This window comes from Ascaphus truei, chromosome 2 (genome assembly GCF_040206685.1).
Source record: "Ascaphus truei isolate aAscTru1 chromosome 2, aAscTru1.hap1, whole genome shotgun sequence".
NCBI classification, from domain to species: domain Eukaryota; kingdom Metazoa; phylum Chordata; class Amphibia; order Anura; family Ascaphidae; genus Ascaphus; species Ascaphus truei.
Window position 1 is genome coordinate 82,647,716 of NC_134484.1, and position 72,089 is coordinate 82,719,804.

Sequence of the window (72,089 nt, forward strand, 5' to 3'; positions counted from 1 at the left end):
AACACTAGTGACCCAGTGCCATTGTAAGCCATGCCTGCCCATGCCATCACACTGCCTCCACCGTGTTTTATAGATGATGAGGTATGCTTCGGATCATGAGCCGTTCCAAGCCTTCTCCATACTTTTTTCTTCCGATCATTCTGATACAGGTTGATCTTAGTTTCATCTGTCCAAAGAATGCTGTTCCAGAACTGGGCTGGTTTTTTAGATTTTGTTTGGCAAAGTCTAATCTGGCCTTTCTATTCTTGAAGCTTATGAATGGTTTGCACCTTGTGGTGAACCCTCTGTATTTGCTCTCGTGAAGTCTTCTCTTTATGGTAGACTTGGATAATAATATGCCTACCTCCTGGAGAGTGTTCTTCACTTGGCTGTATGTTGTGAAGGGATTTTTCTTTACCATGGAAAGGATCCTACAATAATCCACCACTGTTTTCTTCCGTGGACATCCAGGACTTTTTGTGTTGCAGAGCTGACCAGTGCATTCTTTTTTTCTCAGAATGTACCAAACTGTTGATTTGGCCACTCCTAATGTTCCTGCTATCTCTCTGATGGGTTTTCTTTTTTTTTTGCAGCCTAAGGATGCCCTGTTTCACTTGGATTGAGAGCTCATTTGACCGCATGTTGTGGGTTCACATCAACAGCTTCCAAATGTGAATGCCACACCTGGAATCAACTCCAGACCTTTTACCTGCTTAATTGATGATGAAATAATGAAGGAATAGCCAACATCCATCCATGAAACAGCTTTTGAGTCAATTGTCCAATTACCTTTTGTCCCTTGAAAAAGAGGGGGCTACATATTAAAGCGATGCACTGTAATTCCTAAATCTTCCTCCAATTTGGATGTGAATACCCTCAAATTAAAGCTAATTGACTGCACTTTAAGCCCATATTCATTATTTAACTGTAACTTGAATTTATTTTGGTACACAGCCGAAAAAACAAAACTTGTATCAGTATCCAATTATTTCCGGACCTAACTGTTACTAATACAAATAACAATAAATTGAATGAAACATGAATTCACCCACAAAGATAAAATTACTGCAGCGTGACAGATACCAGAATTAGAAATGCAATCTAACCTATAAAAAAGGAAGGGGAAAATGAATTGCATAATTAACCCCTATATCAAAAAAATTATAAATCAAAATATTCAACTGCACAAATCATAAAGTCTATAAAATTAAAACATTGCCATCTATGTAAAAATAAACAACAAATGATGCAGACAATAAGATAAGATTCATCAGAACATAACTTCCAAAAGGGATGGCATAATCATTAACAATTCCTATTTGAGGAAAGGGACTAATTCAATTTGTTCGTTGAGATCCCATGGTGATTTACTATCCAAGGTGTAAATCCAGAACTGTTCTTTCTGGAGAAGTAAATTCTCCCTATCACCCCTTCTGAGGTTTCTAGGAATAATTTCTATCCCTCTAAAATGTAAGCCATCAGCATTCCCCCCATGATGGGTTAAAAAATGCTGTGCCAGATTGTAAATTCTTTTGCCTTTATCCCGATTTTTGGGGCATTTTTAATTCTATTAATATATTCACCGATTTTAATTTTCAAAGGTCAAATAGTTTTGCCTACGTAATAAAGATTACATGGACAATCTATAACGTATACAACGTATGTTGTTAAGCAATTGATGAATCTTGTAATTTTATGCAAGTGTCCAGTTTATCACATATATTCTTATCATTCTTCATATACTTACAAACTACACATTTTCCACATATATCATTTCCCACTTGCCTAGTTAAAAATGTATTTTTAATGCGTGACTCATTAACCAATTTTTTCAGAACACTGGGGGTCAATAAATCTTTAATAGTTTTGGCCTTCCTGAATACTAATTTGGGATTAGTTATAATTGTATCCTGTAGCAAGGAGTCCATTAGCAGGATACCCCAGTGCTTCTTGAGAATTTTCTTAATTTTATTTTCTTGTCTGTAAAACCCAGTAATAAATAATGGTATATCACCCAAATTATTCACCATGTCTTGGGTTTTATTTCTCTTAGGAATAAGTAGTTCATCTCTTGGTTGATCTTTGCTTTTCTGAATAGCTTTCCTGACAAGCGATTGATCATAACCTTTATCGATGAATCTCCTGGATACGATTTCTGATTGTAATTCAAAATCTGTAATCTGAGAAGAATTTCTGTGAACTCTTAGCATTTGGCTATAAGGTATATTTTTAAGCCAATGACTAGAGTGATTACTCGCATTACCTACATATGAATTCACATCAACTTTCCAAAAAAAAAAAAAAAAAAAAGGTTTTTGTGATAATGTTAGTGTTCTCAATACTTACATTTAGATCCAGGAAATTTATCTCACTACTGTGGTTTTCGCCACTGAGTGCAAGATTTCTGTCATTATTATTAAGGTAACCAATTAACTTTTGAAGATCTTCCTCTGTCCCTGCCCAAATTATCAAGATATCATCAATATACATATCTTCAATAATATTTTAGATAGTGACTAAATTAATTGACTTTCCAAATACTGTATAGTCATTTTCCCATTTCCCCATAAAAAGTTCTGCAAAATTAGGAGCAAAACGGGTCCCCATGGCCGTCCCAGTGGTCTGGAGATAGAATTGTCCCTCAAACAAAAAATAATTGTGATTAAGACTAAAAATGATACTATCAATTATAAAATGTTGGTGTTCAATGGATAAAGTTTTATCAATGTGTAGAAAATGTGCTACAGTGTGAACACCCTGGTCGTGACGTATACATGTATATAGGGAAGTGACATCTAACGTACCCAAATAAAATGTTGTTTTTGTTTAAGTTATGTATCCTTATTGTCGTTTCTTTCAGTTAAATGGTTGTTTGTCAGAGTTTTGGTTTTGTATGAGACCATTATCATGTTCGTTGTATACCCTGTCTGTTTTATGTGATTGTATATGTTTATTCAGAATGTCCAGTTAACTGATTGGAGGATTTAGAATGCATACAGTATCTCACTGATTTTAATACTAATACTGTGCAGGCTAGCACTAGCACACATACCATCATCATCATTATAATTATTATATTGTTATCAATTATTTGTAAAGTGTCATATTCTACAGCATGGGACAATGGAGCTAGAGATATTTGATAATTGCATAAACATACAAATACAATACAAATAAGGATAAACAAAGTAAAACAGATACAAATAGTAATGAGGGCCCTGCTTGTGAGAGATAAAAATTTAGAGGGAATGAGGGACAATGTTAAAAAAGGTAAAGTGACAGCTCATAGTTGGTTGGTTGGAGTATGCTTTGAGATGGGGTATGATCCAGCCTGACATCTGTTCCCATTAAGGTTTGAGAGTGGGGATATGAGAGGGTGTGAGAGGGTTTTATATAGTGTGGAGATTGGTCCAGATGCACAGCTTGTTCCAATGGACATAAAGGGGGGGAAGGGGAAGAGATGAGTTGGATGTTAAAGGTATGCCATGTAGGCTTTCTTGAAAAGGTGAGTTTTGAGGGAGTTTTTAAATGGCTGAAAGCTGGAGGGAAGTCTGATGGTATGATTATGGAATTCAAGAGAGAAGAGGAAGCACAAGAAAAGTATTGGAGGTGGGTGTGAGAGTAGTAAATAGGGCATGAGGAAAGGGAGATGTCATAGGCAAAATGTAGGGGAGCATTTAGGTATATATTTGAGAATGAGTGCTGAGATGGAAGGGGGCAGCATCATTGAGAGCTTTGTAAGTCAGAATTTGGGTTTTTAGATGTGGTGATTTTAAGATTAAAATTCATGTTTTGATTTATGCATGTTATATGTGTTTCATAATGGGCAAATAATCTATTATCCATATCTGGATAATAGTTATTTTGCACATTATTGTACTGTATGTGTTGGGGGTGGGGGATTGATGTATTGAATGTATAGGTCCGGTTTATTTTTTTTACATACAGGGTTTGTTCCTTTGGTCTGCGAGAGACCTCTGGAGACCACCTGAGGTCTCCTCGGGCTTCTCACGGGTAACAGGCTGGCGGGTCCACGGGGGACACCTGCGGGGAAGAACCGGTGGCCACACATCTGTGGGGGCACCTCCAACCCGTAGGGACCACCCGTGGGTCCCCAGATCCCTGTGGGAACCACCCGAGGCCCCTCAGACACCCATGGGTCTCACCCGGGGCCCCCAGACATCCATGGGCCTACCGTGGGGACCCAATTGTGGCCCACGGTGACCCACGGAGACCACCTGGTGGGCCATGGTGCCTGGCGGGACCCACCGACAGGCCTCCAGACCCTGTGTGAAACATGTTGCTGGTAACCTGTTGGTCTGTGAGGTGGCCCGTCAGGCCCACCGGGGACTCACGTGGGCCTGGGGTATGAACCCTGTATGTAAAAGAATAAATCATGTATTTATGGGAGGGCACAGGGGGTGGGTTATGTATTTAATAAATAGAATGATGTTTATTGTGGGGCAGTGTATTGGTTTTATTGTGGGTACTGGGGGTGGGGGAAGGGGGTATTGGCACCAAGGGTATGTGGGTAGGCCTCCCAGCTGGGTAGTGGGTGAGGGTGGTTAGGCCTCACGGGGTGGGGGGTTAGTGGGGGAGTGTATGTAGGCCTCCCGAGTGGTGGGTGAGGGTGGGTTAACCCCTTAATGACTGTAGCGGTTAATAACCGCTATGGTGATTAAGGGGTTAGGGGACATTACATTGGATGTTTTTAATTCTTGTGTATGTTTTGCAGCATCGAAGGGGGCATGAGCAGGATGAATATGAGGATGAAGACGGCCCTCATCGTGGGTGCCTGTAAAAGGTAAGTGTAATATGTTTTTACTGTATTTATTGAAAGTTATATGTATTTACAATAGGCAAATGCATTATTATCCATATGTGGATAATAGTAATTTTGCCCATTACTGTATAGTATGTGTTAAGGGGGTGTATTTAGTTATAAATATTTGTAATTCTTTTTGGAGGTGCAACATTGGTATCGCAGGCCCACGGGTACCCCGGGACTCCTGAGGGAACCCCGGCACGGCCACGGGGACCCCGGACTCCCTCAGGGACCCCCGCACTCCCTCGGGGACCCCCACTTGGTGAGCTGGGGTCCCCCACCCCTGGACCCCCGCGGGGTAAGCCGGGGACACCCGCGTGACCCCGGGCTCCCTTGGGGACCCCCGCGGGGTCAGCCAGGGAAACCCGCCGGCCTGTTATATGGGTTTTGCGCATGTAAAAATAATTTTTGCTATGTCCAGCTTTTTTTGCGTCTACCTCGAGCTGACATGTTCTGATCAACGCAACTTGTGCATACGCTAAGGTTGCGTTGCTTAGCGCATCCCGCTTAAGGGCAGAATTTAACGCAAACAGGGTTACGAACGAGCAAAGTTGGACTTACAAAAAAATCCTCAAAAAAGTAAGTTTTAGAGCTCAGAGTGCCTTGCTTAGTGCATCGGGTTGAGCGCAACATCACGTTCTAAGAGCACTTTGCGCTCTAAAAGTGACTTAACAGAGCTTAGTGCATGACCCCCACAGTATTCAGTGTGTCATTTGCCCACACATATAGAAATACAATTAAATAACTATGCCCCACAAATAATTCTGTTGGCTAGAACGTGGTCAGACCATTTTCAAACTGCTGTAAACAAAGCATTCCCACAGGTTGAAACTCACACCTTGTTATGGTACTGAAGACAGGAAGTCTTGCTACATCTGTAACTGCATCTGCTAATTCTAGTATAAGAAGAAGTAGTCATAAAGTTACTACTCCCACATAGAATTCTGTAGTGTTTTAGACATCACTGGAGTTTATGAGTGCTCACCCTTTGCCTTCTTCCATTATGATGAGTGTAAGACTGTACATAATACCGCGCTCCTCCCTATAGAAGTTTACTGCTGGTAAAAAGATAGGAGAAAACTTCCCACACACAGTGTATCTCGACATTATGAACTGTGCTACCAATCAGATCCCAATAGCTTGAAATATAAAGGGATTGAACACGTAAAATTACACTGGAGGGGCGGTAACAGGAAGACAGAATTAACAAATAGAGAAACACACTGGATTTATAAATTAAAGACTCTGATCCCGTCAGGTCTTAATGTTGATTTTGAGTTGGGAGCTTTCTCCTTTCTGTGACTATACTTTATTTCATTTTAATTTGCAATACATTTTTCTTTACTGACGGTTGAAATGAGATGTGAAACCAGTGATGTTAAGATGGGTGAATGTACCATGTTTCATTGCTGTTTTATATGCTTTTTTCTTTTACATGTACGTTTGATACATTTCGGATCCACTAAGGTATGTAGTTGCTTTCAATGAATATGACGAGATCTTATATATTCAAAAAGCAATTAATAATACTTTTCTCAACAACCAATATTATAAAAAATTTAATTTTTCAAATAATTAGATTACTGGCTGGTATCTGTATACTGTCCCAAAAATCATTCTGCTTTTTCATTACTTTTTACGCTTTTGGACCATGATACATCACCCGAAATGATAGTGGACTTCTGCAGTTTTTCTCACTGTTTTAAAATGTTAATATGTGGCCTTTTTAAGATATTCTCCGAAAGTATATTATGTGCTTGCTAACCTTGTTCTCTTTTATTTCATATATGCTGCCTGGTTGGACTACAAGGATAGCAATTAGAATTAGTTAGGATTTTAGTAATTTTTACTGTAATAAAGATACTATTCTTTATTTTTACATTTGTCATTTAACTATTAGAGTGAACCATTAAAAATCTTAAACAGTAGCAATAATTGTAATTTGTATGTATTTTTTTAAATATGTTTATATTCTTTTCAAAATGTACTTTTAGAATGACTTTTTATCAGTATTGTATAAACACTGCTTTTTGGGTATATTTCTAACTTTATGCAATGTCTTTACATTGCTGACTACTCAATTTAAGAGGGTTTGTGACCTGTTGTCTATTCCCAACACTGTGTCACTAAGACAATATGGCTGATAAAGTTATACAAGGGGTTTGTAAGTTTTTGTCCTGACGGCGGCCATATTGGATTGGCTTTGTATCATGTATTCCAACACTGTGTCACTAAAACAATGTGGCTGATAAAGTTATACAAGGGGTTTGTAAGTTTTTGTCCCGACAGCAGCCATCTTGGATTGGCTTTGTATCATGTATTCCAACACTGTGTAACTAAGACAATGTGGCTGATAAAGTTATACAAGGGGTTTGTAAGTTTTTGTCCCGACGGCGGCCATCTTGGATTGGCTTTGTATCATGTATTCCAACACTGTGTCACTAAAACAATGTGGCTGATAAAGTTATACAAGGGGTTTGTAAGTTTTTGTCCCGACAGCAGCCATCTTGGATTGGCTTTGTATCATGTATTCCAACACTGTGTCACTAAGACAATGTGGCTGATAAAGTTACACAAGGGGTTTGTAAGTTTTTGTCCCGGTGGTGGGCATCTTGGATTGGCTTTGTATCATGCATTCCATTACTGTGTCACTAAGACAATGTGGCTGATAAAGTTATACAAGGGGTTTGTAAGTTTTTGTCCCGATGGCGGCCATCTTGGATTGGCTTTGTATCATGTATCCCAGGTGACTGTGGTCACAGATGCAGCGCATTAATCCCACATCATCAGAGACCATTATACACCACTAATGAAGAGCTAACTGACTGTATTTAAGAGCAAGTGTAGGATAGGGTGCCAGATTCCTGACAAAGCTATTTCTCTAGCGAAACGCGTCGAATCGAGGCAGATACCAAGACACGTGGAGGAGAGACGCTGAGCTGTTCGTTGCTTCTTGCGGCCGCAATTAGGAGCACCTGTGGCAGAGCGTCTCCATTCCAAACCTAATCGCGATTCCTGGAGAGGAAGGGGCGGTGAGATAATCATATGCCTGTACCTCTGATTCCTTATTGCCTGATAAATTCTTATACTTTGTAAGTGAGCACTTGTGAAGTGTTTTTTAATGTATTAAATTGTTGCACAGTTCGCGCTATGGTGTGTTCTTGTCCTCTGCTGTAGTGCACCCTATCCATCCCATTCTGGTCCCCAGACGCCCCTCTACGTGGGACTACTGTTCGTGTACACTTTATGTGTGAAATGCCTTTACTCACTGTTTGCTTGTGAGTATAACCTTTGCAGAATTTCATAGGATTATCATTTTTGTGCTATACAGTACTGTACTATTTTTGTGATCTCTCTTTTACATGTGCATGGTGTCCCGCTCCCTTGTCACCTCTACCCACTACGTGCTGCAAAAACTGCATGGGGTTCCCTAGTACAGAGGAACTATGTGGCCAGAGAGATCCTCAGGAAACAAATCTCTCTAATACTGAGGAAGTGTGCTGCCAGAGAGAGATTTCAGAGAATTAGACCCTCTGTTACAGATCACAGTGCACCATGGAACCTGCCAGGGGGTGCCTCACCCCCAGAGATATAAAACCAGACCTGGACTAATAGAAAAAGGCCCTGTTTACAGGTACAATTTTGGACTTTGGGGTCAGAGGTTGGTAAGAGGCCTAGCCTCCCAGCCCTGCAGATAGTGACTGTGAAGTGTGAGTTATCTCTTACAAAGGGATAGGCCTGTTTGATTTGTTTTGCAAACTGACATGAAGCTGTACTGTTTAAAGCCGCAGGCTAAATGAAAGCCAATGTTTATTTTGCCTTACTACATCTACCTTGTTATACCTCTGCACTTGTCTCCTACAATGTGTCTAACTTCTGCTTTTCACTGTACTTCTCTGCCCTCTACCTTTCTTACTCCACCAATGCTTGCTACTTGAAGTGGAGATCAACAAAAGTGTCTAGAATATATTCTAAATTTGTCCTATCTAGTAGGAATATATGTGAGATCACTTTGCTAGTGTGGCCAGGGCTGGTTCTTGGCAACCAGTCTGCCCTCCCTGGCAGTAAGTCCTGATAAGAGCAGGCCTGCCAGTACCTATCAACGCTTTTCCCCACTCCCAGTAGTACCCTTGAGTGGCAGGGGAGGAGGTGGAACCAGGCCTGAGTTCTATCCAATCCTGGGTCAAACCTGGTGCCCTCCTCCTGGCTGTAATTAAGGGGATTGCCACCCAAATTTAGTCAGTGCCTCTCCCCGCTTGAGAGAGGCAAGTCACACACAGGTTGCCTATATTCTGGCCTTCCCTGTTTCTCTTCCCCTTCGGGAGAGTGAGTGTGTACCTTTTCCCCGATCCTGATAGAGGATCAGGGAAGAGCAAGGACTGCTGCAGGGCCTTTGACCCATAGTTAAGGTCCAGGGACCATCCTACAGCTGGTTACAGCACCAGAGACTGATTTGGACAGGAGTCTACCATGACTGCATTGAGCTGAACAGAAAAAAACATACCAGTTGTTATTCCTCCTGCCTGGTGTGTAATCTTTCCGGGGAAGGAGAGGGAATTGTGTTCTACCGTAGGAGATTGCCTCCATACATCTGGAGCCTGTGGCAGATGGAGGCGCTGTACCATTAGAGATCTTGGTTGGTTATGTAGCCCAGAAGCCTGTCCTGGGTCCCCACAACCATTAGCGGATGACTCAGCCCTCCTGATTTCTAACAGGTAGCATGCACCACACACATTGTAATGGCAGAATCTCCCAGAGACCAGGGGAAACACCGTTACATTTGGAGGCACTGCTGAGATCAGCGACAGGACAGACTTTCAGCGATGCAAGGCTGGAAGTTACAAGGTATTCTTCCAGAGCAAATGCTATAAATTAAGGAAGGGGGGGATCTCTCTCTGAGGTGACACCAGGGAGGGGGGTTACCCAGACCCTTGCCATTAAAGAGAAAATATTTGGTGCATACTCTTGGCTCTGCCAGGGAATTTGGAATTATTACTGATGCTATGCTGCTATGCTGGGGCATACCCTGGGCTTTGCCAGGGAGCGTGGATACCCGCATCCTAGGAGAAAATATGTTGGCTACCTTTCATATCATTAACAGAGAACTAAGTTGGGGTGTACTCTGGTGCCTGGCCGGGGAGCGTGGGTAACCTTCCATAAAATAAAGTTAGGGACGGGCACCTGAGGCTTCACCAGGGACCCTGTACCTCTACTCCATGCAGTCCCTTAAAAGAAAAAAAGAGGAGCTGTAATGTACTCTATAGCACTCTAAAATGGAGGTTCCCATACCCGGGAATGCACCACGTGAGTTGCACTATCTAAGAAGGCGGTTCCCACCGACACTGGGAACCGCGTGTGAGCTTTGCTCGAAAGTTCCATGCTTTATTCTTACAAAGCTTTGCAAGGGTCTGGTGCGAAAGCCAGGACCCCACCCAAGCGATGTGACTGACTCAGACAGGAACCAGAGTCACGCCCCATTCCAGCACGCCCCTTCTCTGATTTCCACCAGAGGGAGAGGGTACTGTAACAGCCAATGTGAAATGACTACTGAAGATAAGGGAGGTACCGGATCTTCCCGACCGCACCCTCAGTTCTTCGGAGCCTGGCAAGAGAGAGGAGTTATATCATTAATACTCCTGCTTCCGTGCCTATCAAGAACCCTGATCATCATGGCCAGTGAAATGGAATTTGCACACTACCGATTTCCGGGAGGACTTCTGGTAGTGAAGGTGGATGAGAGAAGGTACATCAAATGGCTCAGCCCCAAGTGTGACTTTGCGGGCAATGAACTAATATGGGTTGCACATGTGCGTGATGCGGGCCCAATTCTTAAAGACAACGCTGCTGCGTCCTACGGCCTTCGCTGTTAAAGATGCGACTGACCCCAAGACATGGGCAGTCGGAGAAGAAACAACATCTACCACAACTATGGAGGTTCAAGAGGGCCAGAGTGCTCTGGAGAATGCTCCTGGGTGTCCGAGTACCCCGATGACTGAAGCAAGTACAGAGCTGGTTCCTGTCCCAGTTCCCATAGAAGTACCCGAAACGGTTTGCGAGATGGAACCAATTGATGATGAGCCGATGGGTAAGGTGACTGACCATGGTGAGGGAGAACCACTGCCATTAGTGGTGCAGGAGCTAGCACACACCCTGCTGTTTGCCACAGATGACAGTGAAATGGTGCTGTATCTCTCCCCTGTGGAAGTTTCTCTGTCCTCTTCCCGGTATAGCAGCGGTCGCTCATCCGTGGTGTTACGACCGACGCCGAGTGACCCGAGCGACACTGTGGAAGGAAGGATGCTTACCGATGGATCTGAAAGACATCAGAATCCAGTACCAAGGATGTGGCGGCTCCCAGTGGCCTTAATACTGAGTCTGCGGTGTATACCGAGAGTTCCAGAGTTACAAATCTACAGCGGAATGGTGAGAATCCACCATCTTACTCCCAGCAGGAACCTACGGAGACCAGTACCCACTCCTATGTGGATAGAGATTTATTCACTACACTACGACCGGATGTCGACACTCCTTCAGTGAAGGATTTGGACTTGATCCAGGATCCCGTGAGATCAATCCGTGATGACATCCCTGCTAAGGCGACCATCGGGGCAGATGTGAAACGGCCGATTCCCGCTCAGGTGAGTACCCCTTCAACCCTGACAGTTACACAAACTTTTATGGAGCAAGTTCGGGCCCACCTTGTCCCCTGCAGATCAGGCCCGTTATCTGAACTCTAAATTGGCCCACAAACATTCTTTGCCCTTGCCGGCAAATTCGGGGCTAGAGAGCTCCCAACCGCTGCTCAGCCAGGGTAGTGCTCCACCAGAAGAGGCCGACAGAGCCTCCAGGAACTATTGTTCTAAAAAGAGAATTCTGCGGCTGCAAAGACTCAGAAGCCCTCCACTGACTGGTCGTGTTGGGACTTTGGGGATAGTGTTTGGGATGATACTGCCGACAGTGTTAACTCTGGGGGAATCAGTACGCAATGTCAGTGAACATCCGACACCTCAGGGTTTTCTTCACATATGACCTCTGGTTTGGGGTCTACTAAGGCTGCCCCTGTTAAGTCGTTGCCCTGGTGGGACCCTACATTTCAGTGGTATGTACCCTTCATGCACCGCACCCAGTTCCTGTTGGAGAAGGGTAATATTGTAGATCATTGGTGGACCAAGGAAGAGTTTGGCCCCAAGGAGCCGCTGAGGCTCTTAAGCATAGAGAACATGAAATACGTCTGGGGATAGTGCAGCCAAAAGGGGTCATACTAAAGTACTGTGAACCACCTGTACAGGAGCCTCTTGTTCTGGGTTTTGCCAGGCCAAGCTGAAGGCCGTAGACTCACTAAGATCAGTAGAGCAGAAAGACATGTAGTGCAACGGTATAGGCAGTCACATGGCTTTGAGGACCCGTACGTCCTGGAACCTATCATGAGGGAGATAGATGAGAACCGGGAACAGTGGCTGATAGAGGTAATCAGGGCCTACATTACTGCTCATAGTAGGTGTACCTTTTACCATGTAGAGGAGAGGTTGCCTACATCGTAGAAGTGTGGAAGGTTCCGTTTGTAGATCTATTTACACAACCATAGATAGATGACTTAGTCCTTCTGCTTACCAACAGGTAGCATGCACCACACACGCTGTAATGGCAGAATCTCCCAGAGACCAATGAGAAACACTGTTACAGTGGCAACAGCATTGTTACTGCTGTTAAGAGTAGTAGCTTCCAGAAATAGCCTCTGTAACAAACAAGGCTCCTCCATCGAATGCCACTGAATGGGTAGCAAGTATGCCCCACAAATTCTTCCGTTGGCTGGACCGTGGTCCGACCATGGTCATACTGCACTTAACAAAGCATTCCTGTGGGTTGAAACTCACACCTTGTCGTAGTACCAAAGACAGTAAGTCTTGCTGCATCTGTAACTGCATCTGCTAATACTAGTATAAGAAGAAGTAGTAATAAAGTTACTACTCCCACCCCATAGAGTTCTGTAGTGTTTTAGAAGTCACTGGAGTTTGAGTGCTCACCCCTTGCCGCCTTCCATTATGAGGAGTGTGACATGGCCTTTCCTTGGTTTAAAAAGGCAGCACACTTAAAGCCTGTCTGTAGCTGAAGAGTCGAGCAGGGAGCTGATTAATTGCAGCTAGAGTCAATTGCGAGTCTCCACCTGGCTCATCAAGCAGGTTTAAATGTGTGCGGCACAAACTGTGTGGGGTTCTCTAGTACAGAGGAACCGTGCTAACAGAGAGAACGGTAGCTTCCATAAACAGCCTCTGTAACTAATAAGGCTCCTCCATCAAATTCCACTGAATGGGTAGCAAGTATGCCCCCTCAATTGGAATTTTCAATCATAAAGTCATGCACTGCTTTGTGCCGTTCATCCAGTCTCTATAGCATATACAGGGTTGAGTTTCACTGTGTGGGAACCTATAGATGAATTAATAACACTGTTTTCAGTGCAGTGTTAAACCAAGTGTAAATTCTCTGCATGTATTTGTACGTTGTTGCACCGTGACTGCACCGCAGCAGCCATAGTACTCTGAATTAATGATAGGTGGTGCTAGTATACTAGTGTATCTTTAATCTAATGCAACATAACCCCTCCCCTATTCCCATACACTGTTTCAAATGCGAAAAAAACTGCAGATGACAAAAAAGCCTTTTTCAAGTAGGACATTTTTATTAGAGTAAATTAGAGCTTAGAGACACAAAACAAAGAATTTGTGAAATAATATAATCTTCTTACAATAATACAATCTTCTTCAATTAACATTTTCTTCTGGCTGTCTCGTGTACAGTTTCACCTGTAAAATAATTGAGAAGAAATAAATGCATTAATTACACTGTGCTGCTGTACACTGCTTTAAGCTTGTGGCATTGTATGTTGTTAGACTGCTGCAGGCAACTGAGGGCTTAATGAGCTGTGTAGGAATGCTTAAAGTGGGCACATATTTTTCAAGAAGCTGATAATACTGTATTTTTTACACTTCTACACACTGCTCTAATTAACTGTTAACTATAAAGTTGAGTACATGGGCAAAACAGGGAATGGGAATCAGGTTGCCCTAATGTAATGCTGCAAATACAGTAGACTGCTTCCATTATAGCCCAACCTTGTATAAAGCTACAGTAGCATTCAAAAAACCCTCTAATTTAAAACATATTCAGTCACTGGTACAGGGGTGTAACAGCCTTAGGGAAAAATATAGGCACTACTGGATGTTTTTCAGTGATGCTCAGCTTAGGAGCACCTAAAGCATTTGCCCTCCATAAAGCTAAAGGTCAGCATATCATCTACATGCATTTTGGAAAATGTAATATTCAGCATAAGGGCATTATTTTAACAGTAGGGATCTTTTGGTCCACCCCCTCGTACTTGTCTTATCATGTCTCCTTTCCCCGCTCCCATTCTGCCCACTGCCTGTTGTAACCTCCACAGCCGCCTCCTCCTCATCACTATTACCACCAAATATATCTTCATGATGGTAACATTCATCTCCACAACAAAATCCTTAGGGGCCTATTCTAGTACCTTCGATAAAATCCCTGCCATATGGAATGTTTTGGCATTACCTACCTAATGCTCTGACGTTTGTGTTATAACGGTATTCATAAAGAGTTATCGCAAGTTAGATACCGTTCGGTAGGAAAATGCCATGCCATTCGGGAAAGCAGTGCCTTCAGCTGTGTCATGCGATCTGACCCTGCAATCTGCCTGCTCGAGAGAGCTGCACAGAGAGAACTGCATCTCCATGCACAACCCTTACAAGTGATTTTATTTTAATAACACAGTATTGAAGCAGGTGGTCTCCGGGGCTGAACCGCATTGATTGCAGCCCGGGGAATCCTGCTTCCCGAGTTACAGGCCCTGGGATGGCGTGCCAGTATCTCCGCAATGTTTAAATGTCCTGGTCATATGGCGCGGGAGATTTAAAAATGCAGGGAGATTCTGGCACCCCAAACCAGAAACTGTATCTCGGGAAGCAGGGATCTCCAGAGCTGAAATTAATGCAGTTCAGCTATGGAGACCCCTGTTTTAATACTGTGTTATTAAAATAAAAAAAAGCTTAATTTCCTTAGTAGCTATTCGCTATGGCAATGAAGGGGTTAAACCAGAGTAGATAATTTGTTGGGGGTAGAGGTGGTGGGTGACGGGGGTAATTGCCTCATGGTGGTCATTTAGGTCTATCTGGAAGGTTGAGTTTTTTCCCATCATTACCTTTGCAGTAGACCTAAACACCCACCATGGGCCAAATACCACATTCACCCACCCCCTCCACACCCAATAAACATTAAAATACAATACAACAACCACACATATCCAATACACCCATTAATTGCCAGTGTGGTTAGCTATGCCTAAATGGGAGCAAAGATAACCCCAATGGCAACTACCCACCACCCCTTTGACCCCCAACAACCCCTCGCCCCAACACATACAGTACAGTAATGGGCAAAATCTCTATTAATCAGATCTGGATCAATGAATAAAAATATAAATAAAATAAAATATTACTCAGACAGCATATTGTAAATAAAAGTTGTACTTACCCCTGCCAGGATGAAATAATATAATGTTTGTTTTTATTTCCTTGTAATGTATTTTATTTTGTGTGATTGTTTTTTTTTTTTAAGGTTGCCCATTCATTGCTATTGTGGCAATCCTTGCCCTCATTGTAGGCATGATTTACCACTGTGACAATCAATGGGTCTATTTGCTAATGTTTGTTTTGATTTAATTTTAATGTAATGTAATGTATTTTATTTTGCGGATTTTTTTTTGGTTGCCCATTCATTGCCATTGTTGAAATCCTTGCCCCCCATTGTGTGCATGATTTACCACTGTGACAATCAATTGGTAGAGGGGTGGGGATGGGGGTGTCCCCAGGGCTCAAATTCATTTGGTTTAGCTCTGGATACAGTAGCAAGTAAATAACCAGGGTTGGCACTCAAGAGGAGATAGTGCCACAAAGGAATAATCCAAATTAAAACAGTGAAATAGTGACACCCTATGGTAACCAGGGCTCACTACAAGAAATTAACCCAAAAAGGTGCAATAAACATATATAATAAAACTAAAATGAATAAACAAAGGATACCCACTCAACCTAGACAAGATGGGAAAGTCTTCGTTTCCCCTGGGACATAGTGGGTAGAGGTGACAAGGGAGCGGGATACCATGCACATGTAAAAGAGGAGAGATCACAAAAATAGTATAATACTGTAAAGCACAAAAAAGATATTCCTATGAAATTCTGCAAAGATTATACTCGCAAGCAGACAGAGACGCCGAGCTGTTCATTGCTTCTTGCGGTCGCAATTAAGAGCACCTGTGGTGGAGCGTCTCCATTCCAAACCTAATCGCGATTCCTGGAGAGGAAGGGGCGGTGAGATCATCATATGCCTGTACCTCTGATTCCTTATTGCCTGATATTTTCTTATACTTTGTAAGTGAGCACTTGTGAAGTGTTTTTTAATTCATTAAATTGTTGCACAGTTCGCGCTATGGTGTGTTCTTGTCCTCTGCTGTAGTGCACCCTATCCATTCCATCCCGGTCCCTAGACGCCCTCTACGTGGGACTACTGTTCGTGTACACTTTATGTGTGAAATGCATTTACTCACTGTCTGCTTGTGAGTATTATCTTTGCAGAATTTCATAGGAATATCATTTTTGTGCTTTACAGTATTATACTATTTTTGTGATCTCTCCTCTTTTACATGTGCATGGTGTCCCGCTCCCTTGTCACCTCTTCCCACTAGCTCTCGATACACCCTGCTTCAATAATATGTCAGTAAAATAAAATAAAAGGTGCATGATCGCCTGTTAGAGGTGCGCAGAGAGAGTGATTGATTCTATCTACTCTCACTACGTATCTCTTACAGACTGTTGCAGTCCGGAAGGATTCACACAGCCAATGTCCCATTCAGAAGCAGGGACCTAGTATGGTCATGGGGATTCCGTGAGCAGGAGGTTGCCAGGACCATACCCTTACAAATTCCATGCCTACGCAACCAACCAACCATCACGGTACATCTGTACAATTGGCATTAAGTTAAAAAAAATTAAAAATACAGTAAGTAATATCTAATGCTACAGAACTGATTCTTTTTTTAAATCCCATATAAGAGTTCACGTTTTGCTGCATTAAGATGCATTTTGCAGCATGTTTATCTTGTATGACATATTCTGGGAAGTACAGTGCTTTCCTTATAATTACCTTTTTGGTTATGTTACTGTATATTTGTTAATAATAGCCAAATCCTAAATCACCACATGGAAGAAATATATTATTAATTGAATCCATTTCTCTTGTAATTGCAGATGGTTTCACATGATAAGGGAGGCTAACAAGATAAAAAAAAGAGTTCACCAAGCATGTTCATGGATTGAGAGTGGAGAAAGGTTTGATGATGTTATATTTTTAGATGAGACTCCATTCGTCCTGGAAAGATTTACCACTATGGCATTCAGGAAAATAAATGTTTATCCCTGAAACTTCGGCCAAAGCATTTCTCAAGCTTCATGCAATTTCAAAACTTGGACCAGGACCCATAGTTATATTTGAAGATACTGTAAGTCCCTTTGTATCAGTGTTGTACTCTAATTGTATCTGAATGATTTTCTGTCACTGTATAACAGTGTTAGACAGCATACAGTATCTTTGATAGTGTAAATGTATCTGAATGTGTCCCTGTCTGTATAACAGTGTTACATTTGTTTTTTGGCCAGAAAAAAATAGATTAGTACCATACATTAGACAATAATTTCCATCTGGTCACGGTCTTCCAAGTTAATGACCCAAAGCACAGTGCCTATGCTACCTTTATTAAGAAATGTGGAATCAATTGGGTCAAAACACTGCCAGAGTAAGTACTGTAGCTGTTTTGAGCAGTAGTACAGTATACTATTAACTGTACTGTATTGCTGTGTTTGCTTGATTTTTTTCTTGAAAATAAGCATTCTGTTTTTGCCACTATATTTGCAGATCGCCTGATTTGAACCCCATAGAAATGTTGTGGCGCTATGAAACCTGAGAAAATATGTCAAGCTGGCAATCATCTGAAGAGGAGCTTCACAGGGGGATCCATAGTTACTGCAATTAGTCTCTAAATGTCCAAACTTGCAATAATTATATAAATAATGTGCTACCGGGTGTTTTAGAATGATCTGGAATGGCCATAGGAATGTAATTTAAAATATAATTGTATTTTTAACTAAACTTTTTTTGTACTCTTCCAGATTCAGGTTTCTGTTGCAGCAGGCAAAGGTGGCCATTTCAGTAAATAGGAGACATGTATCGGCAATGATGTGTCAACAAATTGGTGATAATCTTTCTGCAATCAGTGAATCATTCCTGCAGAGCAGAAATCCCAGAGCGCTGAGAATGTTTTTATTGCAACAATGCTCCTGTACGTAGTATATCATAAGCTATTTATCATAAGCTATTTTTCCTGTTTTAAGGTTGATTAATAAAAGGTAAGATAATCTTTCTGTTTTTAAACACTCATGTTGATTGTAGCTTCCTGATGGCCACTTCACACCACCTTATTGTTAAGCACTAAGCAACAACATTCAGGGGAAGTTTAGTTTAAAAAAAAGTTTCATAATCCCCTTACTTGCTATAAGGTTGGTTATAAAAGGTGAGATAATCTTCCTGTTTTTAAACACTCATGTTGAGTGTAGCTGGCAGAAATAAAAGATACAGGGATTATGCGTATGCTTTGTCTATGGTTATGCATGTCTATGGAACGCATAGGCTACGCGTGTCATAGATTGTAAGCTCTTCGAGGCAGAGACTCCTTTTCCTAAATGTCACTTGTATATCTGAAGCACTTTTTCCATTATGTGTTAATTGTATTATTTGTTATTTATTGGATTATCACGTGTAATACTGCTGTGAAGCGCTATGTACATTAATGACGCTATATAAATAAAGATATAAATACATAAATTGAATTGGAATTTCAGAGGAGACGGATAGAGGGGGGAACTGAGTTTCTCTACACATGAGGGACAGGCAGATAATAAGTGAGAAGGTCCTTGTCCACTGGTATTTTGCCTGGGGAGATGTTTGCGCTTGCTAGAATCCATGTGGGGAAGGGGTGACTGCTTTGTCTATTCTATGCATCCATCCAGTCGATAGTGTGGCCAAATCCCACAGAACTAATGGGAATACTGAATACTGTACCTATAAATATAGTATCACAGAAGAAACTAGTCACTTTGCATTGACAATGTTCTGCGGTTACAATATTTTTATTTCTGTGAAACACCAATCCAGTAGGATAAAAGTATAATAATGTATACATTATATCTCTATGTGCCCACTACAATTAAAATATTACAAAACGTCACTGTGCATTGCATTTGCAATGCTTTTGTGATTGCCACATCTTTATTCAGAGAAACGCCCCTAGTATAGTGTAAAAAATGTATGTCTCTAGAGCAGCGATGCGCAAACTGTGGGGCGCGACCCCCAGGGGGGGCGCGAGACTGCCAACGGGGGGCGCAGGGTTTACATAGGCCCCGCGCGCTTCCCGAAGGCACTTAAATTAAGTGCCGAGGGAGCTGCAGGGCCTCTGTAAACCTAACTTACCGTGGCTCCGGCGGCTTCCTCCCTGCGTTGCCATGGCAACGCGGCGTCAAAATGACGCTGCGAGGTCATGTGACGTTACGTTGCTATGGCAAAGTGATGTCATTACGCCGGAGCGCGGGTAAGTTGGGGTTGGGGGGGGGGGGCGCGGGAGTGATGGGACAGCCGGCAGGGGGGCGCAGGGAAAAAAGTTTGCGCCCCCCTGCTCCAGAGTATGTGCCCACTATGATTAAAACATTTAAAAAAATAGAAAATATGTGCGGTACTATAAAGTATAATAATGTATACAGTATATTCTTATGTCTACTAAGAAAAAATAAAATATTTTATACAGTGTTAAAAGGGTTGAAAATTATAATAGTTTTTGGAATTCAATCAACATCTTCTTCTGGCTTTGATGACTTAAATTCTTTAAAATAATTGTAAGATTATTTACTTTACCCTATTAATAAAGGAACACAAGAAAAATGGGGGAGCACAATGTGAGGAAAGGAAAGTTGATGGTGTGTCTTCTTTGACTGGTGGTCAATGGGGTGAAAAAAACCTCTATTTAAGCATCAGTCTATCGAATGGACTCCGTAAATGGGAGGTGAACATACAATAGTGTGTGTATGTAGGTGGAAGAATAAAAGAATAAATAACTTACACGGCCTTGTGTACGTTCTATCACATCAAGGTTTCTTTGGATCCCGGATCTTCTTTGGGATATAGGTTCTCCTTCTGTCGGATCTTCTTTTCTCGCTGTGCCTTCAATTTTCTTCGTTGGATAAATTCCCCCTTCTCAGTGGTTTTCCTCTCGTGAAAATGAAAAGGTAATTAGATCAATGCGTATATACAGCAGCTGCGATATAGGGGAGGGTAATGAAGCAATATACTATTGCAGTCTAGTGATATAATATGACACTCACACGGGCTAATGTGAGTGTTCTCCTATCATGGTATCTTGATATCGCCCGTGTCAAATATTGGTGCAGGGCTTCAGATAGTGGTGTCTGTAGATATCTTGCAAATAATTATGTAGGTTTGACCTAAGAGTCACCTGGTGGTTGAGGTGAGAGGGAGTAATGAATGCTAATGAAAGGGGTAAATGCAGACTATGGGACACTGTGGTCTATGGGAGGTAGACCACAAGCACCCAGCCATCCCATATCTATCGAGCCTGAGGAAGCCCTGTATAGGGCGAAACGCGTAGCTCTTCACTTGGGACAGTCTGCAGTTCACATAGAGGAGCCAGAGATGAAGTTGTAGCTCTCCATTCGGACGCGGCAAGAGAGACCCCCTATCACCTACCACCAAGCCACTCAATATGTTTTTGACTTTCTCCTAGAAGCCAGCAGTTACTTTTATGTGTTTTATCTTGTTTTATCTTATTCTAGTTTGTGTTTTCATGTCTGTTTTAATAAAGTTCTACCTCCCATAGAGCACAGTGTCCCATAGTCTGCATTTACCCCTTTCATTAGCATTAAGGGGAATCCCACAACAGAAATCATAAGCGGAAAGAAACCTCTACTAGTGTGTACTCACACTGGCCCATGTGAGTATTTTGTTATATCTATATTTTTCATTACTCTCTCTCACCTCAACCACCAGGTGACACTTAGGTCAAACCTACATAATTATTTGCAAGATATCTACAGACACCACTATCTGAAGCCCTGCACCAATATTTGACACGGGCGATATCAAGATACCATGATAGGAGAACACTCACATTAGCCCGTGTGAGTGTCATATTATATCACTAGACTGCAATAGTATATTGCTTCATTACCCTCCCCTATATCGCAGCTACTGTATATAAGCATTGATCTAATTACCTTTTTATTTTCACGAGAGGAAAACCACTGAGAAGGGGGAATTTATCCAACGAAGAAAATTGAAGGCACAGCGAGAAAAGAAGATCCGACAGAAGGAGAACCTAATCCCAAAGAAGATCCGGGAACCAAAGAAACCTTGATGTGATACTGTAGAACTTACACAAGGCCGTGTTAGTTATTTATTCTTTTATTCTTCCACCTACATACACACACTATTGTATGTTCACCTCCCATTTACGGAGTCCATTCCATAGACAGATGCTTAAATAGAGGTGTTTTTCACCACATTGACCACCAGTCAAAGAAGACACACCATCAACTTTCCTTTCCTCACATTGTGCTCCCCCATTTTTTTTGTGTTCCATTATCATCAAGGGTCCTGGATAGATACTATTGGGGTTTCGAGTCACACGAGGACATCTTAAGAAAATTATCCTAAGGCTGTATTACACCCTTTTTATTTTACCATCTAATTCTAACATCCTATACACACCATATAGAGATAGCGCCCGGGTACTTTTTCGAACACCCTATTAATAAACAATGATACATTTTTAAAGTACTGTTTGCGCATTTGTGGTCTATGGAACACTCATGTGGGTTTTTTCATGTAGGCACATGTATAGTCTATGGAAAGCATATGTGAGTCTTTTAATGTAGGCGCATGCATAGTTTATGGAACGCATATGCGGGTTCTGTATGTAAACTTGTGTAAACTTATATTTACATTGGTTATACACAGACCAAAAATTGGTTTTCAGCGACCCATTTTTGATGCAACGGGTGTGCTGTATGTAGATGTTTGAGTTGATCATGTTGTCGGTATGTAGGTTCATCTTGGTTTTGGAATGTGTTGGTCTGTACTGGTAATGGTATTGGGGCAGTTACTCGGGCAGAGAAATGGACAAAAGGGTAAAAGTGCGCAGCTAAAACATGATTAAACAGTGTATAAGGAAACAGTGCAATGTGGAAAGTTTAAATAAACAATAAATTGACCTTGTGGGTAATAACACTAATGTGACATCTGCAGCCTTTCTTGAGGGGTGGCTCAACACCCCTAGGGCTATAGGAAAAACAAAAAGACAGGGCGCACAACGCACATAGTGAAGCACAGTATAAAAGATAATTTTACTAAAAAATTAAGGTTCTGCGTACATCAATAAGATTAAAATCAAGTGGTGGGTTAGTGGGGTTACCACACGGAAGGCAGGGTCACAGTTTTCCACTGGAACGGACGCGAAGCACAGGATACCGGCAAACGACATCCATGGCAGCAGCTTCTGTGAGACCTTAAGTCAGGGTAACCAGATGTTGGGGATAGGTAAAGAGTCCCGTGTAAAAGTCCCGTTATAGGCTCCCCTATGCTTCACACGAGAAGGAGAGTGTCGTGACATCATCAGCAGGCGCACCACAGGTCTGAGCGGCGTGCTGTTGGAGCTTCACTGCTGCGGGACTTACGGAGGTTTTTGAGCCTCATAACGGGACTTTTACACGGGACTCTTTACCGGTCCCCAACATCTGGTTACCCTGACTTAAGGTCTCACGGAAGCTGCTGCCTTGGATGTCGTTTGCCGGTATCTTGTGCTTCGCGTCCGTTCCAGTGGAAAGCTGTGATCCTTCCTTCCGTGTGGTAACCCCACTAACCCATTGCTTGATTTTAATATTATTGATGTATGCAGAACCTTAATTTTTTAGTAAAATTATCTTTTATACTGTGCTTCACTATGTGTGTTGTGCGCCCTGTCTTTTTGTTTTTACTCAGGCAGAGGTAGGAACTTACTATAGGTGGGGCAGGTACTTAGGTGGAGGTAGATTGGAGGGATGGGTTTGGGAAGGTCTATTATTGAATCTCTTTTTCCTTTGAAAGTTGCCACCATCGAACATACCCATCTATGATGCATACAGTGCCCAGCACCCGCCCCTCTGCGGGGCATGCAATATGAATAAAGCAATCATTAACACTTAAATTGTGTAAAATAGTATTCATTCAGCCTTTCTGGTTTTGGTGTTTTTGTGTGTATTGGGTACTTGTCAGCAATCTACTGATAGATATCAGACCGGGACGCATCCTTATCTGTCTCTACGTGAATTGCACAATATATCATATAGGCATAACTGCCAGTCGGTCTTGTGAGGCATGGATAAAGCGCCATGTCCCATGACATGCACAGTACAGTACAAAAGATATGAGACCGATAAAGTTAATGTACAGTATAGTGGTTTTTAATCAAGTTTGAAACTGCTACAGTAGAGCTGTACAAGATCATTAGACAAATTTTATCTTCTTTTCAGATGCCTGCTAGGTTTCTACTGAACTGTAGAATTCAGATTATCATAAGCAAAGATATTCAGTACAACACATGAGGACCGTGCAGCTCAGTGCGGTGAGGTGCATGGCTAGGCTGCGGATGAGGTGCGGATAACAAAGTGTTCATACCACACTTTAGCACTGCGGTTGAACAGAAATCACACTTTATCTGTATGATGAATAAGACTACAGTACCTTTGAGTGAGTAATGCTGCCTTCCAAGGAGTAAGACTACTGTATCTTTGAATGAGTGAGACCACCTCCCAATGACAGCTACTGGCCTCAAATGAGTGATACTGCACTATAGGGAGTAAGACTACCTTCCAGCAAGTCAGACTGTCCTTCAATGAGAAACTGCACTCCAATGAGCAATATATGAGAGTAAGTCAGGTAGAGGACTCAGGTTGCAGACAACAAAAGGTTTGTGCCATTTTTATGTCTCCACAGTAAACAAATAAAATGTTTATTGGCCATAGAGCATCTCCTCTCTTGAGAGAATCCAGATTTACTTTGGCAAGTGTTGCCCTGTTTCCCCTAGAACACAGGAAGCTACCAGTGCTGCCCTTATACCTGTCGGCTCCAGGAGCCTGAGCCTTTGCCATGGAGAGCCTGGGATATATACTTACTATGGTGAAGTGCCTCCACCTGTGAGGGATCCCAGTAAAGCGGAAGCAGTCCCTCACAGGACACAATATATTGAACACACACAGAAATAAAAATAGAGGAACCTTTACTGTATGGAGATATAGGATATGACTTTCACCCTTATCCTATTGTGCTTAGATCCACAACTACCCCACGCCTCGCAGGGCCTTTTCCCAAACCGTAATTCCCAGCACTGTGTATTTCCCACCGTGTCCACAGTGATGCGTATTCCCTTGGTCACTTATCCCAATAGTGTCCCCACCCTAAGGCTACGAACCCGCTGCAGCTGGCGGCGCGCGCAGCCACGGGCCACCAGACCCTTACCCGAATGATCCTTGCCCCCGCTGCCTCCTTCCGGCAGGGCTGACCGCATACTGTGACGCGTCAGCCTGCTGGAGCTACAACCTACTTGTGCTTTTCAGCACTGACGCGTCACGTGGTGCAGCAGTCAGCCAATGAGGAGGGAAGGGAGGTGGCTATGGGGAAGGAGGCGGATACCCTGTCTGTGCAGCCGTGCATAGCGCCGCCCCCCCTCCTCTGGTGCCCGTTTCGTAGGCTGCTCCTGCTCCGGGAGGGGGGGAGAGGAGGGGAGAGGGACCGACAGGTTGGAGGGGGGGACAGCACGAGAGCCCTCCCCTCAAACCATGCCCCCACTCCCTACAGACTACAGGAGCGGTCAATTGCAGGGGCTGAACGGCTGCTGTGGGGGTGAGGGGCTGCTGTGGAGCTGAGGGGCTGAGGGGCTGCAGCGCTGTGCTGTAGGGCTGTGTGATGGTCCCACCCCCTCACGTCATGGCCGTGCCCCCCTCCTGTTTTGGCCATGCCCCCCTCCCATTTTGGCCACGCCCCCTCCCGCTCCCGCCCCCCTCCCGCTCCCGCTCCCGGCTCCCTACAGACCGCATATCGCGGTCTGTGCCTGTCAGCGCGCCGCCTGTCTGCAGTGCGGGCGCGCTGACTAAGGGAGCGGGGCCTTAGCTTTATAGGCGTGATCAGCGCCTGTGTTGTATTTGTTTGTTGGTGCACTCCAGAACCCGGTCCACAGAGGCTTCAAAAAGCATCCGCCGATCCACGCTCCTCCGCAACGTCCGTCAGGGGTGATCTCACCCGGGTAATGTCTCTCTCTCTTGCTGGTGAGGACTGGTCCCAGACCTCTCCTCAGACATTGCAGCGTCCGCTGTGTCCCTAACTATCCTGCAGTGCTAAGGGGATCCGTTCCCTATTCTAGGGCATGTCCTTGGAGCAAACACAAACTTATTCAATGACTTAGGGCCTATCTGGGGCCTAGGGGTACACTGGCCTAGTGCAGAGGCTACTTGCCTCTCTGCACAGACCCTCTGTCCCATATCCCTGCCTGGCACACACTGATTAGCATGGTCTGGGTATTATGACAATATCCTCTCAACCAGGGAAATCCTAGAGCCCTATTGGCCGCTGAGCAACAGGTGACTGCCCCTGAAGCTCATGGGACCTGTAGTTCCCACTACAGAGTTCCTGCACATGCGCGACTTATTACTGGCCATCGTGCTAGTCGCATCAAATGCGTATGCGCAAACTACAAAATGGCGGCACCCTGAGCGCTCGGGCCGCCACAGAGCCTCTGAAGCACCGGAACACTCCCTGCACTCTGACCCCACCTTTCTGAGGAGTCAGCTGTCTGTTGCTGACTCCGGCGACACCCGCACCTACCAAGTGCATACCCCCGCACCCACATGACACACGGATGTAAGGGGGTCACTGGGAGCCCAAGGAGTCCGGGGCTACACAAGGAAGAAAGCAATGAAGTTGGATGTACTCCAATAGTGAGTTACACTTTGCAAATGTGCCAGGACAGTATTCACCAAGAGACCCCCCTTCCCGGCATTCTGGCAATAGGTAACTTGGTATGATCTCAAGGGGTTTAAGATTACATTATTCTCCTACATTTGACACAGATTATCAAATCTTTATGGAGGCATGGTATAAAAAAATGGATAATTGCTCATTTGAGCTAATGAGATTAATCAGTGTAAAGACCTTGGCAGAACCTAGTGACCAAAAGGTAAGGGTTGGTTGACTCTGCCTGGCAGGTCATTTGGGTTTCGCAGGATTGACATATACAGTACACATATTACTGTAGATGTATTTTTTTGTGCTGTTTCATTATACCCTTTTAGTAATGCATTGCTAGTCCCTCAGGCATCAATGGGGTTAATTTATTTTCTGTCATAGAGTACTGTAAATATTTGTATAACATTACCCCACTTTAGTGTATTTAGTTCATCTTTTTTAAATGCATAATTCTGTTCATTAGTAAAAGCCCATCTAAAATGTACAATACATGTTGCTGTTTACTGGTTTTGCTTTCTATAAAGTAGCACATGGAAATATTAAAGTAACAATTTGTGTAAAATTGCAAAGACGTTGTCAAACATATTTCAGTGAGCAGCAAATGAACCCTACTCATACCATAAATCATCAATGTTTAATTACCAGCCAAAGCCTCAATAAACTCACTGGCATGGAAACTCTAAGATACTCAAAGGATAGTTCTAGCAAATTTGGCATGCATGGTTGAATTGTGTACTTAATTACTGTTTATGCTTCAGCAGTATCCAAGCAGTTGTGTGTAATAAATAGAACAGTGTCACAGTGTCCAGATGGCTTAAAAAAAATTCCAAGGGTGTCTGTGGATTTTAGGTCTGAATTACTAATAATTTACACTATTTCATTTCATAAAAATCATACTGGTAACATATGTTTCAGGCACTGCTTTGCCACAAAAGATAAATAGTATGAAGGTTACAGAATATATAAAGAATTGTTTTTGAAAAGGAATTGGAAGAGTGCAATACATAACAAATCAACTTATCACCTAAAATCATTAACCACATAAAGTATGTTAGTGTGTCATAATTCATGCCTTACATATATTTGGCACACATTTTATAATTCTTTGTATGGTATGAGTCATGTTCATACATATGAATGCATTAAGAATTGTTTGCGTGTTCTTGCCTTTGTCTTATCTGAATAGAAAAAGTTGACGGCATTTGGACATATTTCTGGAACATAAAATTGCTGCATACTTGCAATTGTTTTTTGTACGTACAGTATTATTTGCATATACGTGCAACCAACTATTTATAACTCTGCCTCTAACTCAACCCTTATCATCATTGTTATCTTAATGAAAAAAAGTTGACACAATATTCATGAATGTGTTACTCTTGTGTGTAGTAAATAATCCTCTTTATCCTACCACATTCTCTCTCAATTCTTCTCCTTAGTCACACCAATCTAATTTTCTCTTCTATGACTATCCCTTTTATCAGTATGTTCATCCTACTATACTTTTTTGTTTATCTTGCAGCAACATCTTTCCACATAAAAACTTTCTCTTTAACCTACCTAACAACTCTCTCTACTCTTTATACATTTTCTCATCTCTTCTTCTGTATTGGGAATTTTTCTCACTGCAAGCTTCAGCTTCTGCATAAACTTGCTTCTCTGATATTCTCATAAATTGAGGTCCACACTGTTCAACCTTTCTCTCCCCCCTCTCTGCGCACTTCTGTAATCTATAGACTACCACAATAGGTGAACTCCATTTTCTGACTTTTAAATCCTGTGTAACCTCCTTCCTCTCTTCTGACTGACATACTCTCCTCACAGGAGACTTTAAGGGCCTCATGCAGTAAGCGTTGATAAGGGAATTATCACCATTTTATAGCCAAAATTGGGTTTGAGATTCAGTAAGCGCCGATAAGTGCTTGATTTCGCCAGGTTTCGGAGCCGATTATTTTGTTATGGCCAGTCGGCTGCCGATAAGCCTGTTTTCGCCACTGATCGCCACTTTTTTAAATCGGCTGGATTCAACAAAAAAAAACAGCTTATCGGGGCTGATCGGCACTTCGAAATTGAGATGTTATGGCCGATTTCTCCCGCCAACTAAAGTTGGCAGTTTGGACGGGAGAACGATCGCTAAGGCTGCCGGAACGGCACTTAGAAAAAAAAAATCTTCTGTACATCAATGGAGTCAATGGAGCGGGGACGTATAACAGTATAGTACTGTTTACGTTTCATTGCTCACAATACAAACGTCATTTGCATTACAGTGTGGGGGGCATTCCCTGCATTGTGTCACGGCTGACGTGTATTATTTGCATAACATTATACTTTTACATGTTTGCAGCATTTGCGGGTCACATTACTCATCATGTGATGATGTGGCAAGGGAAAATACTATACTCAACTCTTAAAGGAGAACCTCACATCATAGCACACATTTTACTGAATTGATCGACAATTGTTTACATGATGTTACACATGTCACACATGTCACACATACACCGTATATTCATGTTCCTTTACATTACACAATGCTTGTAATGTGTCACGCATCTTTAAACGTTCATGTACATCTAAATTCTCATGTTTACATCTACGTTTGGTCCTCCCTATTTTCATGACGTCACTTATTGGACGCGCAATCACATTGCATATTTACATTATAACCGTTGCATTACAAGCACTTCAACCTAACTTATACGCACATGTACAGTAATTCATCATTGGGACACCTTGTAAACTCATTCTATAGCAACTATCCTCATTACACAAATGCATGCATATGCACACGACTATTCATTGTTGGCAACATGTCACAATAACATGGCTAATTACACATGTTACACAAAACTTTTCCCACATCAATCTCAGCCTTTTTGTCTCATTACATGACTGACTCTTGCGTTCACAAGTTTTACATGCATTGCACATGCAACTATTTATTTGCAAGCAATGTTTCTACAAAGCATCACGTCACATCATTGGCAAATATCATCATTCCCTGCAGAATACACACAACAACTGCACACAGCTTGCCACACAAGTACTTTATTATGTTCATGTAAAACCTTGCATTTTACTATGTCACCTGACATCATTATACCTATTTAAAGGACGCCCATTACCTGCTCATTCACAGCTACTCATTTCAAAATGTTGAGATTGTTTAGGAGACGGAGGAACATTCTTTTCTATGACATGCTTGATGATGAAGACAATCATATAGGGCAAGGGAGGGACACACCGAGGGACAGTGACAGGGACAGTGACGCGGATACGACAGGGACAGGGAGAGGGACAGGCCGAGGGACAGGGAGAGGGACAGGAGATCAGAGGAGAAGACAGAGGAGACAAGTTGTGCCTCGTCCGCGTCTGTACAGGGAGAGAACCCTGTTAGATGGGATGAGTGAGGAGGAGATTGTAAGTCGCTATCGTTTGAGTTCAGCAGCAATCTTAGCTCTTTATCAGGAGATAAGGGGAGATTTAGATTTTTTCACAGCTAGAGGTCGTGCAGTCCCTGGGCTTGTTAAAATGCTGTGCTCATTACATTATCTTGCTTCCGCGTCATACCAGACAACTGTGGGCATAGTGGGCGGGGTCTCGCAATCTACATTCTCGCGGGCCTTGACCCAGTTTCTCTATGCACTCAATAGACGCGCTAGGAATTATATTCATTTTCCTACAGAGGCGACAGAGTGGCTGGAAGTCAGGACTGGCTTTTATAATATAGCAGGGATACCATGTGTGCTGGGTGCAATCGATTGCACACATGTTGCTTTGATTGCACCTAGTCAGAGTGAGCATGTGTACCGCAATCGGAAGCACTACCATTCACTCAATGTACAGGTGGTATGTGATGCCACGATGAGGATAATGCATGTGGTACCCAAATTCCCTGGTTCCAGTCACGATTCCTCTATCCTGAGGAACTCTTCAGTCTTCCATGCGTTCGAAGAGGGACATTTTGAATATGGTTGGCTGCTGGGTGAGTACACATTTACATGTTATAACACAAAACACATTTTTATTTAGGAATGTTGGCATTGTAGAATTTGATCACTAATGTAAGCTTATGTGTGCTCCATTCATTATAGGTGACTCAGGATACGGAATTAGGCCGTGGCTCTTGACTCCGGTGCTAAACCCTCAAACTGAAGCAGAGGAGAGGTACAATGCAGCCCATATATCTACAAGATCTGTTATAGAGAGGACATTTGGCCTACTCAAGACCAGATTTAGGTGTCTGGACAGAACTGGTGGGGCTCTTCTATACAAGCCTCAAAAAGTCTCTGATATTATCCTTGCCTGTTGCATTTTGCACAATGTTGCACTCAGGCACAATGTACAATCAGACCTAGCTGAGCCTTTGGTAGACGAGCATCCCACCCATGTAGCTGCTGAAAATGAACAAACAGCCAGTGGTGGCCAGACACGCCAGAATCTCATCAATTCATTTTTTTCTTGTAAGTAAAAACATATATGTTCCAAGTTCTACTTTTATATTTTTATTATGTTATATTAACATTAATGTTTTTTATATAACCTTCTGTTAGGACACAGATGAATATGGGTTGCACACCTTTCTTTTCTCTGCTGTGTGCACAAAGGGATGTGGCACCGGTATGTTATTGTTGCACAGGTTATATAATCCCTCTTCAATTGTACTTTAGTTGTGTGTATGTGAATACAACTGGGGTAACAAAGCACTAATATTTTAGCATTGTGTTGTTCCTTATGCTAACACAATACACATATTATGCCCATACTCATTCATGCTTCTAGTATGCTTACATACAATGTTATTGGTGCAGTGTAACATGTACATCCATATGATGTGTACACCAGGCTCATTTACATTTTGAATGTCATTAAATATACATGGTGTTGCACATTTAACACCAAATACACACTTTGATGTGTTCTTTACGGTACTGAAGATGGCATGTCAATGTTTGCAATTTATATATTGTTCCTTTGCATTATAGGTATATTTGCAGTATGACTGATCATGGTATGTATATTTGCTGACATCTCTCATAAGATGTGGCTACCTCAATCTTCCTATAATTATTTGAACTAAAAACCCAACATATTGGTTTAAACACAAATGTTACATACTGCACCGACACACTTTATTCGAGCAAATACCCGGTATGTACCTGGCAGATACCTGGAATGCGCCGCTCCTCACCTCTGACAAGCCCCGTTGCATTTGCCTTCCCAGCCTGGGTTCATGCCTGGCTGATGGGCGGCTGATCTGTTAAATGATAATGATTAGGATTTAATAGGCTGCAATGCTTCGCGTGTCTACCAGATGGCATAAATTCATGAATTGTAATGCAGTATATATATATATACTGTGCAGTATTGCAGCCAGCTGGAATAAAATGCTTCAATCCCTGCCTGGAAAATAACTCAATGCACTCGGGCAGAAAACAGTCACAAACCTCAATACACCCGGGTATACCCGAATTCGTGGGACTAGCCGAGCTCGAATAAAGTGTGTCGCCAGTGTATATGTACTTTCTGTATCATGTATATGCATTTAGCTACTCTTGAGGTTTCATGTGCATTGTATTACAAAATGATTACTCACATTTCATCACATTTTATGTATGTTTCCTTATAATTTCCATTAATGTAATATAGAGGTGTTTGGAGAAAAGGGGATAACTGTACTTATTTGTTTACTTACGGGAGCACATTCATCACTAGCATAGACACACTTTTTAAGACAACTGTTTGTGTCTCTATCAATTGGTGTAGGATCCATGTATAACACCGACAAATGATAACACCAGCTTTATTATGGTAGCTTATATCATCATATTGACTATACTATGTATTTTTAAACGATTAATAAACACCGTAAACTATAGTTAGTTAGGTTAATGAAATATACACAGAAACGTACTTCATAACATGATGGTGATGTCATATTCAGAACATCATGCATTGGAGGGGACCATAACATCTGGCCAGTAACATTATTTGCTACAGTCCCAAACCATTTTATCTACATACCCATGTAACAAGAGATTTTAAATATAAATGGCTACTTGGTTGTAAGTGTCCTTTACATTGGGAGAAGGAGTGGCTCAGTGAGTAAAGACACACACTGGCACTGATAGTTTGAAGCAGGGGAGTCTGGTTCAATTCCCGGTGTGGGCTCCTTGTGACCTTGGCCAAGTCACTTTATCTCCCTGTGCCTCATGCGGCAAAAAAACATTTGTACGTTCCACGGGCCAGGGACCTCAGGCTGAAACATGTGTCTGTAAATCGCTGCGTACAACTAGCAGCCCTATACATGAACATGCTCATATTATTATTATTATTATTGTTACATAGTTTCGACAGTCATACGTTCCATTACACAATAGAATACACAAATGTGTTAGCAGAGTGGGAATGGTTGTTATATAAAAAACACACCATGTCATAAAATGTTAGTAGTCATTAAAGAACACTCAAGAAAAATTCAAGAGGCACTATTTTGCAACATCATTATGTTAATTAAGTGCTTATGCAATATAGGCATAAGGGTATCACTTTTTTAATTGTTTGTTAATAAGCGCTGCAAGCAATATAAAATTAGTTCCATATGTAGTATAGTAGTCGGTGGCTCCTCCTCACAATCATCTCATATAAAGGTAGACTCTTCTGAAATCATACATTGATCCGATTGTATCTTCCCCGACATCTCTGAAATACAGCAAACACATGATGGTCAAATATGGCACCTTACTATATATGTATCCGTGACAACGCGTTACACAGCTCTATATGATTGTGTACATACACACGTCACTCATTTATATGTTACAACTACAAGTGTACATCAGTATGTAATTTTTATTATCATTTGTAGCAGCCATAACTATGTATATGAAGTGAACGTTGCCTGTATACTGAAAAATGTGCGCGCACATCTTAGTGTGCGCACGCACTTCACGCTTGGCTCCACTAACTGTTAGCGCATGCGCAAAACAAAGCGAACGTTGTGCGTTCAATACATGTAGAAAATACCAGTAAACATCACATCTTTATTTCAAATACAATGAAGATGAAACTAAAATCATTCTAAACGAGTACATCTGTATTCTTTTAAACCAGACGTGTTTGGACAGAAAGGACGGCCGATAACACAATGCGCAAATGCAATACGTGTGACGTCATGTTAAGCCAGCGTGAAACGCACGCTAACACTCCTCCCACTCAATTAACATTCGGCTAACGCCCAGGGTACGCCTACAAACACTGAGCCGCACGCATCACACACTGCAGTTACCGTTACTATAACAAAACATGACAGCCAATAGGCTTTGAGGCGCGCACGTCGCTTGGGGGCGGGACTTACATCCGTAATCCTTTTTAAGGACGCCTTGGCCCATGACAAGGGTCCCACGTCATACGTGGTGGACCCGGTTTTCAATGTTGTAGATGTTGCATGATAACAAAACAGGTATGTGTTAGAGTTATGGAAAAATGTTGCTAATATGTTTAAAGGGATAGGAAAGTACGTATATGTATACCGTCAGCAATGTGTACTACTCTTTCAGGTTCTACTATATTGTATTAGGAAACAATTTGTTTGTGTTCGCTACATGTTATGCAGTCTGCAATGTTACGCTGTATCCACGCATTGAAAGTGAAAATGGTGGTTACAAAAAAAAAAAAAATTTAAACGCAGAGTCAACGCATAACGATTGTTATATTTACCATTCTTCTAGAATTAACTCTTCGCCTGGCTGCAACTGGTCGCTCCAGAAATGCAAGGCATTTTCATCCACGCTTGACCCAACCGCTGAATCCAGTATGACACATATCTCCTCTAGGAAGCGCTCATAGGAATCGCCACTGCTTTCTTCAAATAATTGGTCGGGAGGTAGGTTCATTTCTTCGGGTTCCCATTCCAATGCATTTTCAGCTGAAAGGCTTGGTACATAATCATAGTACTTTTGTTCTTGTACAATGTGGGTTTCAGGAATGGAGGCTGCAGATATTGCAGCACGTATCGATTCAAACGGATCAGTAGTAGCGGATACATTGCTATTGCCATTAGGAATAAATATGCCTTTCACGACAATATAAGTGCCGTCTTTCAGGAGAAATTGTTTTTCCTGGGCAATCTTCCAGAAACCATAGGTGTGTTGTAGCTTATCCTGGTCACGTTCAAAAAAGTCATTACTTGATAAAGTGAATCTTATTGAGGAATTAAAATTCCGTGCATGCTTACGGTCTTGGTAATAAGGATATTTTGCTCGAATGAAATCATCGATTTGGCGTGTGCTTGCTTTCTGTCCGCGACTGTTCAAGATGGCTTCACAGATCATGTACTTATACCCTAAAAGGGGATTAATATTGGTAACGAATTCATCAGCCATGTCTGAGTAGCACAAAAGCTGTGTGCAGGTCTGTGTTATTTGCTCATCAAAATGAATGTGCTGAATGGCTAACAAACTCCTGTTTTTCCTTGTCAAGGTCAACAAAACTAACTACTTTGACTCCTTATTTCAAACGCCAATTGGCTTTGTAAATCTAATTGGGTTAACAGTTGTGGTTAGTGATATGGGACTGTGGGAGAAACATTTCTCCTTCTTTTATCTCGTTTCTGAAAAACATCCCTAGACTTTGAATTCGTTCACATAGTGTTTTTTTGAAAACTAACAAAGACCACTGTGTGAAAATAGTTCTTAGCCAGGCATATCAGTACAAACACACACCTGCAAAAAGAAATGTTTTTTCCCCGCTTACATTTCTGTGTGTATGTGAAAGTCTGGTTAACTCCCTGTCTGCATGAGTTTAAATACGTGTGTATATATATATATATATAAATATATCTCTCTTATAAAAATATATATATATTTATATATTATATTTTATTTTTTTTAATATTGCAGGAGTACACACAACATTGATGGCAGTAAGTATACCTTGTATGAAACCTATTTAAATGGTGAGAAACATGATTGAATGAAGTAATAAACATTTGTTTAAGCACAATACTGTTAGAGTCTCATACTTAGGATATTTCTCAAACATTATGCCTGTATTATTAAAATAGTGTGCTTTCACAAGGAAGCATGAAGTGTATTAGTTTGTAAAATACATGTATACCAGTTTATATAGTACTATATATATATATATATATATATATATATATATATATATATAATATACACACACACACACACACACACACACACACACACACACACACACACACACACACACACACACACACACACACACACACTCAGTGTGTGTGTGTGTATATATATTTTTATACATTCTGAGATGTTATTGAAACAAGAACACACAAATGATTAAAGGACAAAATTAGAATGCCCAAGCAAGGCAAAGGTAAGTAATAATTTACACATAATCCTGCTGTACACGTACAAGAAAGATGTTTGCAGTTACTTAGGTGTTTTTATAAATGCATGTGACTAATATGCATATGCAATTCTTACATCAATTAACACACCCAAATGCAATGTTTTGCTGCAAAGTCAATGGCAGCTTCTCTAAACTTTGCAACTGGTTCCAGGTGGACCATTACTGAACAGACGATTAATACATAAATATTTATAACACTATTCATTAATTGAGTGTTAACATTTCCAAAACTTCACGTGTACAAGAACATACTTGAAAGTTTGGAAACAACACAGTCTTCAGCATACATACAATAGTAATTAGATAATGTGAAGTCAACAAAACAAGGCCAAAGACATATTTTCTGAATTATAACATTTATTTTTTTTGTTCCTTTTGCGAGCGAGTAACAGGCCTGCTTGTTGTCTCTTGAATTTTCCTTTTTCTTTTGCCACCAACTTTAGGCACAGCAGAGCCACTTTGAGTGGCCTCTGGCACTTCACGGGCAGGGCTTGTGGGCAGTGACTCACCTACAGGGCTTTTGGGCAGTGACTGTTCACCTACGGGGCTTGTGGCCAGTGATTCACCTACAGGGCTTTTGGGCAGTGATTCACCTACAGGGCTTTTGGGCAGTGATTCACCTACAGGGCTTTTGGGCAGTGATTCACCTACAGGGCTTTTGGGCAGTGATTCACCTACAGGGCTTTTGGGCAGTGATTCACCTACAGGGCTTTTGGGTAGTGACTGTTCACGGACAGGGCTTGTGCCCACTGACACATGTGAGCAAGTTGGTAGACACTGCACAAGTGATGGTTGGTCTGTTTCATGTGTGTCTTGTTTTGTTTTTGTCGCCTCCTTTGTAGGTGTCTGCTGCTGAATTTGTACAGATGGCAGCGGTAGGATGTCATCAGGAAACTGCACAGCAATGTCTGCTACTTGACCGGTAACATTTGGGCCTGGTGAATGAATATCAGATGAATGTGGTGAAAACTGACCTGCATGAACAGATCCTGCCTGTGAGGTGTTGAATCGTGGTACATTAGTCATTCTCCAGTAATTAGCTTGTGTTTGCTGAACAACTAATGCTTCGAATGAGGTGTTGATTTTTTGCAACTGTTTAGGCACTTCAATGAAGACTCTGTGGAGATGTGCCAATTGTGAAACTGTTTCTTCCTGCAGTGCAATCATCCTTTCCAGCACTGTCATCAGGTCAGAATGGCGACGATTTTCTGCTTCCACAATTTTTCCCTCAGAAGCTACAATTGCATCATATGTGGTATTTGCTGGACGTTTTGGCGGTAAAACAGTTTCAATTGGAACCTCTTCATGGTCACTTGCTTGTATTTGTGTGTCTATGGCGGCGGCGGCGGCATCATCATCATCATCATCATCAAAATCCTCTTCATCATGTTCTACAAATAAATGTACAAATTATTAAATGTCATGTTAATCTCTGCTGTGTTACTATGTAATTGTACTGTGTCATAAGTAACAACTAACATGTTTCCATACGTTTTATAACCTCACATTAAAAACTACCTTGACTTAAGAATAATGTTTGGACTATGAAATATGAGTGAATGAAAACTTGCTGTAAACTCACAACTCCTACATGATAGTTAACATCACTAACACAATACAAGTTGCCTTACACTTCATTTTCACTGACACTAAGTAATCCTATTTAAAGAAGATGTGCAAAACAAATAATGAACATGACAACATAACATATAGAAGAGCACATATTATATGGCCACCAACTGATACACTCACCTTCTAGGTGTGTTGAGCTGGCTGACCCAGGTGAAGACACTTGTTCAGTCTCAGGTGACACATGTCCTTCAGGGGCAACTATATATAACAATAACATAAGTTTTACATTTACATGTGTAAATATTGAACAAACAGTTATTGTATGTTCTGTATTTATGAGTATCTAACAGCATCATTTCCTTAACCCAAAATGTGTGTGTGAAAGTGAACATAAATAGTTGTAATAACAATGTACATGCCTGTGTACTTAGAAGTTTTGAGTTCCCTAACATACAACATACTATGGTTCTGCAGTAATGCGTGAGGAAAAATACATTAAATTTTTACATAAAAATCATATGTTGTGTAGTGATATCAGTATCATAATGTACATAACTATCATGAGATGACCATTCACAATGGTTATCATGAAGGTGGTCATATTGCAAAAAGTGTTGTTTTTGGTAGAGGATATGTGTGGTACATTAATATAAGATGTGGCACACCTGAATGTGGCTGTGACTAAACAAGACAACACATGCAGTGTGTGATAATGTGTCGTTGATAGTAGTTCAACTATAGATATGAGTGAACTAATGTGTGACGTACGGTTTGATAAGTAATGAGTTGTTGGGGCATTTAGTAGCTAAAGTGAAGCTTTCAAATGAGTGTGATTAACTTCAGTTGTGCTAGTGAGGTTGTAAGAACGGTTTTCCCTTCCCCAAAAAGCCTAATCAGCCACACCTTTAAATTACTTGAAACAGGTGAAAATGGTGTGAACTAAGTTGCCCCTAAAATGAGGCTGTAATTAGTGTGTGTGCTGAACCCCACCCCCTCTGTTGAAGTGTATGCTGTGATGAGATATTAATTGCAGCTGCTTTAACACAATGGTAGATGAGCTAAATAGTCGTGTGCAGTTTTTAAGTTATGAAAACAATGACATAAAATATGATACGTGTGCCTCATTATGCTGTCTGTATATGACTTAAATCAAAAATGGACCTTTTCATTAACAACTATAGATGTGTTAGTGCAAGTGATGTTTGTAGGCCGTTGCATGCAATATATTTGATGCATGCTTAAAATAGGCAGTAATGTCATGTTTGTCGGAGTAAAATAAATAAAATACACAATAATATTATACATATTTCTGTTCTGTACCTGTAGCTAGTAATAATTTCTGATTAACATGTGTTACACATGTGTACTACCCTGTTGTTCCCCATCTTCGCCCACCATCAATTGCTTCCACTGCAGCAATGCATTTTGGGAATTCACATGTAAATGAGCACGCAATGGCACGTGCTATATTAGTTACTGCTTTTAGTAGGACTACAACATATATGTCTATTTTGAGATATATATGTATACAGAATCAGACATATACATATATAGATGCAGGTATGCTTATATTGTGAAGACAGTATAAAAAGCAGTGTAACTATGCAAAATAACTGTAAGCAACGACACGCCTAGTACAGTAATATTTCTCACCTGGTGGAAATTGTGAGGGGTAAATTCCTATATCACGGTCACCAGGTAAGCCTTCCACGACGACGGGAAGTAATTTTGCCCGAAGCAGCTCCTCCAATGGACTTAATATGAGACGTTGTGGTGTGGGCCCACCTCCAGTGCCAGTAGCATGCATGCGTTGGTGTTGTATTTTCTTTTTCAATTTGGACCTAATATCATCAAATCTCTTGTGACATTTCCGCTTGTCCCTCACATGATTCCCACACGCATTGACACCAATGACTATTGTGTCCCACATTTCTTTTCTGCTTGCTGAACTTGTCAGCCCTTGAAAAACATATAAAATATATGAGGTAAATGAATAATAATATAAGCACCAGTTTCCTACACTGCTAGCTGTTCCAAGAGATAGCAAACATGCTGTTTTATGTGTAATATGTGAAGCACATGAGCATTCACTACTAAACCTATACATGTAAGCAAGGTTGCATTCATATTGTATGCAGTTATGGCAAATTGACCGCCTGTGTTTAGTTGTCCTTGTAAGGCATGCTAAAAAGCTGTGTTTCCAGACTAATTAACATAGAAAGATATTGTGAAGCCATATTTGCATATGAACAAAACTCAGATGACCTAGGATCACATGTATTTGAATAATAAATGTAAATGTACACTTACCTAGTAAATGTCCATATATACTGTCATAGTGCTCCAGAATGCCAGTGACAAGAGCTGTATTTTCCTGGTCATTGAAGCGAGGATTACGTGGCTTCTCCACACGTTTCTTCCGAGCAGGTTTAGGGTCAGAGCTTGGCTGGTGCTGACTGGACTCTCCTTCTTCCAATGGAAGAGCCTCCAAAAGCTGCCCACCAGCAAGCACGCCACCACCATCCACCCCATCAGCAACTGCGCTACCAGCAGCACTCCCAGCACCAGCACTCCCACTCCTAGCACCAGCACTCACACTCCTAGCACCAGCACTCACACTCCTAGCACCAGCACTCACACTCCTAGCACCAGCACTCCCAGCACCAGCACTCCCACTCCCAGCAACAGCACTCCCACTCCCAGCAACAGCACCCCCACTCCCAGCAACAGCACTCCCACTCCCAGCAACACCACTCGCAGCACCAGCACTCCCACTCCCTGCAACACCACTCTCACTCTCAGCAACATCACTCCCCTGAACAGTACGTTCACTCCGACGCGTACTCGCACGAGTAGCACTCCCACTCCCACCAGCATCACTCTTCCCACGCTTTGCGGGCATACTTCCAGCACTCACAAAAAACAGACAAGAAATGTACAGGCAATCACACGAAACACTTCCACATATAAAACAAGACAAAGATGTAAACAAAACAACAATGGACAAAGCTCACCCAATACACAACAAGTCTCTCAGTCAATATGCAAATGTTCAAACAGCCAGCTCTGTGCGTCTCTCTCTCTCTCACTCCCAACAACACAGAGAATGAATAGCAGTACACGTTGCCTTTAAATATGGCGCGCAATCCAAAACATGCTTGTTTCGCCTGATTCAGCAAGATTTGTGATTGGGCAACCTAACAGCACCGCGCCACGCACGCCGATACACCTGTGTGTGATCGGCTAATCATCGTGAGAGTGGGCGGATTTGTTTTCGGGTTGATTTTGAATGTATTCGGCACTTACTGCATACGGAGAGGAAAAAACGCCAATAACATGACTAATCGGTAAGATTGCCGATTTCACATAATCGACGCTTACTGCATGAGGCCCTAAGTGACACATTAACAACCCTTATCTCGCTTTCTCGTTTGGTCTTCACTAATAACCTTCTTGCAGAACCCACAAGGAATTTCATGAACCCTTCTTTACTCAAAACTGCTGTTTGTGTTTTCAGACACTTATAGCACATATATCCCTCAAGCCTGGATTAACATGCATGGATGCTTTCTACGCCCATACATTCATTTACCTGAACACCTCTGGATAAAGTTAAACTCTCTAGAAGATTTTCTGTGCTGATTTTTTTCTTCCACGTGTCAAGAAGATTCGGACGGCGCTCACACACTGTTATAGATGTGAAGAAAAGTGGAATAGTACAGTAGTGAATAAATATAAAATATACAATATATCCAGGGCTTAAAATTGCTCAAAACCTCTGGTGAGGACTTGTTTCCAACAGTCCTCTATATAAACATTTCTCCTCCACAATCCAGAGAGAGCAGGATCAACCCAGAAGAGAAGAACACAGTAATAGTGTACACTGTATACTGAAATGTGGAACTTGTTGATTGTGACTTGGCTCGTATGTACAGTATGAACACTTACAAGAGATAAGTAGTAATAAAGCAGTTACAACTACTGGCTGTTGTGTGCCTCTTTACTCCCAGTCTTGGCTCCCAGGTCCCAACGGTGTGCTGATAGTAGCGAGGCATATCCCAGATGTATACAGGTAGGTGTCCCTCAAAATGAAGACACAGACAATAGTGCAGATCAATTACGAACAAGTATTTAGTGTTCACATACACACATACTCACACTTTCTTAAAATATCAAAGACAATAACAGGTTGAGGTATTTGCTGCTGGGCAAATGATAATCCTAGCCATGTGTCCTGCAAACAGCTCTCCTGTGGTGCTGAGGTACTGCGATGTTCTGACACAGACTCCCTGCTGCCGCGTGCTCCATCGTGTGACGTCACTGACAGGGACTCACCTCTCTCACTCCCAGCTGTGCTGCTTTTTCTACTGATTATTTAAATGTCGCGATGACAGCTTTCCCCTTCAGAAAAATCTCTTATATTTATACCACCCCTCCCATTCCAAAGCCTCCTAGTTCTACATTTGATTTATTTTCTGCAATTACAAGGAAGAATTGTCTCAGCAGCTATTCACCTTAACCTTCCCCACATGCAGTTTTCACCCCATGTTCTCCCGTCTCCTCGCTTCCATCTGGTCCCCATCCTAACTTTAACTCCTCTCTTTGCGCTTTCACTTTTTTTTAAAGCATACTATTGTTTGACTTATTCCCAAGAATATGACTCTTAACCCCACCTACAGTACTCTTCTACCTATTTTATCACTCTCTCTCTCTCTTTACTTTTGCCTATAAAGATCTGGAACGCCTTGTTTCTTCTTGCATACTTAATTTGTGGGACTATTTCATATTGTCCTGGTTATTAATCCCATGGTAGTAAAGTTGAGTTTACCATTCCATTGGAAGATCCACACCATCTTTCATGTTTTTCTACCGATAAATTCCATATCTCAAAAGATAAACCCCCTGTTGCGATGGGAGACGGTACGTTAGAGTACGAGGTAAAAAACATTATTGACTCTTGTGTGAGTGTCCATCCTGGAAGACAGCCTCATAAGTACACACTCTAAAATTCTGAAACAAAAGAAAAAAAGAGGGATTCCAGTGCTTCTAAATCAATATCCAAATCTGAAAATAAATACTGAAACAAAATGAAACAAGTATATGTTAGTACCTCAAACAGTTCAATGTCAATGAAATACAAATGATCTCCCATACATATGGGTCTGATCTGGTGGTTCCGGATAGTTCTCAGATAGCCACGGAGACTTGTTTCAGAGCATGGATAAAAACTCCACCCAGCTTGAACCACCCGTGAATTTGGCTACAGAACCCGATGCAGGTGGTCACCCTTAACTCAGGGAAGAAAGGATCGCCCGACGCAGGGGAAAATACAGTACGTGACCAAGTGGTTAGAAGAAAGACTGTGCTTGGGAAAAGTCCTCCTCGAGCGACTGAAGAGTGCTGAGCTGAAGCACCTTCTTGAGGTGACATTACTGACCTGGAGAAAGGGCTTCAATCCCAGTGGGACTGAGGGTTCTATTTCTCCATCCACTCTCATTCGAGCCGCAGGGGTATATTTAGTGAGAGTGGAAGGATGTGCTTGGCCATGGTAAGCCTGAGCTTCCCACAAACGGCGGAGGTATGTAACAGGGACATACTGTATCACTGTTTGAGAGAAACTGCCTCTAAATCCAGCAGTGTGTTGGTTAATTGCACACAGGCAATCAACCAGACTCCACCTGACTGATTAGGACTTTTAGAAAAGCCTGATGTGAGAAACAGGAAAGAGATGTCCTTAGCTCACATTTGGGCTGACATAAGGAGAAAGAGGACTGCAGAGATTTCCTTAGCCCACAACTGGACTGACCTGAGGAAAACATGATGTCTTGATGCACACACAAGGACTGTATGCTGACATCAAGACAAGAGGACAAGACCTCTATAGCTGGACACAGAGAGTGCCATAGCACACAAGGATGCTGACCCAGGAGAACAGAGAGGCCTTCCCCTACAGCTACAACAACAAAAACAGGTAAGAGACTTTCTTGTTGGACTGTTCTATAAATATACTGTATATATCTGGTTGTGGGTCCTCTACTTCTGCTGTGCTCCTTTGAATCCGGCAAGGAACCCGCACTGTGGGCCAATATGCCTTTGAATTCCATACAGTTGCTGCAGAGACGGACTGAACAATGAAGCTCTGCTGGGAGCATTATGGCAGGGCCTTTCTGAGTGTTTAAAGGACGAACTGACTTGCCGGGACACCCCCAAGGACCTGGAGGAATTAATTACCCTCTGTATCGGAATTGATCTCCAAATGAGAGACCACCAGACTGAGTGAGACCGCCCCTCAAAAACCCCAATAATTTGGCTTTCCCCCCACTTTCAGACTCCTCTTACTACACCTCTCTCAGAGGAGGAACCGATACAGTTAGGTGTTACAAAATTACCATAAACAGGAGAGAACTAGGAGACGTGTCAGGGGGCTGTGTCTCTATTGTCGACTCAAGGGTCATCTGGTCAATCAAGTGACAACCTAGGAACAACATTGCCAAGGATCCTGTCTCCCAGTGTCTCGCACTATCTTTGAGGTCCGGCTACCTACAGAGGCATCTTTGTCATGCCTGCCAGTTTCTTACCAGGACGTTGCCGATGTTTTCAACAAAAAACAAGCAGAGGAATTACCTCCACACTGACCTTATGATTATGCAATCGACCTGCTCCCAGGGGCCATACCCCCTAGAGGCTGCACTTAACCCCTTTCAGAACCAGAAACTGAGACTATACGGGAATACATTTTGGAGACCTTTCAGCTTGGGTTTATCCGCAAATCAAGCTCTCCTGCTGGTGCAGGTTTCTTCTTTGTTTCCAAAAAAGATGGTTCTCTCAGGCCATGTATCAATTACAGGTCCCTAAATAAAATCACTGTAAGAAATCGGTATCCTCTACTCCTCTTTCCTGAACTGTTCGACCGTTTACGTAAGGCCACGATCTTCATCAAACTGGATCTCCGAGCAGCTTACAATTTAATTCGGATCAGAGAGGGTGATGAGTGAAAGACAGCTTTTAATACCCATGACTGTCACTACGAATATCTACTCATGCCTTTCGGCCTATGGAACGCACCAGACGTATTTCAAAATTTTATCAATGAGATCTTCAGGGAATTATTTGACCAATTTCTCGTAGATTATCTGGACGGTATTCTTATTTTTTTCAATTCTTTGTCCAAACATCAGGCACAGGTTAGACTGGTCCTCAAAAGACTTCGGATCACTCCCTCTTTGCCAAACTCGAGAAATGTCAGTTTGAACAAAAGAAGATTTCCTTCTTTGGGTATTTCATCTCTTCCCATGGGTTTGAGATGGATTGTGCGAAAGTATTGGCAGTACTGGATTGGCCTTTACCGATAGGCCTTAGAACAACTCAAACATTATTGGGTTTGTCAACTACTACCAATGTTTTATCAGGAACTTCTCCAAGGTGGTTGCATCCATTACAGCTCTTACTAAGAAAGGGGCGAACCCTAAAATATGGCCCTCTGAGGCTCTTCTAGCTTTCGAGAAGCTCAAGTCCGCCTTTTTGTCTGCACCTGTGCTGATGTTGGGAATCGAGAACTTCTGGCCATGAAAATGGCTCTAGAAGGAGGGGATGTGGCTTGGAAGCTGAACGGAGCAGACGCAGGTCTGCTGAGCTCTGTCGGCGAAGAAGAGCTGTGGGGCTATTCGGCCCCCTAGATGCCCGGAGAGGACTAGAAGCTGGTGGGGAAGAGTGGTGGCACCCCCACCATCCAAGGAGTGAAGGAGAGAAAAGCAGGTGGCTCGCAGCTGTGCTGGAGGTCGTACTGCCGAGAGGGATCGTGCAGTGGCCATTTTATTTTCAGCTGCGGGGAACTCTCGGAGCGCCAGGGACTCGGAGCGCCAGGGACTCGGAGCGCCAGGGACTCGCCCCCCTACCTCCTCCCCCTACCTCTCCAGAGCTTCAGAGGGCCAGAGCAGGCACCACTTCGGCTGAAGGCGCTGCTGGAGGACCGTGGAGATGAGGTCTGACGGGCTGGCCCATGCTCATCAGCCCCATGCCTTGAGATGGCTGCAACCTACACAAGTGAGGAGTAAGGGAGAGCCCAGTGGAGATGTGTCAGGCAATGGATGGGACACCTGCCTAAATGAGGTATTGTGACCACAGGGGAGCACTACATGAGCCAAACAAAATAAATACATAGATGTACACTATCTGCATTAACTAAATCTGCCCAAAAGCTAAATAAAACAAAACAGACATGCAAGGCAGCAGTAGAAATGTAAAGAATGCCCACTACAAAAAAAAGGTTACAGCAGCTGAAGCACACTCTAGGAGTTCCGGCGGTTGGAGTTAGGGCCCAAGCGCATGAGGTGGGCTCGCGAGCGTCATCCGGCTCTCCGCAAGTCTCAATGGGGCATGGGAAAGAAACAGAACCCGAAATGAATGAAGACCAGGTAGACTATGCCAAACTTAGAGACAAAAGAAGATATACAAAAGCTGCTGACTGACCTGACGCTAATGCTTAAAACCGAACTGTCTGAGATTTAAAAGGACATTACTATTTTGGGAGACAGGGTGGACGAGCTGGAAAAGAAGCCGGAACAGTCTCAACTGGTCAGGAGAATGTAACTCATAAAGTACAGGAGCAGGAAGAGACTATACAAAATATGTTCCTGCATATAGAGGACCTGGATAATAGAGGGAGACATTCTAACATAAGAATTAGGGGTATACCTGAAATGGTAGAACCCCAAGAGCTGGTCCCATACAGTAACTACAAAAGCTATTCTCCCATGTGATGGATGAATCACAGAAACATACCTGGATGATGGACAGAGCACACAGAGCGCTTAGACCCAGACCCAGACAATCAGATCCCCCAAGAGACACTGTTATTAAAATGCAAGACTTTACTGACAAGGAGGTAATTATGCAAAAGGACAGAGGCATTAACAATATAGAGTTTGAGGGGACCAAGATCCAGCTGTATAATTATCTTTCCACCGAGTAAAGAAGAGAAATTATTATAATATAATGGAGATTACTGATTATGTACTTTTATGTCCGACTGTCAGACTGTCAGATTAGAGGTCTGAACTACGCAACACGGTGGATACATGCCGATATGACTATAACTCACAAACTAAATGTTTTTGCAAGAGGAAAGGACAAATTTTAATTGTATCTGACAGTTCAAAGGTTTACAACAGAAGAAAGTGACAGAGGTCATAGCAGTCCCCTATTGATTGAACTCAAGGAATAATTCAAAATTAATAACATAAAGATATAAATATCCACAGTATGGACCTGAGGTCCCAATCGATGTATAAGCAAATACTTGAGGATACAATATCCACTGGAAAAATAATATGTCTGAAATAATACCATGTGATCCTTATAAAAATACCATATATATCCACAGTTGAATGTCTAATAGCCCAAACTATAGCAGTAACATCCACTGATAAAATACAAAAATAAAACAATTTCATGAATAATAATAACGCCAGAAAGCGTATTGGGATCAACCTGATAGGTGGGACTGAAACCAATTTAAAGCATGCTTCCCTACTCCACAGCACTGGTTTTTGTTAAGCAGGATAGCATGATCAACAGTATCAAAAGCCTTTGCAAAATCAAGGAATATTGCACAAGTGAGTCCCCATTCCATTCTACACTGGATTTCATTGAAAACTCTTAGCAGGGTAGTTACGGTGGAGTGTTTGGGGCGGAAGCCAGATTGGGATTGGCTAGGGAAATTTGTCTTGGTATAGTAATCGATCAATTGGGAGTAAACACATTTTTCCATGACTTTGGATAGTATTGGGAGAAGAGAGATTGGCCTATAGTTTGAGACAGTGTTTTTGTCCTCACTTTTGAAGATTAGGACAACTCTGGCAGTTTTCCAGGTCTTAGGGATATTGTCTGCAGACAAGATAGAATTGACTATGGAAGCAATTGGTTTGGCAATGGCTGGAGCACCAAGTCTTAGGAACTTAGATTGTAGTAAGCCAGGTCCACATTGGCTGCTTAGTTTTAATTTGATTAGCGCTTGTGTAATCTCCTCTTTGGATACTGGGCCAAATTGAAAATTGTGGGTATTGTTGGGAGGGGGTTGGACTATAGGGGTACTTCCAGGATGAGATTCATGTTTGTGGTTTGGGTTGCGTTTCGCTAATAAGTTAGTGGCACACCCAACAAAATAGTCATTGAATGTATTTGCAATGTCAGTGGGGTTTGTCAGACAAATATCCCCCTTAGTGATATTACTTGGTTGTTGATGGTTAGAAGGCTGGAATATGGTGTTGCTAACCTTCAAGAAGTTAGCTGGGTTTGATGTATTCTGGAGGAGATTGTCAGAGTAATATTGTTTTTTTGCATGCCTTGTTTGCCTTGTGTACTGTACATGTTCCACAGGCATCTGTAGTGATTGAGATCCTTGGTGGTGCCTGTTACTTTGTAGCTTTTCCACAAGGCATCCCTGAACTGATAGAGTGCTATAAGGTCAGTTGTAACCCATTGAAGGTGGGCCACCCGTACCATTATTCTGCTTAGTGGGGCATGGGTATCACAGAGTTTAAAGAACTCGGATTGGAAATAGTCAAGCGCAGAATCGGGGTGAGGAATTAAATCGATTCTGTGCCAAGGGTAGTTGGTATGGTCAGCCAGAAACTGTTGTAGGTTAAAGTTTCTAAATGTTCTAGTGAGGAGAACTTTAGGGCTTGATTGGGGTGGTTTAATTTTCCTTACACAGTACACTATTGCATGGTCATTGAAAATGTCCGGAAGGATGCCAGAGGATTGGATTCTGCAGTGATTTGAGGAGAGAATCCAGTGAGGAATGGTTGTGCGATTTCAGATTTGTCCTTGTGGGTTGGGAAAGGAGTTGCGATAGGTTAAGCGACTTGATTTGGTATCTGGATTTTGTAGTTTTTAGGGTTGAGCCAATAGAAGTTGAAATCCTCAAGAACTAGCAGCTCACTCTTTTCATTCAGAGAGGAAATGGAGCCAAGAAATTTGGTGATATCAGTCAGGGACTGTAGAGGGGCTTTTTGTGGGGTGGTAGATGCCAGCAACCAAGATGGGCTTAGAAAAGGGGAGGCAGATTTTGCCAACTAGGATTTCAAAAGAGGGTGGGCTTGGGGGGCAATTTAACAATTTGACATGGCAATTTTCTGTTGATAGCCAGTTCGGATTAGAGAAATTTAAGGGATGATTATGTTTTTCTAGATTAGTTTATGATGATGTCCATGGTAGTGCTGTGATTTTATAACAAACGTATTATGGGTAATAAATTAAAGGTTCAATGTTGCCTTAACATTAAGTTTGAGGGACAAAGTAAGAAGTTATGTATAGGTAGTAGAAAGGGCTAAGGACTATTAAGTACCATACCCGCAATGAATAAAGAGAGTTGATAGATGACTGATTTCACTGTTCCCCCCTATTCCTCCTCCAACCCCCCATCCCCCCCCATTACCACCACCATTTCCCTCCCCTGTGGACCAGGGACAGTTGGACTGTCCGGGCCTGCGCATTCACCTCCCCTCCTTATATCTCCATACCAGGACTGATGTGGGCATGTGGCTCTGTCTGCTGGTGCTCTGAGTAGCCGAGCCACCCATTTTGAGAGAATAGGTTAGGTTGGGAGGTCTTGAGAAATGGGGATCAAAAGGCTGAACCCAATTTTTGGTTCATTGTGTATTGTATGTGTATGTGTTTTTATGTATTTTTGATTGTTTCTTTTCTATAACAAATCAACTGTCGCAGGGAGAAATTATCCAAACGTTTACTTGGCAGATGATGGCCGAGGGTAAGGTGGCTCTAAAAAAGGTAGAGGTTGGATTAAGAAACAAACTGAGATCGGTTGCCCACTATCACTACGAACCCAAACTCCACAACAAACATGACATATAGGATCGGCACTCTGAGTGTAAAGAGGTTAAACTCACCGGTAAAAAAGGAGACGGGCCATTGAAGAGATAAAAAAGATGAAAAACGATGTAATGTTTATACAGGAAATGCATTTTAAAAGAGATAAAGAACCAAGAATGATCAATAAGAGATAAGAAAAACGGGGTGGGAATTCTGCTTAGCAAAAATTTTATGCTGCAGGATATCACTACGAAGAAAGATATAGAAGGTAGATATATAATGATACAACAGGAACAAGGGGGAGCAAGGGATTAATGAAACAGTCCAGCAAGGTAAAAGAAAACGTTAGCACATCCAACCCTCCAAGCAATAGGGGGCTGGGAACAATGGAGGGGGAATAATAAGTGGTGAATACAACTATACTTACACGGCCAAGTGTAAGTACATGGAACACACGAGGTATATATATAATGATGAAAGGGAAGACAAAGGAGAAGAAGGTTACCTTAGCAAATATATATGACCCTAACATGTGATATCATTGCTATCATCTGCCTTGCTATACTTATGAATGATAATACAGACAAGTACTTTCTTCCATTCTATTAATGCTAAGAAGTATGTTATTCTTTAATTTAGGGGGGGGGGGATTACAAATAGAGCACAACTTTTGGGATGAAACAAAACCGTAACAATGCCCAAACTGAACTAGTTAACATAGATTCAGTTTGTTATTATTAAATGTTGTCTTTCTATAAAAGGTCGGAAGAATTCATTTCAAACCTGTGCACTCGTACATGAAAGTAAGATAGAAAATTAATAAAGCAAACTGCAGCTAAATGTATAATTATGCCTTTGATTCGTAATTTTAAGTGTGCCTTAATTACACATGCTAATAAACACAGGGAACATTTTTCCTTCAAAATGGAATGCATAGAAACTAATTTAATAGAAAGGGGTAGAGGAAATTAAATGATATATCTTAGAAAATTAAAGCTCAGAATTTTTTTTACTTCACTTTTCTGGATTCATGTTATTACCCTTTTTTTTTGTATATTATGTGATAAAATAAGGTGCATGCAACCATTTTAATTAATGGTGCCAATCATTACATATAATCTTCCAGTCATTTATATGCTAAGCAGCACTACTTGCCTGAAAAACAAGAGCCTGAAAATGACGGGACCCAAAACACAGAGGCCCCATATACATACAGTATGTTCTCTAACGCACTGTATTATAATATATGGTACAGCTTATGCTGTGACTATACATGTATTCACAGGCATACACCTTTATATATACCTTTATATCTTCACTACTGGATGAAGGCCTACCCCAAGTATCTTCCAGGTCAGGTATTGTAGTTGCAAACCTTTCTTCTCCACGTTGCTATAACAAATACATTTTAATTCATCCTGCCATCTAACTTTTGGTTGTTGTCTTGGTCTTTTCATTGCAATTGGAATTCAGATGAGTAACATCTTTGTCCAACAATGATAATTTCTTCTTGCGATATTTACGACCTACTGCCATTTTAATTTCCTCACTCTTGTGATGTTGTCACAGGCTATTGTTTGGTTTTAAACGCATTCATTCTTTGTCCTGTCTCTTTGAGTTATACCCAGTGTACATCTCTCCATACGTATTTGAGTTGTCTGACGCTTCTAAGTTACCTTTATATTTAGGGTCCAAGTTTTACAGCCATACGTGAGCAAGCACAGAATACACTAGTCTAAAAGTGTCCTTGTGTCACAGTGGAAGATTCCATTGAAAAATTGTCTTGTTTCTTCAAAATACACTCCATTATATCTTAATTTTCCTTTTGATTTCTTTCAAAATGTTCCTATCCATTGTTACTTGCTGGACAAGGTTGACAATATCCAAATACAACTCAAGTCACTTAACCTAACGCAACTCATTTCCCAACCCACACAGACAAACCTGAAATCTCACAACCATTCCTTGCTAGACTGGATTCTCTCCTCAAATCCCTGCAGAATCCAATCCTCTGGCATCCTTCCTGACATTTTGAGTACCTTGCAATAGTGTACTGTGTAAGGAAAATTAAACCACCCCAATCAAGCCCTAAAGTTCTCCTCACTAGAACATTTAGAAACTTTAACCCATAACAGTTTCTGGCTGACCTTACGGGGGCCAATCTTCCGTGGGTTACAACTGACCTTATAGCACTCTACCATTTCAGGGATGCCTTGTGCAAAAGCAACAAAGTAACTAGCATTACCAAGTATCTTAATCACTACAGATGCCTGCGGAATACTGTATGTGCACAAGTCAAACAAGACATGCAAAAGCACAATATTACTCTGACAATCTTCACCAGAATACATCAAACCCAGCTAACTTCTGGAAGGTTATCAACAATATATGCCAGCCTTCTAGCCATCAACAACCAAGTCATATCACTAAGGAGGATATTACTCTGACAAATTCCACTGACATTGCAAATGCATTCAATGATTACTTTGTGGGGTGTGCCAGTAACTTAATAGCGAAATGCAACCCAGACAACAAACATGAACCTCTTCTGAAAGTACCCCATGCTCTCCCAACACACAATTTTCAATTTGTCCCAGTATCCGAAGAGGAGATTACGCAAGTGCTCCTCAATTTAAAACTAAGCAGCCAATGTGGACCTGGCTAACTGCAATCTAAGTTCCTAAGACTTGGTGCTCATCCATTGCCAAACCAATTGCATCCATAGTCAACTCTATTCTGTCTGCAGGTTATAACCCTAAGACCTGGAAAACTGCCAGAGTTGTCCCAATCTTCAAAAGTGAGGACAAAAACGCTATCTCAATCTACAGGCCAATCTCTCTTCTCCCAATACTATCCAAAGTCATGGAAAATGTCTTCACTCCCAATTAAGCGATTACTATACCAGAAAAATTTCCCTAGTCAAAACCAATCAGGCTTTCGCCCCAAACACTCCCCGGTAACTACCCTGTTAAAGTTTGCAATGAAATCCAGTGTGGAATGGAACTGGTACAACTCACTGGTACAATATTCCTAGATTTTGCAAAGGCATTTGATACTGGTGATCATGTTATCTTGCTTAACAAACTCCAGTGCTCTGGAATAGGGAAGCATGCTTTAAACTGGTTTCATTCCTACCTATCAGGTAAATCCCAACATATGTCTATCTCAGGCTCTAGCTCCACCCACCTGTGGTGTCCCATAAGGTGCTGTTCTGGGGCTCCTACTCTCCTTAGTGTTCATCAGTGATCTTCCTACAGCTTTTAAGGGAGCTTCAATACACACTTACTGTATGCAGATGACACAATCTTATATGCACACAGCCCTAGCCTCTCTGACTTGAACACACACTTCAATCTGACTTTTTGAGACTTGAAAATTGGATTTCCCAAAACAAACTGTTTTTAAACACTGACAAGACTGTAACAATGGTATTTGGGACAAAGGCTACATTTTTAAAGCTTCCAATGACTGAGTTCCAGATCAGAACCAACGCTAATACGACCCTAACTCCTGTTACTAGTTTTAATACTTGGGCATATGATTTGACTCCCATTTAACATTTGGGATATACATTGATACCCTGACATCAAAAATATATGCCAAACTAGGTGTACTTTCCAGAAACAAATCCTCCCTAAGTCTGCTCGTCAGAAAGCATAACGCACAGCAGATGCTAATGAATTATCGACTATGGGGACATAGTATACGGCTCAGCACCCCAAACACACCTTAGAAAACGTGATACCCTCTACAATTCAATATGCCGTTTTGTTCTCAAATGCAACTAAAACACACATCACTGTGAAATGTTCAAAGAACTAGATTAGTAATCACTAGGCACAAAGTTCATCTCTCCTGTCTTGCCTTCAAATACTTTCTGGGTAAGCTACTCATCAACCTGAACAAGCTCCTCACCCCTACCACATGCAGCACTTATCATATGATATCTGACTCCAAAAGACAGTTCATGAAGCCAAGGTTCAGCAAAGTATCTGGCTGCTCCTCCATCTCTTACCGTGCACCCCAAAACTGGAACAATCTACCGGAGACTCTCACAGCCATCACCAGTCTAAGTTCTTTCAAAACTAAAGCTGTCTCACATATTAATCTGGTCTGTAACTGTTACATATGCCTATAATATATATTATCTCTAAATGTGCATGCAATGTCTTGTATACAATGTATACCCTTTTCACTTATGTAAGTGTATTTGTAACCATGTATTATTTGTCATCTTAACTATGCCCAGAACATACTTGAAAACGAGAGGTAACTCTCAATGTATTACTTCCTGGTAAAACATTATGTAAATAAATATATTTGAATTCTTCTTGATTTATTTAATTTATTTTGGTCTTTGCAGAGTTGACACATTTGTTGAACATCATGTTCTTCTTTCTGAGATTCATGTGGAGGCCCACTTTCTTACTTGCTTCAGCAAGTTCTCCGATTTGTTTCTTGTGGTTTCTCTGGACTTCTGGCAGAAATAACAATATAATCTTCAAATTGGTTGGCACATGCCAGAACAGGAGCTTCATTTAGGCTTTTCTTTAATTTCAAGAAAGCCTCCCCGCAGGCTGGAATCCATTTTGCACCGAAAGGAGATGGGAATCCTGGCTTTCTGGCTGGGGTCTTCGGGACAGATCTTCAGCAAATTGTTCAGAGCTTTGGAGATGCAAGCATACCCTTCGACGAATCTCCAGTAATAGCCACAGAACCCCAGAGAGGAGTGGAGCTCCACCACATTCTCAGCATGAGGCCAGTTCACCACTGCTTCCACCTTGGTTGGGTCGGTTGCCACCCCTTCAGCAGATACGATAAGGCCCACATAAGTGACCAATGATCAGCAGAATTTGCATTTATCGAGGGACAGCTTCAAGCTTTCTTGATTCAATCGGTCCAGAACCTTCAGGAGACGTTCCTCGTGCTCCTCCAGCATCTGTTCAAACACAATAATGTCGTACAAATAGACCAGATGCTCTCGGGAGTTCAGGTCACCAAGGGTCCTTTCCATCCGTCGATGAAAGGTGACTGGGGATCCATATATGCCTTGGGGCATTCGGGTGACCTGATAGAACCCCAACAGGCAGATGAATGCTGTCTTCGGGGCTCATGGGAACCTGGTAGTACCCAGGTCCAACACGCTGACCCACTGACTGCCGGACAAGGCACCCAGGATCTCTTCAATCCGAGATTGGGTATACTGATCTGGAATAGTCCGATGATTGATGGTCCTGTAGTCCACACACAGTCGCACGGAACCATTTTTCTTCTGCACCACCACGATGGGTGATGCGTATGGACTGAGGGATTCAGCTACAATGCCGGGGGTTTTCATGTCTCGTAGGATGTCACGGACGTCGTCCATGTCCCTCGGGGGTATACGCCGTGACCTTCTTCGAAAGTGGGTGGTATCACTCAACCGAATGGTGTGTTGGGCATTTTTAGTACATCCCACATCCATTTCACGGGTGGAGAATACTGCTACATCTGCCTTGCATGGAGGTGCTTCTTCCATTCAGCCAGTACGAGAGAGTCTCTGAAGTCAAACTGTAGCACGGAGTCGATATCCGGTATTGACACATCATTCACATGGGCCAAGGGTTTTTTTGTCCGTTACTGGGTATATTTGACCAAACTATTGTCCAAAATCAAACTGGACAGGGTGTAGGGAGATATTTTAGATCGACATAGCAAACCGGGGAGGAAACATGGATTTCCACTCTTTTATCTCTGGCACCACCTTCCATCCTCTTTTCCCGTCCTCTTCCAGAGCTGACTCCAATGAAAAGTACCTGTCATTCCCATCATCATTAGGGTAACTAACTGGCTGTGGCTATCATATTGCGCACTCCCCCAGGCAGAATCTTGGTCACTCCCCTCTCCAAACTGAAGAACCGTCCGCATCATTCTTGGATAGAAATCTGGTGACACTCTTCTATGAAGTCGGGATGAATCTTCATAGAAGACAAGGCCGATTACCCCGCTTCTTTCAGGAATGCCCAGACTAATGATTGTACCACATCAGCATTGGTTCCTAGAATAATTGGTGAATTTGGGTGTTCCCTGGGTTCGGGAAACACCAGTGCTTCCACCTCCATAGGGTGAGTCATGTTAGTGTTGAGTTGTAGTATGTCCATTTGCACCTTAATCACTCCATCTATGGGGTAATCCTGGATGCTGAGGCCCCATCATTTCATGGTTTCAGCTGATTCTAATGGCAGGTGCGGCAGGTGAAGATCATAGAAATACCAGTAAACGATGGTTACCTGAGACCCCGTGCCCAAGAATGCAGATGCATAAATCGCTTCAATCAGCACCCGGACTAGAGAGGTGGGCCCAATTCAACAGGAGAGGACAGCTCAGGGATTCTTCTGGGGGCTGGTGGCGGTCACGTCCTGCCCGCCGTTGGGCGACGTACTCTTAGGAAGGGTAGTAAAGGTCAGGGCTGCCGGCTTAGTGGCAACCGCAAAGGGGCAATCCCTACTTAGGTGGCCCTCTTCCCCGCACCCACAGCAGGGAATGCTTTTTGGGCCCAGACTGAAGAGAGGGGCCAGGCCTTTGGCCACCCGCCCCGGTGGTCGGGGGGTCGACCATGGATGCTCCGGAATCCTTACCTCAGCTGGCTCCTTTTTTACAATGTTTCCTCTGGCGGGGCTACTCGTATCCTGTTGGCGTTTGGGATCCTGGTTCTTATTAGGAGTGTGGATCCGCATGGCGACTTCTTAATCTTGCACTTGATCCATTAATTCATCCTATTTAGGGGGGTTCTCTGTGGAGAGAGTACATTTGAGCATAATGGCAATTGGGTGCACAGGCAACGATCCCCACAGCAACTGCTTGGTTCGATATCTGTCTTCCACTGACAACTCAATAACTTTTTTGGATACTAAAGTCCAAAGGTTTAGCTGTAAGTGCCAGACAAACGCCGACATATCTTTCTCATCCTCTTGTTTAGGAGCATGGAACCTGGCCAGTAGTTTGATGTCATCATCTTTAGAGCCGTAGGCTTTAGTTAATGCTGTAATCAGGTTGTGGGCGTCAGCCTTCACATACTTTTCGCAGTACAGCCTGACTATGTTGACCGCAGGGGGTCGCAAACATTCTACGATTCTATGTCTCTTCACAGCCTCAGAACAGGACCATTCATCTATTACTTGAAGAGTATGATCTTTCCACTCTCCAAACTCTTCCTCACCCAGCGGGTTGGGCAGCACCCCAGAAAAATCTTTTAGCTTGCGGTAGTGATGAGTCTGAGAAGATTTTGTCAGGGTGTCGGCTAGTTGCTGCAGTACCTCTGCTACTATGGGTTCTGTCACGGGACCACCCTGGGGATCGGGACTCCCCTGTTTTCTTGCGGGGACTAATCGGAGGTGATACGGAGCCATCCGTCTATGTATTTCCATACCCAATGCTAAAGCTAGCCCCCTCTGCCTTGATCATGGATTCAGGGTAAACGAGGTAGCATCCCCCATCTGAAGGTCCATAGAGGTTCACACTCTTGGGTCTAAATCACTACTGCTGGCAATTAGCACTGTATCCCAGACAGAATCCTGCTCTGATACTCGATCAAATCCCCGTACTTTAGTGACCCCCGGAGCTTGCATCGAGGCTAGGCATACATCATAGGAGAGAGTCAATTTTGGCACATGGCCAATGCTACCACGCAGCTGGGGGGTGCCATGCCTGTCAGCACCAACTTTCAGACCTTATGCTCCTGTTCCATTCTGCACCATTGTACTATCATCCAGCCCTTGAGAGAAGGGTACTGTGCACGTGACGTCATCAGCTGGCGAACGATGCGCTCGAGTCACGCAACCGGAAGTGCGTGTAGCGGGGTGCGAACCAGGGAGCACGGCAAGTGTCGGGGACTATACTGTGGGAGCCTACCGTCAGTTCTTACCTATACTACTGCCCTGAATGGTGTTGGATCACAGAGGGGTCCATGAATGGTGCTCCAGAGGATGTTTTCTGCTGCCACTTCTATCTGCGTTTTCCAGTCCCAGCGTGCGGTAACCCCATCATACCTCATTGATTGCTTGTTTAGTTCATATTGATGTACGCATAACCTTTAATTTTTTAATATATATTTGAATTTTCATACTTCTCTATTTTGCGTTGTGCGCTGTGTTTTTGTATCACTTTCGGACCTTCTGCCTGGACGGCAGTGACATATTTGGATAGTTTTATATGTAATTTCATTTTTCTTTTTTTTCTGCACCCCAAGTTGAATCTCAGCAGCGCCTCCAACTGTAACACCCTCCCCCCCTCTCCTTACGGGAGAATTAGTGTGTTACGGGTGTTCTCATGCTAACCTGTCAGCACCTCCACCCATGAGGATTCCAGCGTTTGCATGATGTCTCCTCACAGGACCATGTAGTGTAATAACCCAACCACACAGCAGTAATAACAGTATTCTTTACTGGCAGGACCAATCCTGATGCAGATACAGCAATACACAATAACAGTAACAATAATCCCCCTTTCCCCGAGGGCCCCATTGTGCCCGATCCCTTGGGCACTGGCGTACCGAAGTGTCCCACAAGAGATCCCTTCCCAAATGTATATGTGAGGGCAGCGCTACCCTCCCTGGTGTATAATGGTGCACGTTGGTACCTTCCTAGTTATAGCAGGATAACCAAAGGATCTGAATAAGCACAACAGAAGCCACACATGTGGTCCCATGTAGCAGGGCCTCCAAACTAGTCCCTTCTCGCCTTACTTCCGGCAGCCATAGTGTAGTATCTCCAGTCCTGAGGAATCCTCCTCTGCAGACCATCTGTTCCGCTGAACTACAGGGGCAATCCTGATGTTGGGCCATCCCTAACACACACAAACTAGGGTGGCTCAGGGCCAAGCTTGGGCCTATGGGGGTTCCTGGCCTAGTTCCAGCCTTACTGGTTACCCAAACACAACCTTCTCCACCAAGGTCTCCAACAGATCTGCCATGCAGTCCCCTGTACCAGAGGATATCCTGTCCTCTCCCCCTTGTCCTTAGGAGCACAAATATGGCTGCCATGCCTCCGCATGTACAGTAAGTCTGAAGAACTGCATCGGATCCCCCTGGAGGTGCGGTGGACTACCCTGCTACATATATCTTTTTTATATAGTGCCATTAATGTACATAGTGCTTCATAGCAATAATACACCTGACATAATAATATAAATAACAAATACAAATAACACTAAATAGAATAAGAGCTTCAGATATAAAAAAAAAATAGGAAAAGGAGTTCCTGCCCCGAAGAGCTACCAATTTTAGTGGTAAGTAGGAAGAATGTTAGCAAACGAGACGCTGAAAGTACAATAGGAGAAGTAAGAGGAAATTCATTATAGAATTTTGTTACAGATACCAAGAGTGTGGAGAATGGTAAGGAGAAGAGGGTGATCCACAATATCAAAGGCTGCAGAGAGGTCGAGAAATATGAGCAGAGTGTAGTGACCTTTGTCTTTTGCAGCATAGAGGTCATTCATAATTTTGGTGAGGGCTGTTTCAGTGCGGAAGCCAGATTTCAGAGGATCTAGGAAAGAATAGGAGGTGAGAAAATGGAGCAAGCAAGGGAGAAGGAGTTCAAGAAATTAAGAGGCAAAAGGAAGGAGGGAGACAGGACGATTGTTAGAGAGACAGGTAGGGTCAAGCTTGCTGTTTTTGAGTAATGGTATAACTGTTGCATGTTTGAAGTAGGAGGGAGAGGTACCAAAGTAGAAGAAGATGTTAAAAATGTGTGCGAACATGCTGCAGGGATTAGAGTAGGAGCAAGAAGTTTTAGGAGATGGGAGGAAATGGGGTCAAGAAGGCAAATGGTAAAGGGAGAAGAGGAGATCAGCAGCAATACAACCTCCTCTATGATAGCAGAAAAGAGTTGAAGTGGGCAGGAGGAGAGTTAGGAAGAGGTGTAGTATGGGATGAGGATACAGAGAGGATGTCTTGACATATGGAATGCACCTTTTTCTGGAAATAGTCAGCAAAGTCCTGAGGGAAAATGGAGGAAGAAAAACAGGTAACAGACAGTGATTTGTGTAGGGAGTCAAATATAGAGAAGAGTCGGCATTTGTTAGACATGTGCATGTTGATTAGTGAAGAAAAGTAGGTTTGTTTAGCCTGGGAGAGGGCAGAGTTGAAACAGGATAGGATACATTTGTAGTGAAGTAAGTCTGCAAGAGTGACATTTCCTCCAGGGGCATTTAGAGGAACGAGTGTAGGAATGCAGCACGTGTGTGTGGCAATTTAGCCAGGGTTTGGGGTTAGAAGGGTGAGAATTGGAGAGAGAAAGAGGGGTATGTAGATCAAGAAAGGAGGATAGGATAGAGTTGTTGTTCCTGACCAGGTTTCCAGAGTCTGGAGCAAAGCAGATAGAGGAGAGGAAGGAGCACAAAGTGAAATCAAAAGCTGGTCGGTTAATGGAGAGCAAATGTCTCTGCAGCATCGAGGGGTAGATGGAGGAGGAGCAGGGAAGAATTCAGAGAGAGAAAATGCAATAAGATGAGATTAGGGTCAGAGAGAGGAAAGGGGGAAATGGAGAAATCAGAGAGAGAAAAGTTTTTTGTGAAAACCAGGTCTAGATTGTTACCATCCTTGTTGGTACTGGCAGCGGTCCAATGGTGAAGGCCAAAAGAAAAGGTTAGAGAGAGAAAGCAGAAATCCCAAGGGACAGAGAGGTCATCAATATGCAGTTGAAGTCCCCAGGGAGAAGAACGGGGGAGTCTGAGGAGAGAAAGAAGGAGAGCCAGGATTCAAAGCGTGAAAGAAAGGCAGAAGGGGGATGAGTAGAGGTTTGTGGGTGATAGATGACCACCAATTAGACAGGGACAGGAGAAAAATAGTGGACAGTGTGAGCCTCAAAGGAGGGAAAAGAAAGAGAGGGAGGAAGGGTTCGGAAACAGCATCTAGAGGAGAGGAGGAACCCCACCTCCACCTCTGCCATCAGGACACAGAGGAAGGTCACCATAAGAGAGGACAGCTTCCAGTGCAGAGTCAGACTGAGTAAGCCAAGTCTAAGTTATAGCAAGAGGAGAAGAGTGTGAGAGAAAAAGAAGTTGTGTACAGAGAGGAACTTGTTCCAAAGGGCACAGGGGAAGATTGAGGGAGGATGACAGGGGATGGGTATGAGGTTAAAGAGGTTTACTCCACAAGTAAGGGAAGCTGCATGTGAGAGGCAAGGATGAGAGAATGTAGAAATAAGACAGGGACCCGGATTGGGAGAGATATCACAAGAAGCAAGGAGGAGAAGCATGGAAAGAGAGAGAATGTTTTGTGTCAGAGGACGCAGATAGGAAATTAGTTCATGTGAAAAGAGAAGTGGAGAAGAGAAGGAGAGATGGAGATGTATGAATAGAGTTAGAGGAATAATGAGGTTGGTATAAAGAAATGTGTAGTTTGAAAATAAGTGAGGTCAGAGCAAATATAATTAGCTGAGACATGGCAGTGGTAGTAGTGGTAGTGGTACAGTAGTTTAGTGTTGAAAGGTGAGTGAGGACTGGGCAATGAAAATTATGTTAGGATAAGGATAGAATAGAAGTTGAAAGAAATTAAATATACAAATGGAGGTGTTATAGAGCAGGTGTGCGCAAACTTTTCCCTTTGCACCCCTGCCTGCTCTCCTCATGGCTCGTGCCCACCTCCTTCCTTGTCGTTGGCATCAAATAACGCCACAGGGTCACGTGATGTCACATTGACATCACGTTTTGACATCACGTTGCCACGGCAATGTGACATCACATGACCCTGCGACATCAAATTGCCATGGCGCCACGTCGCCAAAGGCTGCAGAGGCCTCATGAGATAATTTAAATGCCGTGGGGAAGAGCGCGTGGCCTCTGCAACACTGCACTCCCCCTCAAAAATATTGTGCTCCCCACGTTATGCACCCCTGCTCTAGAGTGAAGAGAGCTGCACATTCGTAAGTCTGCAACAGAAAATCTCCTCCCTTCCTGCACAGTTCAAATTCAGTATCCAGTCAATAGGTGTTCTGTTGTCCACTTGTTCCACTCCTGTTAAACTCCACACTATGTGCCACTTAAAATAGGCCACTTTAAAGATGGGCTGCTTTATATGTAGGCTGCTTCCCCTTCAGCAGGGTGCTCCCCGAGTCTGTCCTTAGCTAAAGAGTGCATAAAGTGTTTGTACTGTATACTATACTGTATATGATACATACAAATGCAGTATATTTTTTGCTCATTTTACGCACCATTAAACTGCAGCTGAACAGAGTCTGACCATGGCCCAATTGCGGTTTCCCCATGGCCAAAATGTCAGTACACTATTTTCCCATATGGATTAACACAGCGGGGGCTCCTGATTCTGAATGGAACTCCCGCTGCTTTAATCCCACTGGGCCGCACCAGTCTGGAAGGGATGTGCAGTAAGGGCAGAGAGAAGCTTTCCCTTTCTCTCTCTGTCTACCCACACAGCTCTTTAACATGTTAAATTCAATTTGTATTTGTAGTACATATACTGTAGTAGGATTGAAGCAGGGGGTCTCCGAACTTAAACTGCATTACTTTCAGGTACGAAGAATCCCTGCTTCCTGAGGTACAGGCCTCCATATAGGGTGCCGGTATCTACTGCTAGTTTAAATGTCCCGGTCACGTGAATGGGACATTTAAACTTGCAGGAGATACCGGCATTCCATACTAAGGCCTGTACTTCAGGAAGCAGGGGGCTCTGGACCTGAAAATAATGAGGTTCAGCTCTAGAGACTTCCTGCTTCAAGCCTACTGTATGTAGTACAAATAACATTTTAAGTTACATTTTAAATAGATTTGCGGGGAGGGACAGAGAGAGTGACCGCTTCTTTCTGTTCTCTCTGCACAGCTATTCCAGACTGGTAGTGGCCCAATAGGATAAACATCCAGAAGCATGCCCTTATCCTTATGTGAAATTCCCCCTGAACTGGGTCGTGATGCGCTTGGTCGCGATAATGGCCGCACTTGGGCTGTGATCCACCCACTCAAGTGATCCATAGGGTGAAGATAAATTGTCCTACATCTGTATATATTGTATTATAATGTACAGTACTGTGTACAGTATATACAGTACACAACTGTACATATATATGTACAGTGTTCTGTATAATCAATGTTGTATTCATTTTTTTATTATATTGAAAGTAATACAGTCTATTGTTGTCACATTATACTACATGTTTGTACTTTATGAAACTTATAATTTTATTTATAAAAAGTTTATTTATAAAATGTTTTACCAGGAAGTAATACATTGAAAGTTACCTCTCATTTTCAAGTATGTCCTGGTCACAGAGTGATGATGACAGATTTATGGTTACAAATACATGGGTACATTAGGTGAACAGGGTTATACAGTACATTATATATAAAGACATTGCATTACACTAGGTGAACAGGGTTATTCATTAAATACAGTATGAAGACATTGTATGAACAGTTAAAGATAAAAAAAAGTTATATGTGTATGTAACAGTTACAGACCACATTAAAATGTGAGACAGCTTTAGTTTTGAAAGAACTTAGACTAGTGGTAGTTTTGAGAGTCTCAGATAGGTTGTTAAAGTTGTGAGGTGCACGGTAAGAGAAGGAGCAGTGGCCGGATACTTTGTTGAACCTGGGAATATGAAATGTCCCTTGGTGTCAGATCTGAGGTGACAAGTACTGTGTGTGGTAGGGGCGAGGAGCTTGTTCAGATACGGGGGTAGCTTGCCCAAGAAGTATTTGAAGGCAACGAAAGAGAGATTAACTTTTCACTTAGACTCAAGTGATGGCTGATCTAGTTCTTTGAGCATTCCGCAGTGATGTTTGTTGTAGTTACATTGGAGGACAAAGTGGCATATTGAATTGTAGAGGATGACTAGTTGAGTTTGAGGTGCCGTACCAAATACTGCTGCGGCCAGCTTCAGTCTAACATTTACCCGTTTCTTCCCGTGCCTTCCTTCCCCTCCCCTCGCGACCCCCTGGCTGCTCCGCCTCTGCTTCTCCGGGTCCGGGGGCAGCACACACACATCCCCCCAATTACCCTGCCACCCCTTCAACCACCTTCCGGGAACTCTGGCACGCGCGCCACACGCGCACGCACCCTGGCACGCGTGACCGCACACCAGTGACGCGCGGCACGCGTTGGGGGAAAAAAACTCCTGCACACGGTTTTAAATTACTCGCGGTGGCGGCCGCTTAAATCTCAGGGCGGCCGCCACTGTACTATGTCCCCATAGTCTATAATTGGCATTTAGCATCTGCTGTGCAATGTGCTTTCTGACAGTGGGCTAATTATAATTATAATTATAATGGATAATTGATAACAAAAAAATACTTATGAACAGAAAATATATTATGTGAATTCACACAATCAGGGTGATAAAGGCTTTTGAAATCAACAAAGCAAGTCTGTTTAGTGGACAGCAATTAGTCATGTATTCATAGCTTTTAATAAATAGATAATGACAAATTATGAGGCACAATTTGCTCAGCAAACCAGTATCATTAAAGCATACGTTTTTCGTGTATTTCTTTTATCTCTCGCCAGAATACTGGACAAGAAATATTTCCAGGATGTTATCATCGCCAAGGCTTCAGCACCCTACTGTATATTGCGATTTTTCCCATTTGGTCCACATTTGTTTCAGTGTGACAATTACATTGAAAACTGTAGCCAAATGCTTAACAAAACATGTTTGTACTTTAATAATTACATTAACTACCTTACAAAGTGTTACCTGTCATTGTTCAAAGAAATGACATGTCCTAGGGAATGGGATTGTGTTGTAAATATTTAACCCCCTCCAAAAATATATTATGAAATGTCTGTGCAGTTTATTTTAAATGTGCACTTTAAAAAAAAAAATCTCTATCTGTTTTTTTGGGGGGTGAGGGGGAGGGGTTTGTATTCATAACCCAGTATCCATAATAATTCAATAAACACACATATTTGTTCTTGGGTGCGTGTGTGCCATGCATGCACCCAAGTTTAAGAGGCCCAAACTACAATTTGGTATCTCATGAGAAAGGAACATAAGGGACAAAACTAGTTTTGTAAGGGTGTGGGGTTAGCAGTGCAATGAAACACAGAACAAAAGATAAATCCACAGTTGAATTAAAACAAAACAAATAGCCGTCTCGGCAAGCTGGAAGGAGCCTCATTCAGAACTCTGTAGCTGCTTCACGTACAGTACAATTCTTTCTCTTATACTGTACTCCTCTGAACATCTATATTGCATGCACGGTATGAAATGACTGTAATGTATATATATATATATATATATATATATATATATATATATATATATATATATATATATATACTGTATACAGTACAACCAATGCTTTCCCAGGTAAGAAAGCAAAGAAGCAGCACTCAGATATATATAAGGCATAGACTGTATTGAAAAAGATACATCAGCACATATTCAAACCGACGTTTTGGATGTTTTCCCTGAATGCGCATTTCCCTGCATTTTACATTTGTTCCGATTTCCAAGATGGCCGCCTGTAAGAGACGTGTTCAGAGGTACGCAATGGAGACTGTTTTAAGGTGAAATTAAAATAAGGCTTTATTGCGCCTGTTGCTTTAAACACAGCAAACATGTAAATCAGCAAACAAAATCCGCTCCACTCTGGACTATATATACACTTGTGATCCAGTTCTCTTTAACTGCGTGGTTAGCCCAGCGATTCACCAGCCCAAATCATAGAGACATTTCTATATATAGATAGACATAGATAATAGTCTTATAAGAAAAGTCTTATCTGTTAGCTGGGTTGCAGTAGGGGAAGCTTCTCTGCTCTCTTGGACTTGCACCCTTGTGTGCTAAGGCAATGTCAGGCTCCAGGTTTAGAATCTTGTCCCCTTTCTCTTGTTGTCAGCTTGCCGCTCAAGACATCTGTCCTTCCTTGGTTCAGCCCAGTTGTCGACTAAGGAATCTCCCTTCCTGTCTCAGAGGCAGGCTTTTTCTACCACCTGTAAACAGCCAGGTGGTGTTAGTTAATTGCCTACCAGCAGTTAAACACCACTCTGCTGGATTAGAGGCACATTTGTGAACAGGGATAAGTCCCCTGATACATACCTCCTCTGTTTGTGGGAAGATTGGGCTTGCCACGGCCAAAGCCCATCCTTCCACTCTCATTCGAGATCTTTCTGTGACTTGAATGAGAGATGATGGAGGAAGAGAACCCTCAGTCCTGCTGGGATTGGAGCCCTTTCTACAGTTTATTTTTGTCTCCTCCTGAAGTTACTTGAGATGAGCACTCCTCAGTCAAATGAGGAAGACTTTTTCCAAGTAAAGTCTTTTTACCGAGTGCGAGGTCATGATATTTCCGTTGCGTCGGGCACTCCTCTTTTGTAGACAAACTGTATGGCAACAGTTGTAGAGCAGTTAGGACTAGCCCTTAGAGTTTTCCGCTCTTGAAGCTGTCTTTCTGCACCTCCTCCACACAACGGAGTCGCCAGTTCAGCTTCTTTGGGATTGAGTTGACTTCCACCTCCGTTTCCAGAGAACGTCCTATCTTCTCAGCTTCACCAGCTATAGATTTTTCTGGTTTTGATTCGGCACGTATACCTTGTTGGGATGCCTATTGGGCTGCTGAAGGTTTCGCTAGTGCTTACTTAGGTTGTTTAGACTTTGCAACCTTGTTTTTTAGGTGAGCATTGTTCCCAGCTCGCACTGTACCCTTTTTTCTTTGTTTTTTTTGTGGCTGTGGGATACTGACGCTTTGTCAGGGTCAATACGTGTCCTTGTAGTACTGCAATCTCATCAGCGAGAGATCCCTGTTTTTTGAGTGCGTCTTGCAAGTCTCTTCTCAGGGAATTTATCTGCGCACTTTGCTTTCTCTGTTTGTATCAGTGTCTCTTTCATATTCTGGAGCTCTGCAATTTTTGTCTTCAAGGTTGCCGCTGCGTCTGTTTTCTCCTTGGTGTACTGACTCAAGGGAATGGAACAGTCTCTCTGTCTCTCCAGCTCTTGCTCCAGTTTCTGGGCCTTCTCCCGCTCCCTCTCATACAGAGTCACCTGGTATCGAAGCTCCGCCTCCAATGATGCTCTGATGTCATGCAGCGTGGCCGTTAGCTCCTCAAACTGCTCTGTGGGGACGTACTGGGTATTGAGACGTTCCTGCAGCGCTTGTACCTCTTTAGTAGCCTGCAGATTTTCCTCCTGCCGAGTTTTCTGGTTCTCCTCGGCATACTGGAGGTGCGTACGCAGACCTTGCAGTTGGTTCTGCAGTCGGTGCTCTGCTTCAAACTTTTCATCTTCCAAAAGTTTATTTATTTCTTTAAGCTCATGCAGCTTTTCATTCTTTCCCTTGACATGGTCCGTCAACTCAGAATTTTCTTTTTTTAATCTTAAATTTTCTCTTGTTTCTGTCTCTGTACTATTCAGGGTCTCCTTGCAGTCCATCTTCCATTTTTGCACATTTGCATGGAGGCCGGATGTCTCCTGGCGTGAGACTTCCATCTCCAGGTTGAGGGTCTGAAGCTCCTTCTGAGAGACTTTGAGATTTAAATTAAGATGGAGGATAGTTTTCTTTGAAATGTCCAGCTCCTCAGAGAGACTGTGAAGTTCCTTTCTGGAGACTTCCAGTTTTATGTGGCCGCTGTTGATCTCATGCTGTGAGGCATCCAGTGCTGCGCGAAGATTGTGAACATCTTGCTGAAAGACTGTAGTCTCCTTCAGTGCCTCCTCAAACTTCCGCTTCAGCTTAGCCATCATTTTATCAGATTGGCTAAGCTTTTCCTCCATGGTGGCATTATTAGTATTTGCAGCATTTAGCTGGACTTGAGATCGTCCAATTCTGTTCCAGATTCAGAGTACATTGCGAGCACCGTCTTCAGTAGTTCAGCATTATCTTCCCTCTCAAGTTTCAATTGTTCCCAGAGCAGATCACAGTCACGCCTGGCAATTTTCAGGGCATCTTCAGGGCTGGTAAAGGGATCGTCACTCACTGGTTCCGGCTCCGCTTCCCTGGGATGGTTGATTGAGGGTTCCTCACTGTTGGCACCGGACAGACACTTCTTTGGGTTACCCGATTTCTGCCTTGGGCCCTCTGGATATTCGGTCATCCGCATGACGAATCCTCCATTTTCTCTAGGCTGCAGGGCATCTCGGTCCCCCTTTTTCTCCGCGGGATCTGCGGACATGTCTGTTCCTTCCACGGTACGTGAAGAACCGCTTTTCTTTTTCTTTTTTCGCCTTTTTGTTTTGGATGACTCCGTCCCCTCAGGGATACTGGGGTCTCCATCTTCATTTGAATTTTTAGCAGCTTCACTGGATACACCATGCTTTTCTTGCAACTGTATTATTTGACGGAAATATTCGGTGATCCGCTGCTCCTGCTCTTTCTCCTGCCGATCATATTTGTCATCATAGGGAGCGGTCTTTTCGGTTCGTACCGAGTTCAGGTACCCCCACCATTCTTGGGGTGTTTTGTGGGTGTGACTCGGTTTGGGTTCCTCGTAAGAGATATCTTCCTCCTCATCGGACTGTGAAGGGCCACTCTTCCGTGGGGTAGGGTTCATTACAGGAACGCCGCATCTTGTCCTCCATTTTGGGGATATCAGGTGTTTTTTTCTTCCTGACCTCTGGAGGCGCAATTGCAGCTTTTGCCAGTGTATTTCCTAGAACCCCAGCTTGTGATAGTCCTACCGGTGGGCATATTTTGCTTGAAGAGGTCGTAGCTCTCACAGGCATCTCCGTAGACTTTTTCTTTCCTTTAGTAAGTTTTAAAACATCAGCAGTCTGTGCATGAATTCTTTCTCATTAGGTATACTGGATGTGCAGTTGCTAAGTAAAAACTTCTATTTGCTTTACACCATTTACTTGCTAGGTGCCATCCCTTCGCTTCAGCAAAATAATGTGGTTTCCTGCATGAGTTCAGTAATTTTCAGTCTCATCTTTGGGTATTATGGCATTCACTCTTCACACTTTGGGTTCCTGTTTTATTCCCAAGATACATAGACAGACTTTACTTGCAGAAAAAAATATATTCTTTGCAGTAGAATATTTCTTTCACTCCTGGCAGGGCGACTCAACACTCAGCAATTGGCTTTGGGTTACCTTTTACACAGTTCAGCAATCCCTTTTTTTACCCGGTAGGGCAATTTTACACTCAGCACTTGTTTGCAGAAAATTCCCCTGCTTCAGAACAGTCTTGCATTAATTTTCACACTTTTCTGCATATACTCCATTCACAGCTGGTAGTCCTATGCTGTGTGGAAGCCTTTACTTGCAGAATCAGTACCGCTCATGGGTCACCATCTGTATTCACTGCTTCAGCACAATTTTTTTTTTTTTTAAGAAAACAATAAACAAAGCCTAGCTTCTCTGGAGCGCTAAACTCACTTCTTGAACCCTGACTACGGCTGAAAGGCAAAGCCCCTTTTCCAACAACCATATTACACATTATTGTGATAGGCAAGTAAGATTTACCTGCTTCAGCACCGTCTCTCCTCTTGGGATCGGGGAAAAGAGTCCATCTGTGGTTTTGTGGCTTTCTTCAGTGCAGTGTAGATTTCCTGTCTGAATGTGTATCCCTTTAATTCTGATCTCTGCTGCAGGTGAATATTTGTTTCTGTGCTCAGGCTGTTTGTAACACTGTATGCAGGCAAAAGCACAAAAAAATTCACAGGCAATCTCTGGGGCCCCTTTTAACTTCAAGGGCCACCTCTCATCCCTCTTCTGACACCATATGTAAGAGACGTGTTCAGAGGTACGCAATGGAGACTGTTTTAAGGCGAAATTAAAATAAGGCTTTATTCCGTCTGTTGCTTTAAACACAGCAAACATGTAAATCAGCAAACAAAATCCGCTCCACTCTGGACTATATATACACTTGTGATCCAGTTCTCTTTAACTGCGTGGTTAGCCCAGCGATTCACCAGCCCAAATCATAGAGACATTTGTATATGTAGATAGACATAGATAATAGTCTTATAAGAAAAGTATTATCTGTTAGCTGGGTTGCTGTAGGGGAAGCTTCTCTGCTCTCTTGAATCCGCACCCTTGTGTGCTAAGGCAATGTCAGGCTCCAGGATTAGAATCTTGTCCCCTTTGTCTTGTTGTCAGCTTGCTGCTCAAGACATCTGTCCTTCCTTGGTTCAGCCCAGTTGTGGACTAAGGAATCTCCCTTCCTGTCTCAGAGGCAGGCTTTTTCTAACACCTGTAATTAGCCTGGTGGTGTTAGTTAATTGCCTACCAGCAGTTAACCACCACACTGTTGGATTAGAGGCACATTTGTGAACAGGGATAAGTCCCCTGTTACACTGCCGCATGTCAGCGCTGCTGAAAGATGATGTGGACTTCTCTGTTTGGTTAATTAGTTGATCCCTAATTGTGTGCACAGGGCGGCTTGTGGGTATAAATGTCCTCTTGGTGCCATTGTCCTCTAGCACTTCGCTGAGGAAGGTCCTTACAGGACCGAAAAAGCATAGACTGTATTGAAAAGATACATCTGCACATATTCAAACCGATGTTTCGGTCCAGTAAGGACCTTCCTCAGGGAAGTTCAAGTTGAATATTCACTTGTGTCTCATTTTTTTCCCCATCAATCGAAGGGAAGTTATATAGAGACCTTTTACTCTATGTTTCATAGTGAACTTCAAGAATTATGCAAGGATCAACGCTCTAAACCTTTAAAGAAAAATCTCTCCTGCGGCGAAATAATAGCTATTGAACAACTACAGAATAATTCTGAATTGGTTATTCGCCAGGCAGATAAAGGAGGCGTATAGTGCTTCAATATAGGTTAGCCTATATTGGTGAAGCACACCGCCTCCTTTCAGATGAGACTTCGTATGTTCAAATACGATCTGACCCCACTATTGTATTCCAAGCCGAACTTATGGCAATACTTAAAGAAGCCCAGACCAACGGTATTCTTACAGACACTGAATTTAAATTTTTATATATCACATTTCCCCGGGTTCCTATTGTTTATCATTTGCCCAAGGTTCACAAGTCCCTCACTTCTCCCCCTGGCAGACATTGAACTTGTCCCAATATGTTGATTATTATCTTCAGACCCATGTATTAACTTTGAGGTCACATATTAGGGACAGTTTGCTTGTCATCGATTCTGTCTCGGACATTCAGTTGAAACCATCATATATTTGGGCCACTTGTGACATTTCGTCTCTCTATACTTGTATAGAACATGCTAGAGGTCTGTCAGCGGTAGAATATTTTCTATGTGGTGATGGTGGATTATCTGAAATACAAAATAAATTTATTCTTTCTATTATTGAATTTATTTTAATGCACAATTATTTTTTATTTCAGTCACAATATTATTTACAGGTCTATTGAATGGCCATGGGGTCGAGGTTTGCGCCGACCTGTGGCGGCCGACCTGAGTCTAAGTTGGCTAGATCTGCGGCTCTCAGATTATCCCAGTTAGGAGTGGTTTTCTGTTTGTTTCGCCCGGAGTGAACTGCGTTATTTTAGCGCTCGTGATATTAGCATTTTATTCTCGCCGTCTGCAATACTGCAATGCCGTGTAAAAACTCAGGGGGGCGTTTGCGAGCTGTTGTCTTGGAAGTCTAATACCTTCGCGGTTCAACCTACGTCAGTACACAGTCTGTGTGTGCGCACGCAGTAATTGTAAATTTGCATATTTAAAGTATACATGCATTTGCAGTGCTGTACTGCTATACAGTATGTCTCATTGAAAATTGTTGAAACGCATAGGCATGTACAGTACTTTAACAGTGTCACATTTCGGCATATACAGCGCTCTCCCCTCGCTCAGGATAATTAACTGCACTGCAGGGAATTTCAACTTCTTATTTTCTCTACAATGCAGTACATCTCTACCACCCCATTCCTTTGAATGTGTGTCTGGTTTCAATCACATTCCTGCTTGACAGCAGGTGATTACTATGCATGCGCCTGTTACTTCCCCCACCACTGCTTGCTTGCTTGCTTGAGTGAATGGCCAAAAACATTTTTTACATTTTTTTATTATTGTAATTTTTTTTTTCTCCACAAGCCTGCAAAAACCATATACTGTATTACGATATTCAATCTGTGCTGTAGCTTTTGACTGCGACCCTGTGCGTTGACTGCACATGGTTGATTTGTGTGCTTTTTACGTACTGTATTTGGGGGTGAATGATTATTATGAACTGTCTTTTGAAATTAAAGTATGTCTTTATCTTTGAACTTCATGCAGCTGTACCCTGTAGCCCCCTCCCCTATCAACACACACATGGCTAGCTCAAGGATTTGAAATTCCACAGAGTCGTTCATTTTCTGAATCTTGCCATTGTGTTCTTAATCCGTCCATAGCCAAGCTACAAAGCCTCACTGCGCCTGTGTGTAATCCTTTTTGAGATGGGAGCTAACTGCTTACTGCGCATGACTCACCCAGCCCCCCCCCCCTTCTCCACAGAGTCGTTCATTTTCTGAATCTTGACATTGTGTTCTTAATCCGTCCATAGCCGAGCTACAAAGCCTCACTGCGCCTGCGTGCAATTCTCTTTGAGATGGGAACTTTGAGGCTTTGTTTACGGCAATGCTTTGGAAAATCCCTTCTCGAATTTGATTTGCACAGAGCATCACCTCTCTATGCGCCTGTGTGTAATCCTCTTTCGGATGGGAGCTAGTTGATTCCTACTCATGCGCCTGTAACTTCACCCACCACTGCTTGCTTGAGTGCCCCCCAAAAAAATTTTTTAATTATGATTTTTTAACTGATATTTTATCCACAAGCCTGCAAAAACAATCTTGATATTACGATATTTAATCTGTGCGTTTGCCTGCACATGGTTGATTTGTGTGCTTTTAATGTACTATATTTGGGGGTGTAAGGATCAAATTACAGTACTATGATGAACTGCCTTTTGAAATTTCTGTACTGTACTCCACTCTATGTAATTTCTTTGAACTGCTGCACAACTAATCCTTCATCCCTCCCCCACGCACACACAAACACACAGAGTCATTAATTTTCTGAAGTTAGTCATTGTGTTTTTAATCCGTCCCTAGCCGAGCGTCAATTGCCTCACTGCGCCTGCGTGTACTCTAATCCTCTTTGAGATGGGAGCTTGCTGATTACTGCGCATGAGTCACCCAACCCCCCTCCACAGAGTCGGTACTTTTATGAATATTGCCATTGGGTTCTTAATCCGTCTATAGCCGAGCTACAAAGCCTCACTGCGCCTGCGTGTAATCCTCTTTGAGATGGGAGCTAGCTGATTACTGCACATGACTCACCCCCCCCCCCAACCCTTTGAGGCTTTGTTTACGGTAACGCTTTGGAAAATCCCTTCTCGAATTTGAAATGTAAATCTGATTTGCATAGCATTGTGAGAATAGAGAGTTTAAAAAAACAT

General features: G+C 42.6%; 1 protein-coding gene and 1 long non-coding RNA gene across 2 annotated transcripts; both read right to left on the reverse strand.

The window, feature by feature from the left end:
* Positions 1 to 13,495: 13,495 nt before the first annotated feature.
* LOC142488530 (uncharacterized) lies at positions 13,496 to 41,226 on the reverse strand. Its single transcript, XR_012799473.1, has 3 exons — positions 41,123 to 41,226; positions 40,557 to 40,651; positions 13,496 to 13,605 (listed from the first exon to the last, which is right to left on the reverse strand). It is a non-coding gene; the product is annotated as an uncharacterized LOC142488530 (long non-coding RNA).
* LOC142488830 (uncharacterized) lies at positions 35,750 to 38,919 on the reverse strand. Its single transcript, XM_075589169.1, has 3 exons — positions 38,618 to 38,919; positions 37,145 to 37,222; positions 35,750 to 36,783 (listed from the first exon to the last, which is right to left on the reverse strand). The coding sequence occupies exons 1-3, from the start codon at positions 38,892 to 38,894 to the stop codon at positions 35,750 to 35,752; spliced, it is 1,389 nt and encodes a 462-aa protein (XP_075445284.1). The 5' UTR covers positions 38,895 to 38,919.
* Positions 41,227 to 72,089: the final 30,863 nt, after the last annotated feature.

Bases quoted from the DNA above. Each gene is read 5' to 3' on its own strand.
- LOC142488830 (XM_075589169.1), bottom strand. From the start codon at position 38,894: ATGTGGGACACAATAGTCATTGGTGTCAATGCGTGTGGGAATCATGTG. The intron at 37,223-38,617 runs GTGAGAAATATT...TGTTATATATAG, and splicing joins CCCCTCACAATTTCCACCAG to TTGCCCCTGAAGGACATGTG. The intron at 36,784-37,144 runs GTGAGTGTATCA...ATTTATTTGTAG, and splicing joins CAGCTCAACACACCTAGAAG to AACATGATGAAGAGGATTTT.